The sequence below is a fragment of the Moschus berezovskii genome, chromosome 6, assembly GCF_049115385.1.
Source record: "Moschus berezovskii isolate FMDL1 chromosome 6, NW_MosBer_1.0, whole genome shotgun sequence".
Lineage (NCBI taxonomy): Eukaryota > Metazoa > Chordata > Mammalia > Artiodactyla > Moschidae > Moschus > Moschus berezovskii.
The window spans coordinates 13254662-13326750 of record NC_142465.1 but is presented as its reverse complement, the minus strand read 5'-3'; positions in this window follow the sequence as shown (position 1 = coordinate 13326750).

Sequence of the window (72089 nt, the reverse complement as noted above, 5' to 3'; positions counted from 1 at the left end):
TAGTCTGAAGTCAGCGAGGTTGATTCCTCCAGCTTCATTCTTCTTTCTCACAATTGCTTTGGCTATTCAGAGTCTTCTGTGTTTCTGCATTAATTGTGAAATTTTTTGTTCTAGTTCTGGGGAAAATGCCATTGGTAATTTGATAGGGATTGCATTGAATCTGTAGATTGCATTCAATAGGACCAGAGTTTCTGAGTAACAAAGCATTAGAAATTCAAACAAGATCAAAAGTAGTTTTGGATTTGAGAATATTAGATATATATATAGAGAGAATACATCACAAGAAAATAGAAGCATTAGGAAAAAAGCAGTAGATTTTGTATCAGAAAAGGGAAGAAGCAGAAAAAAAGGAAAGCTGAAGCATTAAAATTTGAAAGGACCAATGAATGCCCACTTCTGTGGGTGGGCAAATGAGCACGTTACTAAAGATGCTATTAGATCACTAGAGTTGCAGTAGCTAAACACTGAACAACGACAAATAAGATTCCATGAAGGACACTCTGTAAAGCTGATAAGGAGGCTCCCTTTATTGCTATTCATCACCTCACATCTTTTCAAAATATCCCTATTCACACGACATTGCCTGAATGACTCTCTGCCCTGGCCATCTGAGCAGATCTAACTAAAGATGACAAATGACACAAACATAGAGGATGTATTTGCTCTTCAACATTAGCTTAATTGGGTCAGCCTGAATAAATGAGAGATATAGTCACTCTGGCACCATGACTGGTTTTTTCTGAAACTCTACAAATCACATAAATTCGGCAAATGCCCATTCCCTTGCTAGTCTTGGACATCTGTACATTTTTGGATGGAAGTCACTACTTAGTATAAACCAGAAATTTATTCTTCAGTAAGTATAACAATTGGGCTTCCCTGGTGGCTCAGTCAGTAAAGACTCTGCCTGCGAATCAGGAGACCTGGGCTCAATTCTTGGGTCGGGAAGATCCCTTGGAGAAGGAAATGGCAACCCACTCTAGTATTCTTGCCTGGAGAATCCCATGGACAGAGGAGCCTGGCAGGCTGCAGTCCATGGGGTCACAAGAGTCGGACACGACTTAACAACTAAACCAAACCAAACCAAGTATAACAATACTTGGGACTGGCCAGGATTATTCTGGGAAGACTATCTGTGGTAGGTGGACAAAAAGAGCTGATGACCTAGATTGTTGCATACATGAGAAATTTGATTCTCATAACTACTAAGTTCAATTTAGGAAGAAAATCTTATCAGTATCATCAAGTGAGTCATCTCTTTATTGAATTAAAAAGATCTTACCTTGACAGAAGACTAGATACATGACATTCTTAGCTTTATATTAGTCACTCTGTAACTGCATCACTCCATTCCACGGCATTCACAGATATAAACTTCAATCCAGAAAAAAATTGTAAGGGCAGAAGTTGGCCTAAAATGAACAAGTTTAGTATGTTTGGAAATTTGGGGCTCAAAGATACAGAATAAAAACTTACTGGTTTTCTCTTGCTTCATTTCTAACATACAATTCAAAATAATCACTGTGTTTCTGTTTGGTGGCTTTTGTTTTTTAACCTCTCGATAAATTACCAGAAAGGCAATGCCAAAGAATGCTCAAACTACCGCACAATTGCACTCATCTCACACGCTAGTAAAGTCATGCTCAAAATTCTCCAAGCCAGGCTTCAGCAATATGTGAACCGTGAACCCCCAGATGTGAACCGTGAACTCCCAGATGTTCAAGCAGGTTTTAGAAAAGGCAGAGGAACTAGAGATCAAATTGCCAACATCCGCTGGATCATGGAGAAAGCAAGAGAGTTCCAGAAAAACATCTATTTCTGCTTCATTGACTATGCCAAAGCCTTTGACTGTGTGGATCACAATAAACTGTGGAACATTCTGAAAGAGATGGGAATATCAGACCTCCTGACCCCTCTTGAGAAACCTTTATGCAGGTCAGGAAGCAACAGTCAGAACTGGACATGGAACAACAGACTGGTTCCAAATAGGAAAAGGAGTACGTCAAGGCTGTATATTGTCATCTTGCTCATTTAACTTATATGCAGAGTACATCATGAGGAACGCTGGGCTGGAAGAAGCACAAGCTGGAATCAAGATTGCTGGGAGAAATATCAATAACCTCAGAGATGCAGATGACACCACCCTTATGGCAGAAAGTGAAGAGGAACTCAAAAGCCTCTTGATGAAAGTGAAAGAGGAGAGTGAAAAGGTTGGCTTGAAGCTCAACATTCAGAAAACAAAGATCATAGCATCTGGTCCCATCACTTCATGGGAAATAGATGGAAAAACAGTGGAAACAGTGTCAGACTTTATTTTTTTTGGCTCCAAAATCACTGCAGATGCTGATTGCAGCCATGAAATTAAAAGACGCTTACTCTTTGGAAGGAAAGTTATGACCAACCTTGATAATATATTAAAAAGCAGAGACATTACTTTGCCAACAAAGGTCCGTCTAGTCAAGGCTATGGTTTTTCCCGTGGTCATGTATGGATGTGAGAGTTGGACTGTGAAGAAAGCTGATCCCCGAAGAATTGATGCTTTTGAACTGTGGTGTTGGAGAAGACTCTTGAGAGTCCTTTGGACTGCAAGGAGATCCAACCAGTCCATTCTGGGGGAGATCAATCCTGGGTGATCATTGGAAGGACTGATGCTAAAGCTGAAACTGCAATACTTTGGCCATGCCATGCGACGAGTTGACTCACTGGAAAAGACTCTGATGCTAGGAAAGGTTGGGGGCGGGAGGAGAAGGGGACAACAGAGAATGAGATGGCTGGATGGCATCACCGACTCTGTGAACATGAGTTTGAGTGAACTCCGGGAGTTGGTGATGGACAGGGAGGCCTGGTGTGCTGTGATTCATGGGGTCGCGGAGAGTCGGACATGACTGAGCAACTGAACTGAACTGAACTGAATAAATTACCTGATGCTTTAGCTCATCAGGTTCCCAAAATATGGATCACAAATTAAAAGACCTACATGGGGTAAGCAGATAAAGCAAAGGAGTGAAGTCATTTTTCTGTCAAGTTTAAGAAAATGTGCAATGGTGAGAACTTGGCAACTTGTACAGTAATGACCAATTGAAGGGTCTTAATATTTACTTATCTCCAGTCAGTCGTCACATGCAGAAAAGCAAGCCGATTGTTGCCAGATGTTCCAAATTTTCAAGATAAAGTGTAAATTCGAATTTTTATGTGCTGTCTCCTGGGTATTAAATTTGGCAATAATTTGAACATTATTTGGAAGTGCATGGGGACTTCTAATTGAGATGGTTTAGTGAGTTCATAAATTACCGTGCTCTTATTGTTTCAAAACATCAGCCATGATTGGAAATGTATAAAAAGATAAAAGCATCTGACATTAGCTAGGTACAAAATCAAGATAAATATCTCCACAGGCCAGAAACAGAACAGAAAGTCATGCAGTGAGCAAGACTTGGGAGGATAAACAGCCAGATCCAGGCATCCTGCCTAAGGCTGCAGCTGGGTTGGAACAACTATACACATGTAGGATGCTTAAAAAACAACTCATTTGCTGCTAGGGCCTGTGGTTTATTAGGATGTGTTGGGTCTGAGCAAGTAGGATAAAAAGAACAGTCTTAAGATCAGCAACGGATTCAAAGACCCCCTAGCTCCATAATTGTATCCATTGCTGTTGTTTAGTTGCTAAGATGTGTCCAACTCTCTTGCAATCCCATATACTGTAGACTGCCAGGCTCCTCTGTCCATGGGGTTTACAAGGCAAGAATAATGGAGTGGGTTGCCATTTCCTTCTCTGGGGATCTTCCCGATCCAGGAATTGAACCCATGTCTCCTGCATTGGAAGGTGGATTCTTTACCACTAAGCCGCTAAGGAAGCCCATAACTGTATCTGTACTATGCCCAATATTACTGTGGATCTGAGCCCCAAAGCAGGTCAAGCAGGATATGGCAAGACTGAACATCAACATCTTAGGACTCAGTGAACTAAATTGTATGAGAATGGATAAATCTAATTCAGATGACCATTATATCTATTACTGTGCACAAGAATCCCTTAAAAGAAATGGAATAGCCCTTATAGTCAACAAAAGAGTCTGAAATGCAGTATTTGGATGCAACATCAAAAAGGACAGAATGATCTTGGTTTGCTTGCTAGGCAAACCATTCAACATCACAGTAATCCAAGTCTGTGCCAAGTTGAATGGTTCTATGAAGACCTACAAGACCTACTAGGACTGACATACACACAAAAGATGTCCTTTTCATCATAAGGGATTGAAATACAAAAGTGGGAAGTCCAGCGACGCCTAAAATAACAGGCAAGTTTGCCTTGAAGTACAAAATGAATTAGGGAAAAGGCTAACATAGTTTTGTCAAGAGAACACACTGCTCATAGTAAATACCCTTTCCAACAATCCAAGTGACAACTCTACACATGGACATCACCAGATGGTCAATACCAAAACCAGACTGATTATATTCTCTGCAGCTGAAGATGGAGAAGCTCTATAGAGTCAGCAAAAACAGATTTGGAGCTGACTCCAGGTGGCTGAATCATCAGCTCCTTTTTGCGGAATTCAGGCTTAACCTGAAGAAAATAGAGAAAACCAGTAGGCCACTCAGGTATGATCTAAGTTAAATCCTTTATGATTATTCAGTGGAGGTCACAAATAGATTCAAGATATTAGATCTGGTAGACAGAACGCCTGAAGACCCATGGACAGAGTTTCAAAATACTGTACAGGAGTCAGCAACCAAAACCATCCCAAAGAAAAAGAAATGCAAGAAGGCAAAGTGATTATCTGGGGAGGCTTTACAAATAACCGAGGAAAGAAGAGAAGCAAAAGGCAAGGGAAAAAGGGAAAGATATACCCAACTGAATGCAGAGTTCCAGAGACTAACAAGGAGAGATAAGAAGGCCTTTTTTAATGAACATTGCAAAGAAACGAGGAAAACAACAGAATGGGAAAGACTAGAGATCTCTTTGAGAAAACTGGAGTTATCAAGGAAATATTTCACACAAGGACAAGCATGATAAAGAACAGAAACTGTAACAACCTAACAGAAGCAGAAGATATTAAGCAGAGATGGCAAGAACACACAGAGGAACTCTACAAGAAAGGTCTTATTGACCTGGATAACCATGATGGTATGGTCACTCATCTAGAGCTGGACATCCCAGAGTGTGAAGTCAAGTAGGCCTTAGGAAGCATTACTTCAAATAAAGCTAGTGGAGGTGATGGAATTACAACTGAACTACTTCAAATAAAAGATGATGCTGTGAGAGGACTGCACTCAGTAAGTCAGCAAATCTGGAGAACTCAGCATGGCCACAAGACTGGAAAAGGTCAGTTTTCGTTTCAATCTCAAAGAAGGGCAATGCCAAAGATTGTTCAAACTACTGTACAATTGCGCTCATTTCACATACAAGCAAGGTTATGGTCAAAATCCTTCATGCTAGGCTTCAGTAGTATGTGAACTGAGAACTTCCAGATGTTCAAGCTGGATTTAGTAAAGGCAGAGGAACAAGAGATCAAACTGCCAACATTTGTTGGATCATGAAGAAAGCAAGGGAATTCCAGAAAAACATCTACTTCTGCTTCACTGACTATGCTACAGCCTTTGACTGTGTGGATCACAACAAACTGCCTTACCTGCCTCCTGAGAAACCTGTATTCAGGTCAAGAAGCAACAGTTAGAGCCAGACATGGAACAAGTGACTGGTTCCAAATTGGGAAAGGAGCACGACAAGGCTGTATATTGTCATCCTGCTTATTTAACTTCTATATGAATACCAGGTTGAATGAGTCACAAGCTGGAATTAAGATTGCTGGAAAAAATATCAACAATCTCAGATATGCCAATGATACCACTCTAACGGTAGGCAGTGAAGAAGAACTAAAGAGCCTCTTGATAAAGATAAAAGAGGAAAGTGAAAAAACTGGCTTAAAACACAACATTCAAAAATGAAGATCATGGCATCTGGTCCCATTAATTCAAGGCAAACAGAAGAGGAAAAAAGTGGAAGTAGCGACAGATTTTATTTTCGTGGGCTCCAAAATTACTGCAGATGGTGACTGCAGCCATGAAATTAAAAGAGGCTTGCCCTTTCGAAGGAAAGCTATGACCAACCTAGACACTATGTTGAAAAGCAGAGACATCACTTTGCCAAAAAAGGTCCGTCTGGTTTTCCAGTAGAAATGTCTTGACGTGAGAGTTGGACCATGAACAAGGCTAAGCGAGGAAGAATTGATACTTTTGAATTCTGCTAATGAAGACTCTTGAGAGTCCCCTGGACTGCAAGGAGATCAAACCAGTCAATCCCAAAGGAAATCAACCCTGAATATTCATTGGAAGGACTGATGCTGAAGCTGATGTTCCAATACTTTGGCCACCTGATGGGAAAAGCCAACTCATCAGAAAAGACCCTGATGCTGGGAAAGGTTGAAGGCAAAAGAAGGGGGTGGCAGAGGAAGAAATGGTTAGATAGCATCACTGACTCAATAGACATGAATCTGAGGAAACTTTGGGATATAGTGGAGGACAGAGGAGCCTCGTGTGCTGCAGTTCATGGGGTCAAAAGAGTTGGACATGACTTAGTGACTGAACAACAACAATAAAATTGGTAGCTCTATCTTTATAGATGAAGGACCCTCCATACTGTCTTCCAAGAACACTCCATACTGTTCTCCATAGTGGCTCTACCAATTTATAATACAATCCCTTTAAACTCACAGTCTGCAAAAGAGACATAGGCATTTAGAACAGTCTTTGGGACTCTGTGGGAGAGGGTGAAGGTGGAATGATTGGAGAGAATGGAATTGTAGCATGTATATTATCATAAGTGACCAGTCCAGGTTCGACGCATAAATTTTCCTCTGTTCATTTCTTTGCATTTGTGCTTTTTTAATAAAATTCTTTTTTAGAAATAAAAAAATTTAAAAAAATAAATAAATAAATAAACTCACAGTCAAACATGATTTATGTCAGGAATTTAAAAGCCATTCAATATAATATCATAAATTAAAGTGAAATATTGAATGAGAAATTTCAAATAATCAATTCAATATATTTCTATGACCATGACTATGATCATGTAAAGTCGCTCAGTTGTGTCTGACTCTTTGTGACCCCATGGACTGTAACCTACCAAGCTCCTCTGTCCATGGGATTTTACAGGCAAGAGTACTGGAGTGGGTTGCCATTTCCTTCTCCAAAGGATCTTCCTGACCCAGGAATCGAACCCACATCTCCCGCATTGCAGGCAGACGCTTTATCGTATGCACCACCAGGGAAGCCCTATATTCTATAAGGAACCTTAATATCATGTTTGTTATATGCCAGATGGCTGTAAGCACTTTACAAGTATTAATTCGTTGAATCTCTACAACAACCATGTGTTCAGGTGCTCTTGCCCCCTCTATGACACATGAGGAAATTAAGTCAGAGTTAATTTGTCCAATGTAATACAATGAAGCTAAAGGCAAAGAAGAAAAGGGAAGATATACCCATTTGAATGCAGAGTTCCAAAGAATAGCAAGGAGAGATAAGAAAGCCTTCCTCAGTGGTCAGTGCAAAGCAACAGAGGAAACCAATAGAATGGGAAAGACTAGAGATCTCTTCAAGAAAATTAGAGATACCAAGGAAATGGTTCATGCAAAGGTGGGCTCAATAAAGAACAGAAACAGTATGGACTTAACAGAAGCAGAAGGTATTAAGAAGAGGTGGGAAGAATACACAGAAGAACTGTACAAAAAAGACCTTCATGACCCACATAACCACGATGGTGTGATCACTCACCTAGAGCCAGACATCCTGGAATGCCAAGTCAAGTGGGCCTTAGGAAGCATCACTACAAGCAAAGCTAGTGGAGGTGATGGAACTCCAGTTGAGCTATTTCAAATCTTAAAAGGTGATGCTGTGAAAGTGCTGCACTCAATACGCCAGCAAGTCTGGAAAACTTGGCAGTGGCCACAGAACTGGAAAAGCTCAGTTTCCATTCCAATACAATCCCAAAGAAAGGCAATGCCAAAGAATGTTCAAACTACTGCACAATTGCATTCATCTCACACACTAGCAAAGTAATGCTCAACACCCTCCAAGCCAGCCTTCAACAGTATGTGAACTGTGAGCTTTCAGATGTTCAAGCTGGATTTAGAAAAGGCAGAGGAACAAGAGATCAAACTGCCAACATCCATTGGATCACAGAAAAAGCAAGACAGTTCCACAAAAACATCTACTTTTGCTTTACTGAATATGCCAAAGCCTTTGACTGTGTGGATCACAACAAACTGTAGAAAATTCTTAAAGAGATGGGAATATCAGACCACCTTACCTGCCTCCTGAGAAATCTGTATGCAGGTCAAGAAGCAACAGTTAGAACCAGATATGGAACAACAGACTAGTTCCAAATTGGGAAAGGAGCATATTAAGGCTGTATATTGTCACCCTGCTTATTTAATTTATATACAGAACATATCATGCAAAATGCTGGGCTAGATAAAGAACAAGCTGGAATCAAGATTGCCAAGAGAAACATCAATAACCTTAGATATTGATATCTGAGGTTATGGCAGAAAGCAAAGAACTAAAGAGCCTCTTGTTGAAAGTGAAAGAGGAGAGTTAAAAAACTGGCTTAAAACTCAGCATTCAGAAAACTAAGATCATGCATCCGGTCCCATCATTCATGGCAAATAGATGGGGAAACAATGGAAACAGTGAGAGACTTTATTTTGGGGGGCTCCAAAATCACTGCAGATGGTGACTGCAGCCATGAAATTAAAAGATGCTTGCTCCTTGGAAGAAAAACTGTGACCAACCTAGATGGCATATTAAAAAACAGAGACATCACTTTGCCAACAAAGGTTTGTCTAGTGAAAGCTATGGTTTTTCCAGTGGTCATGTATGGATGTGAGAGTTGGACTATAAAGAAAGCTGAAGAACTGATGCTTTTGAACTCTGGTGCTGGAAAAGACTCTTGCGAGTCCCTGGGACCACAAGGAGATCCAACCAGTCCATCCTAAAGGAGATCAGTCCTGTATATTCATTGGAAGGACTGATGCTGAAGCTGAAGCTCCAATACTTTGGCCACCTGATGCAAAGAACTGACTCATTTGAAAATACCCTGATGCTGGGAAAGATTGAAGGTGGGAGGAGAAGGGGACGACAGAGGATGAGATGGTTGGGTGGCATCACCGACTTGATGGACATGAGTTTGTAAGCTCTGGGAGCTGGTGATGGACAGGGAGGCCTGGTGTGCTGCAGTCAGTGGGGTCACAGTCACACACGACTGAGGGACTGAACTGAGCTGAACACTGCCATAAGTGACAGAGTTGGAACAAAACCCAGGCAGAATGATCAAGAGCCCTATCTCACAAACATCTGGAATGCTGACTCACATATACATTTATTCATCAAGTAGCTTAATGATGAAATTTGAGAAGCATTCTTTTAAATGTCAGCAAAAAGACAGGGCTGCCAGTTATCACTGCTTATACTGATCACTGTAGTGTAAGTTCTAAAACATACAAGTCAATAAAAATTTTTGGCAAAATAACTGGAAAGAAAGAGACATGTCATTATGGTTGTCTCCACAGAAAATTCAACAGCCCCTATATTCAGGCATGACAATTTTTAAAAGCCACCAGGTTTATGAATAAAAAAGCAACATACAAAAATTGATGACATGTTCCTAAGTACCAGTAATAATCTATTAGATAATATATACTATTCCATTCAAAACAAATACTATAAGATTTCTAAGAATAGATCTAACAAAAGTTAAACAAGTAGCGAAATGAAGTGTTTGAGAAAAGAATGTAGCCTAGTGTGACCATAGTACAGCATTTCTTCAGGGGCGAGTTCCAAAGGGAACTTAGGCAGATTAAATAGGCTTCAGTGTACACTCCATAGAACATTTCTGAGCAAGGAAGCGGCAAAATTAACGTAATAATTAGGGAAATTTAATCTGACACAAGTTAAACGGAATCCACTGATCTCAGCAGCCCAGAAAATGTGGTGCTGGTATTCAGCTGCAACTACCTTCTCATGTGCAGATTTTTACAGCCAGATCAATCTCAGTGAAGAGCAATATACTGCCACTGGCCCAAATAAAAGGAAAAGTAGTGCTTTAGATCTGATTGTATTTTTCCTGTGCAGTAAAACTGAAAAGCAGAAAAGACCGCTGGCAGTGCTGCTTGTCAGACAAACTCTGTTTGGACCTCATATTTTCAATATGAGGTCAAATAACAGAATCTTGAGTCATCCAGCGGCCTGGTTAATGATCAGGTCTTCTATCTAATGACTGATTTTGGCATTTAGGAAAAAAGACTAAAAATATTACTGTGAACATGGGCAGAATCTACTTATTTAAAAAACTGAGACTTCACACTGGTTTCATAAAATTGTAATGGAACCATGATAATAAAAGACAATAACTCAGGACTTCACCAGTGCTACAGTGGCTAAGACTCTGTGCTCCCAGTGCAGGGAGTCCAGGGTTGATCCCGGATCAGGGAACTAGATCCCACATAACACAACGAAGATCTTGCAGGCTGAAACCAAGACCTAACACAGCCAGATAAATAAATAAAAGACAATAACTGAAGAGTTAAACTACAGAGTAAGAGCATTTTCACATCTGATTCTGATGTCAGTTTGGCACTATATAGGGTCTAAGTCCCCAACTGACCTATTTTTGCTAATCAGAAGTGAATGTATTCAGGGCCTTATCTTTTCTGACTTCTCCATAACAATACTCATTCACCAAATAATTACTGGGCACCTGCTCTCTATCAGGCACAACACTAAGTCTGGGAAATCAGCCAAGAACAGAGCAGATGCAGCACCTGCCATCTCAGGGTTTACATTCCTGCCTGAGTCCACATTACTGCACATGCCTCCTGGGCTTCCAAGAAACTGCCCTCCAGAGCTTTCCCCTGCCTCTGTCATCTCTCATCCCTGTCTCTTTAATTGGCTTCTTGTTTTTTTTCTTTTCTCTTAATATTAGTTGCCTTCTTCTTCCCCAATATTCTCCCAGGATCTCATATACTCCCATTTTTTAATTTCATTTATTCTTAAAATTATATGCATATGGATTTCACATATAAATTAATATACATGTGTGTATTACTATATGCCAAACTGTTCTAAGCATTTTGCAAATGTTAACATATGTAATCCTCACAACAACCACTTGAGATAAATACCATTACGTTATCCATTTTCTACATGAGGATGCCAACAGACAGATTAAGAAAGTGGCTGAGAGTTAGAATGGCCATTGTTAAAAAGTCTACAAATAACAAACGCTGTGAAACAGGGCGCTCAAAGCCGGTGCACTTGGACAACCCTGAGGGATGGGAGGGCGAGGGAGGTGGGAGGGCGGTTCAGGATAGGGGACACGTGTACACCCACGGCTGATTCATGTCAGTGTATGGCAAAAACCACCACGACATTGTAAAGTAATTAGCCTCCAAAATAAATAAAATAATTTTTTTTAAATGCTGGAGAAGGTATGGAAAAAGGGAACCCTCCTACACTGTTGGTGGGAATGTAAGCTGGCACAGCCGCTGCAGAAAACAGTATGGAGGTTCCTCAGAAAACTAAAAATAGAACTACCACATGATCCAGTAATCCCACTCTTGGACATATATCCAAATAAAACTATAATTCAAAACGACAGGGACTTCCCTGGTGTTCCAATGGTTAAGACTTCACCTTCCGATGCAGGGGGTGGGGCTTCAACCCCTGGTTGAACGGCTAAGGTCCTACATGTCTCACAGCCAAACACCAAAACATAAAAAGAAGCAATTTTGTAACAGATTCAATAAAGAATTTCAAAATGGTTCACATCAAAAAATTATTTTAAAAATGGTTCATGCATATATTTATATGGAATACAGCAAGAGGATAACAATAACCCTGTATACGTGACAACAGCAGAGACTCAGATATGTGGAGCAGTCTTTTGGACTCTATGGGAGAGGGCAAGGGTGGGATGATTTGGGAGAATGGATTGAAACATGTATATTATCATAAGTGAAACGAATCTGATGTGGATGGGGGCTCCCCACCTCAACACTCTGTGGATTTAAGAGGCCGTTCCTTCCGGAAGTATATAAATTAGCCTGGGATAGAACCTGCACGCTGAATTTACTAATTAAGAAATGAGAAACCAGAACTATAAAGGTGGCATAGAAATACAAGAAACTATTCTTAAGTAATCTTTTAAAACTTTGAACAGAGTTACAGATTTTACCATTTGTTATAAACTGATATATATAATTTAACCAGAACCATAAGAAAATTAGTATTGTGTGAATTCTGAAGCCCTTTCAACATGTTGTAGGAATAATGTGGACTTTCTTGAGGTTTACACATTCATAAGTGAATGGTCTGTAACTTGTGCCTTTGTTGGCTTTCTGTGAGCTGTAGTTTCTGGGAAGTGAGCAGCTATCATTCCTGTAACTCTTGTAATCCAGTCATTCGTGTGCCTCCTTCATGAGGCTTCAGTACGGCTGTGGTGTTGTTATCCCTCTGATAGGAACTCTAACTCGGTGTAAAGCCCCAAAGGTCTGTTACTTATTTTTATTTTATATTGTACTATATTTTATTTAGTGTTGTGTTTGTTTCAGGTGTATAGCAAAGTGATACAGTCATATATATATATATATATATACATATATATGAATTAATCAAAGCAATTCCCGTCTTTTGATGGGATGCTCACGGTTTATAACATAAATGGCATTATTTTGAGAGAGGGATAACTTAGGTATGGCATTGGGTTTTTTTCTTTTTGCAGCTTGAGGCAGTTGTAAAATAACTTAATGTAGCTTTTTACAACTGTGTATTCTATAGTATTTTTTCATTTGGTGAAATTTTAACTGTTAATGTTATTAAAAAATAATTTAAAAAATAAATAAAAATGATACATGCACCCCTATGATCCTAGTAGCACTACTCACAATAGCCAAGATACGGAAACAACCTATATACCCATCAACAGATGAATGGATAAAGATGTCATATATACATACATACAATGGAATACTAATTAGCCATAAAAAAGAACAAAATAATAGCATTTGCAGCAACATGGATTCACCTAGAGATTATCATACTAAGTAAGTCTGAAAGACAGACAAATAGCCTATGATATCACTTATAGATGGAATCTAAAGTTATGACCAACCTTGATAGTATATTAAAAAGCAGAGACATTACTTTGCCAACAAAGGTCCGTCTAGTCAAGGCTATGGTTTTTCCCATGGTCATGTATGGATGTGAGAGTTGAACTGTGAAAAAAGCTGATCGCCGAAGAATCGATGCTTTTGAACTGTGGTGCTGGAGAAGACTCTTGAGAGTCCCTTGGACTGCAAGGAGATCCAACCAGTCCATTCTAAAGGAGATCAATCCTGGGTGTTCATTGGAAGGACTGATGCTGAAGCTGAAACTCCAATACTTTGGCCACCTCATGCGACGAGTTGACTCACTGGAAAAGACTCTGATGCTAGAAAAGGTTGGGGGCAGGAGGAGAAGGGGACGACAGAGAATGAGATGGCTGGATGGCATCACCGACTCTGTGGACATGAGTTTGAGTGAACTCCGGGAGTTGGTGATGGACAGGGAGGCCTGGCGTGCTGTGATTCATGGGGTCGCGGAGAGTCGGACACGACTGAGCGACTGAACTGAACTGAACTGAAACTATGTCACCAGTGAACCTATATATGAAACAGAAACAAAACTTGGGGAAATAGAGAATAGATTGATGGTTGCCAAAGGGAAAGCGGAGTTGGAGAGGCTAGGAAAAGTGAAAGTCGCTCAGATGTGTCCAGCTCTTTGCGACCCCATGGACTATACAGTTTAAGGAATTCTCCAGGCCAGAATACTGGACTGGGTAGCCTTTCCCTTCTCCAGGGGATCTTTCCAGCCCAGGGATGGAACCCAGGTCTCCCACACTGCAGGCAGATTCTTTCCCAACTGAGTCACAAGGGAAACCCAAGAATACTAGAGTGGGTAGCCTATCCCTTCTCCAGAAGATCTTCCCAACCCAGGGATGGAACCCAGGTCTCCCACATTGCAGGCAGATTCTTTACTAACTGAGCTATCAGGGAAGCCTGGGAGAGGGTAGAAGCGGTTAATCTGTTTAGGATTAACAGATGCAAACTGATATATATAGAGTGGATAAACAATAAGGTCCTACTGTATAGCACAGGGAACTATATTAAATATCTTGTGATAAACCATAATGGAAAAGAATATGAAAAAGAATGTATATGCATAAATGCATGTGTATAACTGAGTCACTTCGCTATTTAATTAACACAACACTGCAATTCAATTATAGTAAAAATAAGTTAAAAAAAGAAAGTGGCAGAACCAGAATTTAAAATAAAGCAGCCTATACCTAAAACCACTATGACAGTCACAATCTCATGACTTCAATCTATGTGTGGACATCTCCATTTTACAGATCATTAAACCAGACTTTCTATTCAGACTCATATTTTCTAAACGCTACCAGAAATCTGTACCTGAACTTTTCACAGACCACTTAGAATCAGTGTGCTCCATTTCTCAAATCACTTTTCTTTCATGCTCTACATTCTGTGTTCAACTCTATTTCAAGTTCCTGTTGTCACAGCCTCCTAACAGGTCTCCCTGCCTCAGCAGTTCTCACAAATGACCCAAGATCATTGGGGAGTTCGGAAACCCTTCCCAGGTGTCCACAAGGTCAAAATTATATTCATAAAAATACTAAGATGTTATTTGCTATTTTCACTGTGCTGACATTTGTACCAACGGTGCAAAAAACAACAGGGATACATCTGCTGGAAACAACGTGAGTAAGTCAGTGGCGGCAACTCTACTAGAACATTACTGCATTACTGCTTCATCAAAAGGTACTGATTTTTCAAAATCTTAACTCTTAAATATGCTGTGGGATTAACTTAAAAGTACATATAAAGCACTTCTGACATTGAAACAACGCTTGTCTCAAAGAAAAGCAATTATGTGAATCCTTGAGTTTCAAGTTGAATATCTAAACACTTTTTCATGAATATTAGAGAAGTATACAATTCATCTTAATTAGGATATTAGGAAAATTGAAATTTTGGAAATCTTACATCTGATTCCGTGAGCCTCTTTCCCAATATTTAAAGATTTTTTTTTCTGTTACTGTTAAAAATGATATGAACAAATGTAATCTTTTATTCTGTATATGGAGATGTGTCAGTATTAGGAGACTGACGTAACCTAGGAAACCAATATTTTTCAAAAGATCAATATGTCACACAATTATACATGGGTAAAACATTTGCTCAAGGATGGAGATAATTTTAATACAATATAGTAACAAATACTGTTTCAGATTCTACATTGCAACTAAGATCCCTGAAACTACTATTTATTGAGTTCCAAAGAATATCAGGCATACTGAGCTTGAAGTTCCTCAGCTATGACACCAGCTCACTGCATGAAGAGCACGGACCTGGGCTTCTTTGCCTTCCCCTCCTCCGCTCCCCCTCCCCACCGGGATTCTGGGAGTAAGAATAATGGATGCAAACAAGAGGCTCCTGCTGATTGCTGTGCCGTGAGTAATGACCCAGGAATTTCAAGTCTTCTTCCCTGAAACCGTGGCAGGCTGATTTGTTAGCTTCTAAGTAAGGCAATGGCACCCCACTCCAGTACTCTTGCCTGGAAAATCCCATGGACCGAGGAGCCGGGTAGGCTGCAGTCCATGGGGTCGCTAAGAGTCGGATACGACTGAGTGACTTCACTTTCAATTTTCACTTTCATGCATTGGAGAAGGAAATGGCAACCCACTCCAGTGTTCTTGCCTGGAGAATCCCAGGGAAGGGGGAGCCTGGTGGGCTGCCCTCTATGGGGTCACACAGAGTCGGACACGACTGAAGCAACTTACCAGCAGCAGCAGCAGCAGCAAGGTAAAATTTCAGACTAGTCACAGTTCTAGACGAACAATGAATGAGAAAATCTTTTAACTAGGTGAAGTGGTCATGTGAAACATTCCTGGGGAATAAATTAAAAGGAGTAGGTTAGAAATAGTCTAAGGAGGACCAATATTACAAGGTTAGGCAATCACTGAGAGAGTTTAGCGTGAGTAAAATATGACAAAAGTGTTACTTGCACAAAATTAATCTGACTGTGGTATGCCAAGGGCTAATGTAGAGCTGAATGGCATCACCGACTCGGTGGACATGAGTCTGAGTGAACTCCGGGAGTTGGTGATGGACAGGGAGGCCTGGCGTGCTGTGATTCATGGGGTCGCAAAGAGTCAGACACAACTGAGCAACTGAACTGAACTGAATGTAGAGCTGGAACTAGACCCAAAGAGTGACAGCCACAGCAATTAATATTTACTGAATATTTATCGTGAAGAGGACTTCCCAGGTGGCACTTAGCGGTGAAGAACCCACCCGCCAATGCAGAAGACATAAGAGACACTGGTTCAATCCCTGGGTTGGGAAGATTCCCTGGAGAAGGGCAGGCAACCCACTTCAGTATTCTTGCCTGGAGAATCCCACGGACTGGTGGGCTACAGTCCACACGGTCATGAAGAGTCAGACACGACTGAAGTGACTTATTTAGCATGTCCTGTGAAGAAAGCATTTTGATATGAATTCTATTTCATTCCTTTTACAGTTGAATAAGGTAATTACAATATTAACACATATAGTGCTCACTATAGGGAATGGCTGATTCCATGGACAGAGGAGACTGGTGGTCTATATTTCATGGGCCACAAAGAGTCAGCCATGACTGAGTGACTAACACAAGGTAATAAAGCCGGTAAGAAGTGAAACCAGGAGTACTCTGCTAATTACAAAAAGAGTGAGACTATATAGTCAGTTATATAAATTTCAGTTTGTAGGTATATTTTAGTTCTTAACAACTAGCCTTTTTTGTTGTTGTTTGGTGCATTTGCTTATTGCAGTACGATCACTACTGTAGTCTTAGCTAACATCTTTATCATGTCACTTAATTATCATTTCTTTTTTGCATTAAAAACAGTTAAGATCTAGTCTCTTAGCAACTTTGACTTTTATAATACAGTATTGATGACTATAATCACTGTGTTGCACACTAGATTTCCAGAACTTATTTATCCACTAGTTTATACCCTTGAACAACATTCCCCCACTTCCCCAATCCCTAGCCCCTGCTCGGAGAAGGCAATGGCAAGCCACTCCAGTACTATTGCCTAGAAAATCCCATGGATGGAGGAGCCTGGTAGGCTGCAGTCCATGGGGTCGCTAAGGGTCGGACACGACTGAGCGACTTCACTTTCACTTTTCACTTTCACACATTGGAGAAGGAAATGGCAACCCACTCCAGTGTTCTTGCCTGGAGAATCCCAGGGACGGGGGAGCCTGGTGGGCTTCCATCATGGGGTCACACAGAGTCGGACACGACTGAAGTGACTTGGCAGCAGCAGCCCCTGCTAGCCTCCATTCTACTCTCTGTCTTTACAAGTTCAGTTTGTTTAGATTCCACATATAAGTGACTCTGACTTTTTAATGTTTATATTACACTCTTACTAGAGGCAGTTTTTAAACTTAAAATAATATCTATTATTTTTTAACGACTTGGTTTGGTGTTTTTATATATCTTAGCTAATTCAACAAAATTAGCATTTACACACACACACACCATTAAAATGATTGAAGATGCTGAGGTCTAGAGAGATTAAGCAGTGTGCCCAAACTCATGACCCTTATATGTTGTATAGCCAGAGTTCCCATTCAAGTCTGTCTGACTTCCAAGTCTACCTTAATACCTTAGCAGTATTTGGCTAAACACACACATCTTAATTGTATCCCTAGCTATTGCACAGTTAATGCTTCTTTTGCAAGACATCCATGAACATTCAGTCTGAGTAGTAATGTTCACCTCCTAAAACAGTGACACTTTTCTCCTCACACATCCAGCATGGAATTCCCAAACATTCATAATCATCACATTAAGCTACTTGTTTAGAGAAGTCCTCATCTAGAATACTGTGGGCTGTCAAGAACCAGGACAAATTTGTGTTCTCATGGTCCAGAGATGACTTTCTAAAGTTATCTTCAGGAACAAAATCATCACAAAGATGTTGGATGGTGATGAGAAAAACTCTTTTTTTAAATTTTGGTTTTTTCTACCAAAGAGATTTTCTTCGTATATTCTAAAAACTGCATTTAGGGGAGAAATCAAACAAAGCCAGTTTCGGAGGGGGTGGGGGGCGGAGGAGAAAGACTATTAGCTGTTAGACACATCACTTATGTGTCAACACCTCTCCTTCTGGAAGCCACGCTGGTACAGTTACTAAGAAAAGCAAAAGCAAAAAAAAAATCTTAAATGGGCAGGGATGACTGAACAGAATGGCCACACGGTGTTAGTAAGCAGGATAGCTATGAGTTAGAAGGGAGCCATGAGGTCTAACACAAAGCTCTGTTTGTATTTCACAATGATGACTACGAAATCATGTGACATAAAATACTGTAGTTACTGAAAGCAAAAACGTTTCTTTCTCTTTTAAAAATTATAGAATATATTGAGCACATATGAATGAATATTTAAGTAAATATGAGTAAATTGAGTGAATCCAATACTACAGAAAGAGACAATTCTCTAAAGTTTTCTCTGGGATTAAAAGGACTAAAGATTTCGGACAATGTATTTTTGGGTAATTGTGTTTCCCCTACTTCTTCAGCTTTCTAAAAAAAAGTTGGAATGTACCAGTTGATGTCACTGACAAATCTTGACACTGCTGAAGGAGAGAAGATAGAAAAGACAGGAAAATAAATTTAAATTGACATTCTCTTAACTGCACCCACTGGCTGGAAAACTATACTTCTTAGAAGATTGGAGATAATTCACAGCCTAACTGTAATGGAAGAAAAGCCCTGTGATTGCTTAAAGAAATGTGCAAATAGTAATATATGTGTGATGGTTTTGATATTGAATTCTTATATACTCTTGTTTATCTTTATGGTTGAGTTCATAAAATAACATGTGTGTATGCTGTGTATAAACATATATATACTCTAATAACTGTAACAGTAACTATGTTTTTTGGTAGGAGAGAACTTATTTGTTTTATGTGTGCGTTTGGGTTTGGTATGTCTGTGTGTGTATTTGTAAACCATTCAACAGGAGAAAAATTTTATGTATCCACACAACTAGACAAGCTAATTCCAAAGTTTATATATAAAGAAGACATAAAAGAACAGGATAATTCTGCAAAAATACATATAAAGTGGAGGAAATAGCCTTATTAGATATTTAAAATATTTAATAAAGCTATGATAATTAAAACAATCTTTACCTACATAAAAGTATACAGAGATATCAATGAAACACTACAAAAAATCCAGGATTAGGGTCAAATACATACTAGAATATAGTGTAAAAGCTGGAATCAGGACTTCCAGAAAAAATATCAATTACCTCAGACATGCAGATGACACCACTCTTACAGCAGAAAGGAATGAGGATTTAAAGAGCCTCTTGATAAGGTGAAAGAGGAGAGTGAAAAAACTGGCTTAAAACTCAACATTCAGAAAACTAAGATCATGGCATCTGGTCCCATCACTTCATAGCAAATAGATGGGGAAACAATGGAAACAGTGACAGACTTTATTTTCTTGGATTCCAAAATCACTGCAGATGGTGAGTGCAGCCATGAAATTAAAAGACGCTTGCTCCTTGGAAGAAAAGTAATGACAAACCTAAAGAGCATATTAAAAAGAAAATACATTAATTGATAAAGGTTCGTATAGTCAAAGCTATGGTTTTTCCAGTAGTCATGTACTGGAATACTTTGGCCACCTCATGCGACGAGTTGACTCACTGGAAAAGACTCTGATGCTGGGAAAGGTTGGGGGCGGGAGGAGAAGGGGACGACAGAGAATGAGATGGCTGGATGGCATCACCGACTCTATGGACATGAGTTTGGGTGAACTCTGGGAGTTGTTGATGGACAGGGAGGCCTGGCGTGCTGTGGTTCATGGGGTCGCGGAGAGTCGGACACGACTGAGCGACTGAACTGAACTGAACTGATGTACTGATGTGGAGAGGAATGATAAAAAAGGCTGAGTGCTGAAGAATTGATGCCTTCGAACGGTGATGCTGGAGAAGACTCTTGAGGGTCTCTTGAACAGCAAAGAGATCAAACTCTTTCATCCTAAATGAAATCAACCCTGAATATTCATTGGAAGGACTGATGTTAAAGCTGAAACTCCAATACTTTGGCCACCTGATATGAAGAGCCAACTCATTGGAAAAGATGGTGATTGATGCTGGGAAAGATTGAAGGCAGGAGGAGAAGGGGACAACAGAGGTTTAGGTGGTTGGATGGCATCACCAACTCAATGGACATGAGTTTTAGCAAGCTCTAGGAGATGGTGAATGACAGGGGAGCCTGGTGTGCTGCAGTCCATGGAGTCACAAAGAGTCAGACACGACTGAGGGACTGAACAATAATTACCATTACAAATTGTGGGGAAAGATGGATTAACAAATAGTGTTGGAAAACTAGGTAGTCTTCTGAAAATTAAGTTTATTCTATTTGTTAGCCCCTTTACACAAAATAAATTTCAGGTGGATAAATTATATAAATGTAAAAAATAACTATAAAAGTTAAAGAAACCACGTTGGGTTTTTAAAAATAAAAAGTTAGATTTTGAGAGACTTCCTAAGTCTGAATAAAACCTAAACACATAATACAAATAAATACAATTATAAGAAAGAAAAATTTTCATCATAGCAAAAATTATCATGAGCACAATGAAACACAAATAATGGACTTGGAAAATACATCTCAACCAATGTTACTAAAAGTTACTACAAGTCAAATACAAAGGCATCCACCCAATAGAAAAAGTAAAATAGGAAAAGAGTACAAATAGTTTATAAAAAGGAAATAAAAATAAGAAATTTAAATATATTTCACACTGAAATGTCATTTTTCACCTATCACATAGGCAAAGCTCTAGTTTTATGCGTAGTCTGTTGGCAAGTATTTGGAATCTGGCACTTTCACGCATGTTGATAGAAATATGTATGGCTGGATGGCATCACTGACTTGATGGACATGAGTTTGAGTGAACTCCGGGAGTTGATGATAGACAGGGAGGCCTGGTGTGCTGCGATTCACGGGGTCTCAAAGAGTCAGACACGATTGAGCTACTGAACTGAACTGAACTGAAAACTTTTTTAGAGTGAATCACAGCAATGTCTATCAAAGCTACAAATATTTCTAATCTTTAGCCCAGAAAAGATTACCCTTTAGATTTACTCACACATAGATTTCAAACATGAAGGCATAATATTATACACTGCAGCTTAAAAAAAATAGCAAATTATTCAGTTCAGTTCAGTTCAGTTCAGTCACTCAGTCGTATCCGACTCTTAGCGACCCATGAACCACAGCACGCCAGGCCTCCCTGTCCATCACCAACTCCCAGAGTTCACTCAAACTCATGTCCATTGAGTTGGTGATGCCATCCAGCCATCTCATTCTCTGTCGTCCCCATCTCCTCCTACCCCCAATTGCTCCCAGCATCAGAGTCTTTTCCAGTGAGTCAACTCACTGGACGAGGTCACATGGCGTGGCCAAAGTATTGGAGTTTCAGCTTTAGCATCAGTCCTTCCAATGAACACCCAGGATTGATCTCCTTTAGAAAGGACTGGTTGGATCTCCTTGCAGTCCAAGGGACTCTCAAGAGTCTTCTCCAGCACCACAGTTCAAAAGCATCAATTCTTCGGCGATCAGCTTTCTTCACAGTCCAACTCACACATCCATAAATGACCACTGGAAAAACCATAGCCTTGACTAGACGGACCTTTGTTGGCAAAGTAATGTCTCTACTTTTTAATATGCTATCTAGGCTGGTCATAACTTTCCTTCCAAGGAGTAAGCGTCCTTTAATTTCATGGCTGCAATCAGCATCCGCAGTGATTTTGGAGCCCCAAAAAATAAAGTTTGACACTGTTTCCACTGTTTCCCCATCTATTTCCCAAGAAGTGATGGGAGCAGATGCCATGATCTTCGTTTTCTGAATGTTAAGCTTCAAGCCAACCTTTTCACTCTCCTCTTTCACTTTCATCAATAGACCTTTGAGTTCCTCTTCACTTTCTGCCATAAGGGTGGTGTCATCTGTATATCTGAGGTGATTGATATTTCTCCCAACAATCTTGATTCCAGCTTGTGCTTCTTCCAGCCCAGCGTTCCTCATGATGTACTCTGCATATAAGTTAAATAATCAGGGTGACAATATACAGCCTTGACGTACTCCTTTTCCTATTTGGAACCGGTCTGTTGTTCCATGTCCAGTTCTAACTGTTGCTTCCTGACCTGCATACAGGTTTCTCAAGAGGCAGGTCAGGTGGTCTGGTATTCCCATCTCTTTCACAGTTTTCCACAGTTTATTGTGATCCACCCAGTCAAAGGCTTTGGCATAGTCAATGAAGCAGAAATAGATGTTTTTCTGGAACTCTCTTGCTTTCTCCATGATCCAGCAGATGTTGGCAATTTGATCTCTGGTTCCTCTGCCTTTTCTAAAATCTGCTTGAACATCTGGAATTTCACAGTTCACGTATTGCTGAAGCCTGGCTTGGAGAATGACTTTACTAGCGTGTGAGATGATAGCCTTGTCTAACTCAATGAAACTATGAGCCATGCCATGTAGGGCCACCCAAGACGGATGGGTCATGGTGGAGAATTCTGACAAAACGTGGTCCACTGGAGAAGGGAATGGCAAACCATTTCATATTCTTGCCTTGAGAACCCCACAAACAGTATGAAAAGGCCAAAAGATAGGACGCTGAAAGATGAACTCCACAGGTCGGTAGGTGCCTAATATACTACTGGAGATCAGTGGAGAACTTACTCCAGAAAGAATGAAGAGATTGAGTCAAAGCAAAAACAACACCCAACTGTGGCTGTCGAAGTAAAGTTTGATGCTGTAAAGAGCAATATTGCTAAGAACCTGGAATATTACGTCCATGAATCAAGGTAAATTGGAAGTGCTCAAATAGGAGGTGGCAAGAGTGAATATCCACATTTCAGGAATCAGCAGACTAAAATGGACTGGAATGGGTGAATTTAACTCAGATGACCATTGTATCTACTACAGGACTCCCTTAGAAGAAATGGAGTAGCTATCATGGTCAACAAAAGAGTCTGAAATGCAGTACTTGGATGCAATCTCAAAAATGACAGAATGATCTCAGTTCATTTCCAAGGCAAAACATTAAATATCATGGTGATCCAAGTCTATGCCCTGACCAGTAAAGCTGAAGAAGCTGAAATTGAACGGTTCTATGAAGACCTACAAGACCGTTAAGAACTAACACCCAAAAAAGATATCCTTTTCATTATAGGGGACTGGAAATCAAAAGTAGAAAGTCAAGAAACACCTGGAGTAATGGGCAAATTTGGCCTTGGCATACAGAATGAAGCAGGGCAAAAACGCGCTGGTCATAGCAAACACCCTCTTCCAACAACACAAGAGAAGACTCTACACATGGACATCACCAGATGGTCAGCACGAAACTCAGAATGATTATATTCTTTGCTGACAAAGATGGAGAATCTCTATACAGCCAGAAAAAACAAAACCAGGAGTGGACTGTGGCTCAGATCATGAACTCCTTACTGCCAAATTCAGACTTAAATTGAAGAAAGTAGGGAAAACTACAAGATCATTCAGGTATGACCTAAATCAAATCCCTTACGACTATACAGTGGAAGTGACAAATAGATTCAAGGGATTAGATCTGATAGACAGTGCCTGAAGAACTATGGATAGAGGTTCGTGACATTGTACAGGAGGCAGTGATCAAGACCATCCCCAAGAAAAAGAAAGGCAAAAAGGCAAAATGGTTCTCTGAAGATGCCTTACAAACAACTATGAAAAGAAGAGAAGCAAAAGGTAAAGGAGAAAAGGAAAGATACCCATTTGAATGCAGAGTTCCAAAGAATAGCAAGGAGGGATAAGAAAGCCTTCCTCAGAGATCAGTGCAAAGCAATAGAGGAAAACAATAGAATGGGAAAGACTAGAGATCTCTCCAAGAAAATGAGAGATACCAAGGGGACATTTCATGCAAAGATGGGCTCGATAAAGGACAGAAATGGTATGGACCTAACAGAAGCAGAAGATATTAAGAAGAGGTGGCAAGAATACACAGAAGAACTGTACAAAAAAGATCTTCATGACCCAGATAATCATGATGGTGGGATCATATACCTAGAGCCAGAAATCCTGGAATGCAAAGTCAAGTGGACCTTAAGAAGCATCACTATGAACAAAGCTAGTGGAGCTGATGGAATTCCAGTTGAGCTATTTCAAATCCTGAAAGATGATGCTGGAAAAGTGCTGCACTCAATATGCCAGCAAATTTGGGAAACTCAGCTGTGGTGACAGGACTGGAAAAGTTCAGGCTTCATTCCAATCCCAAAGAAAAGCAATGCCAAAGAATGCTCAAACTACCACACAATTGCACTTATCTCACATGCTTGAAAGTAATGCTCAAAATTCTCCAAGCTTCAACAGTACATGAACCATGAACTTACAGATGTTCAAGCTGGTTTTAGAAAAGGCAGAGGAACCAGAGATCAAATTGCCAACATCTGCTGGAACATCGAAAAAGCAAAAGAGTTCCAGAAAAACACCTGCCTTATTGACTATGCCAAAGCCTTTGACTGTGTGGATCACCACAAACTGTGGGAAATTCTTAAAGAGATGGGAATATCAGACCACCTTACCTTCCTCTTGAGAAATCTGTATGGAGGTAAAGAAGCAACAGTTAGAACCGGACTTGGAACAACAGACTGGTTCCAAATTGGGAAAGGAGTATGTCAAGGCTATATATTGTCACCCTGATTATTTAACTATTTAATTATTTATATACAGAGTACATCATGAGAAATGCTGGACTGGGTGAAGCATAAGCTGGAATCAAGATTGCCAGGAGAAATATCAATAACCTCAGATATGCAGATGACACCACCCTTATAGGCAGAAAGCAAAGAAGAACTAAAGAGCCCCTTGATGAAGTGAAAGAGGAGAGTGAAAATGTTGGCTTAAAGCTCAACATTCAGAAAACTAAGATCATGGCACCTATCACATCAGTTCATGGCAAACAGATGGAGAAACAATGGAAACAGTGACAGACTTTATATTTGGGGGCTCCAAAATCACTGCAGATGGTGACTGCAGCCATGAAATTAAGATGCGTGCTTCTTGGAAGAAGTTATGACCAGCCTAGATAGCCTATTAAAATGCAGAGACATTACTTCGCCAAGAAAGGTCCATCTAGTCATAGCTATGGTTTTTCCAATGTATAGATGTGAGAGTTGGACTATAAAGAAAGCTGAGTGCAGAATAATTGATGCTTTTGAACTGTGGTGTTGGAGAAGACTCTTGAAAGTCCCTTGGACTGCAAGGAGATCCAACCAGTCCATCCTAAAGGAAATCAGTCCTGAATATTCATTGGAAGGACTGATGCTGAAGCTGAAGTTCCAATACTTTGGCCATCTGATGCGAAGAGCTGACTCATTGGAAAAGACCCTGATGCTGGGAAAGACTGAAGGCGGGAGGAGAAGGGGATGACGGGGGATGAGATAGTGGGATGGCATCACTGACTCAATGGACATGAGTTTGAGTAAACTCCGGGAGTTGGTGATGGACAGGGAGGCCTGGTGTGATGCAGTCCATGGGGTCGCAAAGAGTCAAACACAACTGAGTGACTGAATTGAACTGAACTTTACTCTCAAGACTATCTTTTTCTATAGTGATAAATAATTTGTCCATCCTAAGTGTAATCTGGGGGATGACAAAAAGAAGTGGGGTGAGAGTGAAAGAAGTGGGTGAGTTGTGGCACAATATGAGGGTAGATGAAGGGAAAAGAAGAAAAAGGCAATTTGATGTTTCCCGGGTAAGCTTGCTGTTGTTCAGGCGCGAAGTCGTGTCTGACTCTGTGACCCCATGGACTGCAGAATGCCAGGCTCCTCTGTTCTCCATTGTCTCTCAGAGTTTGCTCAAATTCATGTCAATTGAGTTGGTGATGTTATCTAACCATCTCATCCTCTGCCGCTCCCTTCTCCTTTTGCATTCAATCTTTCCCAGCATCAGGGTCTTTTCCAATGAGGTGGCTCTTCACATCAGGTGAATCCCAAGTATTGGAGTTTCAGCATCAATCCTTCCAATGAATGTTCAGGGTTGATTTTCTTTGGGATTAACCAGTTTGATCTCCTTGCAGTCCTCTCTGGGACTCTCAAGCGTCTTCTCCAGCACCACAATTTGAAAGGTATCAATTCTTCAGCATTCAACCTTCTTTATGGTCCAACTCTCACATCCATACATGACTACTGGAAAAACCATACCTTTGATTACAGGTAAGCTGATATTTTGCATGAAATGTTCCCTTGGTATCTCTAATTTTCTTGAAGAGATCTCTAGTCTTTCCTATTCTGTTGTTTTCCTCTATTTCTTTGCATTAATCGCTGAGGAAGGCTTTCTTATCTCTCCTTGCTATTCTTTGGAACTCTGCATTCAGATGCTTATATCTTTCCTTTTTTCCTTTGCTTTTTGCTTCTCTTCTTTTCCCAGCTATTTGTAAGGCCTCCCCAGACAGCCATTTTGCTTTTTTGCATTTCTTTTCCATGGGGATGGTCTTGATACCTGTCTCCTGTACAATGTCATGAACTTCTGTCCATAGATCATCAGGCACTCTATCAGGTCTAATCCCTTAAATCTATTTCTCACTTCCACTGTATATTCATAAGGGATTTGATTTAGGTCATATCTGAATGGTCTAGTGGTTTTCCCTACTTTCCTCAGTTTAAGTCTGAATTTGGCAATAAGGAGTTCATGATCTGAGCCACAGTCAGCTCCTGGTCTTGTTTTTGCTAACTGTATACAGCTTCTCCATCTTTGACTGCAAAGAATATAATCAAAATTAGAGATACCAAGGGAACATGTCATGCAAAGATGGGCTTGATAAAGGACAGAAATGGTATGGACCTAACAGAAGCAGAAGATATTAAGAAGAGGTGGCAAGAATACACAGAAGAACTGTACAAAAAAGATCTTCATGACCCAGATAATCATGATGGTGGGATCATATACCTAGAGCCAGAAATCCTGGAATGCAAAGTCAAGTGGACCTTAAGAAGCATCACTATGAACAAAGCTAGTGGAGCTGATGGAATTCCAGTTGAGCTATTTCAAATCCTGAAAGATGATGCTGGGAAAGTGCTGCACTCAATATGCCAGCAAATTTGGAAAACTCAGCAGTGGCCACAAAATGGGAAGAGGTCAGTTTTCATTCCAATCCCAAAGAAAGGCAATGCCAAGGAATGCTCAAACTACCGCACAATTGCACTCATCTCACACGCTAGTGTCAAAATTCTCCAAGCCAGGCTTCAGCAATACGTTAACCGTGAACTTCCAGATATTCAAGCTGGTTTTAGAAAAGGCAGAGGCACCAGAGATCAAATTGCCAACATCCGCTGGATCATGGAAAAAGCAAGAGAGTTCCATTTCTGCTTTATTGACTATGCCAAAGCCTTTGTGTGGTTCACAATAAACTGTGTAACATTCTGAAGGGGATGGGAATACCAGACCACCTGACCTGCCTCTTGAGAAACCTGTATGCAGGTCAGGAAGCAACAGTTAGAACAGGACATGGAACAACAGACTGGTTCCAAATAGGAAAAGGAGTACATCAAGGTTGTATATTATCACCCTGCTTATTTAACTTATATGCAGAGTACATCATGAGGAATGCTGGGCTGGAAGAAGCACAAGCTGGAATCAAGATTGCTGGGAGAAATATCATTAACCTTAAATATGAAGATGACACCACCCTTATAGGCAGAAAGCAAAGAAGAACTAAAGAGCCTCTTGATGAAAGTGAAAGAGGAGAGTGAAAAAGTTTGCTTGAAGCTCAACATTCAGAAAACAAAGATCATGGAATCTGGTCCCATCACTTCATGGGAAATAGATGGGGAAACAGTGGCAACAGTGTCAGACTTTATTTTTTTGGACTCCAAAATCACTGCAGATGCTGATTGCAGCCATGAAATTAAAAGACACTTACTCCTTGGAAGGAAAGTTATGACCAACCTAGATAGCATATTAAAAAGCAGAGACATTACTTGACCATAGTCTAGTCAGGGCTATGGTTTTTCCTGTGGTCATGTATGGATGTGAGAGTTGGACTGTGAAGAAAGCTGATCGCCGAAGAATTGATGCTTTTGAACTGTGGTGTTGGAGAAGACTCTTGAGAGCCCCTTGGACTGCAAGGAAATCCAACCAGTCCATTCTAAAGGAGATCAATCCTGGGTGTTCATTGGAAGGACTGATGCTAAAGCTGAAACTCCAATACTTTGGCCACCTCATGTGAAGAGTTGACTCACTGGAAAAGACTCTGATTTTGGGAGGCATTGGGGGCAGGAGGAGAAGGGGACAACAGAGGATGCGATGGCTGGATGGTATCACCGACTCGATGGAGGTGAGTTTGAGTGAACTCCGGGAGTTGGTGATGGACAGGGAGGCCTGGCGTGCTGCGATTCATGGGTCGCAAATAGTTGGACACGACTGAGCGACTGAACTGAACTGAAAGCTTGTACTACTCAATTTTTCTCCTCTTACTGCTATTGAAACCGTAAGTCTCTGGAGCCAGACAACCTGAGTTCAAAGCCTGGTTTCACTACTGACAAGCTATATGATGTTGGCAGATTTCTTAATTACACTATGCCTCAGTTTCATCATCTGTAAAATCAGGTTACTAGTAATCTCAAAAGATTGTTGCAAAGATTAGAAGAGTTAACATATTTATAGCACTTAACATAGTCTTACACCTACAAAGCAAAACAGATGTATTACTATTATGTGATTCATAGTTTGCCATAGTCAACACACAAAAGACAACAACTATAAAAAAAAATCACACTTCAGATCTAAATATAAACTAGATTCACTTGTTCAACAATTTTTCATTGGGCACTTATATTTAAGGCTCTGAGCTAAGCTCTAGGAAAATAAAACTATATAAAACACAGCAGGAAATTAAGGTGAGCTGGTATATAGCCCATACACATAAGAACTCTTTGCTTTATTATAAGATTTACTGAGGAAAGCTTTAACTCAATTAAATAAAGCAAAAACAAATGGTCTAGTTTTCAGTAATTTATTAATCTGTTGACTATCTAGCAATCTTAATAAAATTTCAAAACAGAATGCAAACCTACTAGTATAGACAAATTGGCTAATACTGAACAATAAAAGGGGCTTCCCTGGTGGCTCAGAGGTTAAAACATCTGCCTCCAATGCGGGAGACCCGGGTTCGATCCCTGGGTCGGGAAGATCCCCTGGAGAAGGAAACGGTAACCCACTCCAGTATTGTTGCCTGGAGAATCCCATGGACGGAGAAGCCTGGGAGGCTACAGTCCATGGGGTCGCAGAGAGTCGGACACGACTGAGCGACGGAACAGAACAGAACAATAAAAGAGGACTTAAATGTGCTCTCATGGTCATGAATTAGACCTTTGGAACCAAGATAGGCTTAGGTATGAAACTGGTTCTGCCACTTTTCATGTGTGACCTTGGGCAAAATACCTAAATTTCCTATTCATTCATTCTACATATGTAAAATGAGTAACTCCAGCTACCTACTTCAAGTGTAGTTATGAGGATTAAAAGGAGGGCATTCACTGAGTGTTCAGCACATAATAAATACTTAATAAATTATTTTTTTATTCAAATTTAAACAGTAGTTATCTTTCTACCCATGTTATGTCTTCTCCACCTGATTTATCTCCATTTATCTTTAAGCAAATGAGACAAAAGATAACTCGTTCCTGTTAAATATTCAATATTTTAAAAATATATTTTCAAAAAGGAATGACTCGCAGATATTTCTCAGAGCAGACGTATAAACTCACTGTCCTCTGAGCCACATAGCTGTCTCTTTGTTTAGGTGATTTCTAGAGTTCCTATTCAGACAAGGCCCTGATCTCGAAGACACAACATCTTATAATCCTGCTCTGATAACACAGCACACGTGATGGAGTGACTACCCCCTCCTGCATGAAACACCTATCTGTAGAATGAGGATTCAGTTAGTGGAAATTTACTTGTAAAAGACAACTGCAAACTATTTTGTTCAACACACATCTCAAGCACCAAAACTTTTCAGCTGGATGCCATCTCCCTTACCATTAAGTTCTAAGCCAAAAGAAAAGTTTTCCTAAGTAATCCATGTTTGTAGATATTTGATTTGTTACCTTAGAGTACTAACGTTGAAAGCAATTTAAAATTATTTGAAGATCTAAAAAGAAAAGAAATTGATAAATTACTGGTATAACTACTAAATTGCAGCTTAGGAATTTTAATGTCACATGGTCTAATGGGAAAAAAAGTGTGTTTGAGAACTAAAAAGATTAACCGAGAACTGAACTCAGAGGCAGGTATTTTTAGGAATCTTTGGTAGCGTTTTAAGGTCAGTTACTTAAGAAACAAAGTAAAATGTTTGTTTCTCGTGGTTGCTAGGCAACATGTTGGGTTTGATTCGGTTTCCATTTTAAATAACAGTGCCATGATTATAATAATAAATAGCATCAACTTTTTCTCAGTTTAATATTAAAATACTTAAGAACAGTTGGCTTTAGAAGTCATTATTACTTAACAGATTTTCTTCTTTGTTTTCCATGTCCTTATTTTAGAATCCTAGAACCACATACTGTACTTTTAAAAGAACAACTTACATTCCAACTGTGCATTAGGCTGTATTTCTATTTTAAATCAGAAATTCACATAAAATTCAAGTTACTGAACTTAGTAAACTTTTGTCTGCGTTTCTACCCTAATCACCATATCCCTGTATCATCAAATATTCTTTTTTAAGGCAAGGGGGCAGGATGTAACTTTGATTTTCACTCAAAATAATTGAAATGTTGCTACTGAAGAAGGATAAACTTCAGAAATTTAAAAAGGGACAACAAAACCCACTTATACAAAAACCTAATACCCCAATGAAGTTGGAAATAAACTGTTGTTCCAATTAATGTGTTTCCATGGAGTTTTTAACATAGATAATATTTTTTATTTTCTTCTAGCTATAATAAAACTTTTTTTTAAGTCAGACACTACAGAGGAGTAAAAACTAAAAAGTGACATCCCTCTTCCTATCTCCTCCTCAAGTTCAAGTTCCTACTCTTGTGAATATATTTTTTAAATTGTGCTTGGGAACTGGCACTTTGGAGTTTGACACCAAATTCATCTATTGTTAGAGTTTCAACACAGTGTTAACACTTAACCAAAACTTAAAAAAAAAGAGCAACATTTTTCTGGGAAAAAACTATAGCCCTGGACCTAAACTCTTCTCTGACTCTTCTCTCACAGTACCTTTCTTCCATTTCTGAACAACATGCACACTCAGTCCAAGGACTCAACCAACTAACCATCATTGGATGGGAATTTCTGGGTGTATGTTTTTAAAAGGCTAATGTTTCTAAAGCAGTTTCCCAGTACTTAGTGTAACCTAAGTTTAAAGTACCAAACAGTCTCTCCCAGCTGCCCTCCTGTCTCCACCTCTCTTCCCCCTTTCTTTCTCTCTCTCCTTCTCCCCTTGCCCCATCATGCCTTCATTTCTACTAACTTCCTTCTGTTTTTATTATTTATTCTCATTTATGCAATATTTCACACAAAAGTATTATCATCCGAAGGCCGGAGGGCTGGCGTGATCTAAGCCCCTTAGAGGTACAGGAAACCCATTCTAGGCATATGTATAAGTTAAAACTGCACCAAGAAATTATTACGAGCCTTTGTCTCTGTCTCTGTCTCTCTCTCTCTCTCTCACACACACACACACACACACACACTCACACCCCTTCAGAGGGCCTTTCCTCTAAGTGCTGTCCTCCTTCAGTTTCCAGTTTTCTGGACAGTCTAAACAATTTCCATCCTCCAGCCCAAGGATAACCTACTGTTCTTACACCCATTTTTGGTATCTGGAAGATTAGTTTCTTTCCCGTTTAGGACTGGCTGCTATAATGGGCATTCAGTATTCTCTCTTTTCCTCTCTCTCTCACACACACCGTTTGGAACCTCTGCCATAAGCTGTTTTTCCAAATGGTTTCTCAGCAACCACATTCTGAATTAACACTGTCCTGGGTATTCAGCTCACTGCTTGTTATGAACACACTTGCGTTTGCCCAGATCACACCCTCTTCTGAGAGCCGCCTCATCCGTCTGTTTATATCACACACCCTCACTCCTCTGCAGGCAAGAGCTGATTGGGTTAGAGTGGACAGCTGACCCTTGTTCTGGTCCTATCAGACCCTCTCACTTGAGAACTCAGAGCTAAAAACCCAATAAGTGGGAGTCAACGAGAGCTAGAAAGACATTGTACTGGAACAAGGGTGGCCATTTGGGTATAACTGCGCTAATAAGGTGGAGGAGGAAATGGCAACCCACTCCAGTGTTCTTGCCTGGAGAATCCCAGGGATGGGGGAGCCTGGTGGGCTGCCATCTATGGGGTCGCACAGAGTCGGACACAACTGAAGTGACTTAGCAGCTTAGCAGCAGCGCTAGTAAGGAAGCAGGATGAACCAGATTTCAGAGAGAAGAAAGCAAGGTAACAGATTCAGAAACAGGCAGAGGCATGAGGCCATGTGACAAGAGAAAGCAAAAATAAGACCAGGAATTAAAGAGAGAAAAAAATCTCTCTTAATTACTGATATCTTTGCATCTCTTCATAAAGCAACAAATGTATTTTCTTACACTGAATCCTTTAAAATATCCCAGAATTCTTATAATAAATTAATATTGCTTTAAGCTACTTGACTCAGCTTTTAAGTCCTATAACCAAAAAAAAAAAAGTCCCTGATTATGATCTCTCTTACTCTTTTATGTCCCCCACCTGCCTCTCTTTCCTTCCTCGGTTTTCCTTGACCCAAAAAATAATAACATCTGGATATTTTCTCTTAACCTCTGAATCATGCCCAGAAATTACATGGCAAATAGTCAATAAATACTGGTAGATTTTTATAGCATCAGGAGCACAAATGAGAGGATGATGGAATATATTGTACAATTCAATATAACCTTCCTTTTAGAGCGTAACTTTGAGGCACTGCATCAGATACTATATATGCATCAACTCTTTTCTTAAAGCAACCATTCAAGGTAAGAGTTATTAGTCCCTTTTACAGATGAGAAAACAGGAGTCTGGGATTAACAGTGCTACCCAAAAACACATGGCTTAAAAGCCGAAGAATCAGCTATAATCCCAGTTTACTGAACTACCAATAAACCCTATACTACAGTAAAGCCATATACTTTGTTCTTCAATACAATACACAGACTTAAAGAATCACAATCCCCACTAGAGTCCTCAGAAAAAAATGAAAATGAAATGATGAAAACAAGGTGTCTTAAGCACTATTGGAGCCAAAGAAGCAATGCTGCAACACCAGATTATGGGATGAATCAGTTCTGTGCAGAGAAAAGCACAGCTACGAGAAAATGGACATTTCTTTGCTCCCACCTCAGTGCCAAAGCAGAATAAAAAAAATCTATCCCATTTCATTGGCATATCAGAGAATGTGCAGAACAAGGAGGCTGGCCAAGGATGTTCAGACATCTCCTGAAGAAGAAGCAGTGGTTGAAGACATTTTACAGAAGCATTTTATAGAGCCTATTGTATTCTGAAGGCTTCAAGAGGGCAGGAATGCTGTGCTGCAGCACATAACACAGTGCCTGGCACGTATCAGGAGCTCAGTAAATCCTATTGAGTGAATGACCTCCAACTTCTGTAAGTTTTCACAACTGCACCGATGCAGACAGCCCTAAGTAGGAAGGAAGTGCAGAAGTATAATTAATGTTGAGGACAACTGAAAGGATGAAATCCAAGCAAGTGCTGATAAAAAACCTGAGATAATCCTTTGTAAGCTGGAGGGAAGTGGGATGTTCCCAACAACGCAGAGTAACCATTTGGACACAAACAAGAGTGGAGGGAGAACTGGAGCAGAAACAGTGACTGACCAAGAATTAGGGGAATTAACTTAGAAAAGAAGACAGAAAAAAAAATCAACAAATTTCTCCTAATGAAATCTCGATGAGAATTTTGCCATTCTAGTGGGAAGGGTTGGAAGTTAATGCTGTGAATATATATCACACAATAATGATAAGGATCATATACAATAATATAGCTAAATTTTATTGAAGACTTACAAAAGTATTTTAAATGAACTCATTCATTCGAACTTTGAATCCTGACAACAACTCCATTCCGTTCCGTCACTCAGTCGTGTCCGACTCTTTGCGACCCCTTGGACTGTATCCTACCAGACTTCTCCGTCCATGGGATTCTCCAGGCAAGAATACCGGAGTGGGTTACCGTTCCCTTCTCCAGGGGATCTTCCTGACCCAGGGATCGAACCTGGGTCTCCCGCATTGGAGGCAGACACTTTAACCTCTGAGCCACCTGGGAAGCCCATTAGGCGGCTGCTATTCCTATTATCATTTTTGCAAATAAAGAAACAGAAATTCAAAGAGCAAAGTAATTTCCTTAAGATGAAAACGTTTGTAAGTAATAAAACCAAGATTCTAGCTCAAGCCATTTTGAACAGTAAGGTCCATTTTCATAACCACTGAGTCACAGTTTATAATCAATGCAAACTGTATGTAGTATATTCTTCAGTGTGGTTTCAGTCACTCTCAGTCCACAGTGTTGTCATTATAAAGTTCCGAGTTTAAAAGAATGAAACCCTTTCAGGCAGTTATAGATCATATCTGGACCCAAGTTAGCTCCACTGGACATTTGGAGACTGATCACTGCAGATGCTGATTGCTGCCATGAAATTAAAAGACGCTTACTCCTTGGAAGGAAAGTTATGACCAACCTTGATAGTATATTAAAAAGCAGAGACATTACTTTGCCAATCAAGGTCCGTCTAGTCAAGGCTATGGCTTTTCCCGTGGTCATGTATGGATGTGAGAGTTGGACTGTGAAGAAAGCTGATCGCCGAAGAATTGATGCTTTTGAACTGTGGTGCTGGAGAAGACTCTTGAGAGTCCCTTGGACTGCAAGGAGATCCAACCAGTCCATTCTAAAGGAGATGGATCCTGGGTGTTCATTGGAAGGACTGATGCTAAAGCTGAAACTGCAATACTTTGGCCACCTCATGTGATGAGTTGACTCCCTGGAAAAGACTCTGATGCTGGGAGGGATTGGGGGTGGGAGGAGAAGGGGACAACAGAGAATGAGATGGCTGGATGGCATCATCGACTCTGTGGACATGAGTTTGAGTGAACTCCGGGAGTTGGTGATGGACAGGGAGGCCTGGTGTGCTATAATTCATGGGGTCGCGGAGAGTCGGACACGACTGAGCGACTGAACTAAACTGAACTGAACTGAACAGTAGCTGGAATACCTATCCACGCTCTGCCTCTAACCACTCAAAACTTGCCCCTCATCAAGAGAAATACAGTTTTTTTCTCTTTAATTTTTTATCTATTTGAGATGATGGCTCTTCACTAAACTTATTATGATGATCATTTCATGAAGTCAAATCATTATGTTGTGCATCTTACATACATGCAGTGCTGTATGTCAAATTACAACTCAGTAAAATTGGGGAGAAAAATGGGTCTGTGTTTAAAAAAAAAAAAACAATTTGCCTCTCATCCATGACCCACAGGACCTGAACATAAATCTAAGACAAGAAGTCACTGCCTTTATAAAGAACTTTAAAATTATTCTAGACTCTCTTCCAGGCATCTCTCATTGCTGCTGATTACTAATACCTCATTTTCAATTCATTCCTGTTTAAATCTTTCTAGATTCATGGATTTAAAAAGACTGATAGACAGATTAACACCTGTCTAGTGTTTGGATTATCTTCTTAGACTTGTCAACTGAAAATTTTGGCTCATGGATTTGAATTAGTTACGTTTCAACTCTATGCACTCTTCTAGTTTTGTTATAATCACTAACTTTGTGTGTTCTGGTTAATTTGATTTGATTTCATTTTTCCATACTTCCTGTTCACATATGACCCATTATCCCATTAGGCAGCAGTTGAGGCAGTTCAGAACAAAGAAATGTCAACATTTAAAACTTTTGAGTCGCTAGGACCTGACCTATATAACTTCAAAAGTAGCTAAATAAAGAGCTCAGGGCATAAACATATGCTATAAATAATATCTTTGTGCAATCATATTATCATTTAGAGGCAGTATTTATGACTCTCTTTGGAAACCATGTCCAACGATGCATAGCATGAAAGAAAAGAATATGGACTCTGGGTCTCTACAGGAGTACTGTGTCCTGATGTTCAGTTCAGTTCAGTCGCTCAGTCATGTCCAACTCTTTGCAACCCCATGGACTACAGCATGCCAGGCCTTCTGGCCCATCACCACCTCCCGGAGCTTGTTCAAACTCATGTCCATTGAGTCGGAGATTCCATCCAACAACCTCATCCTCTGTCATCCCCTTCTCCTGCCTTCAATCGTTCCCAGCATCAGAGTCTTTTCCAATGAGTCGGTTGTTCTCATCAGGTGGTCAGAAGTACTGGAGCTTCAGCTCCAGCATCAGTCCTTCCAGTGAATATTCAGGGCTGATTTCCTTTAGGATTGACTGGTTTGATCTCCTTGCAGTCCAAGGGATTCTCAAGAGTCTTCTCCAACACTACAGTTAGAAAGCACCAAGTCTTCAGTGCTCAGTCTTCTTTATGGTCCAACTCTCACATCCATACATGACTACTGGAAAAACCACAGCTTTGACTAGATAGACCTTTGTCGGTTGGCAATGTCTCTGCTTTTTAATATGCTGTCTAGGTTTGTCATGGCTTTTCTTCCAAGGAGCAAGCATGTTTTAATTTTATGGCTGCAGTCACCATCTGCAGTGATTTTGGAGCCCACAAATATAAGTCTGTCACTGTTCCCATTGTTTCCCCATCTATTTGCCATGAAGTGATGGGACTGGAGGCCATGATCTTGGTTTTTTGAATGTTGACTTTTAAGCCGGCTTTTTTACTCTCCTCTTTCACTTTCATCAAGAGGTTCTTTAGCTCCTCTTCGCTTTTTGCTATAAGGGTGATGTCATCTGCGTATGTGAGGTTATTGCTATTTCTCCCAGCAATCTTGATTCCAGCTTGTGCTTAGTCTAGCCCAGCATTTCCCATGATGTACTCTGCACACAAGTTAAATAAACAGGGTGACAATATACAGCCCTGACTTTTCCCACCAGCAAGTCTAGGATTAGGGCAAGGGAAGTGGGAAGATGGATAATGACAGAGGCTTGAGTTCCCTTTCTCAGAAGATACCCAAGAAACTAGGGAAACTCTGAGATTCTAGTGTTTAGTAAAGCACAGGACCAGTGTAGTAGAACTGGCTGAAGGGAAAGTGCAGGCAGAAGGAGGCTAAGACCACTCATAGGAATCCTATAGCTCATAGAGGGGACAACTAGCAAACGAAGAGTTCTCCTTCCCACTAGGCCATAAGCGAGGGACAGCTCAGTGTCAACCTGCAAGTACTGATGAACAGAACCAGACAATGTCCATCTCAGCACATTCCCACATGAATTAGATAAAATAATCCGGGGAAGATGGAAAAGCTCCTCACTGCTGCGTTGATATTCTGTAAATGGTGTTGCAAGCCAGCCACAAGCTTAGGGAAAGGTAGTGGTGGTGAAATCCTGAACTGACTGAGGTGATGTTTCAGCTACTCCATGTAACAATTTTCAAAATGAATATTAATTTCAATTACAGAAAAATTACACAATTTACTTTTCTTACACACGTGTTTGTGAGCTGATACCACTACCCTGCTATAGCTCAGGTTTCATTTCATCCCTTTATTGTGATTAGTTTGGGGCACTATTCCTTTCACCAAATTCTGGGTTTAACAAGCATCCACAATTCTCAGAGAAGTCAATCAATACTTTTAGTCTTAATTCTTTGAGTGTTCCTAATAATCTGGTATCCAAAAGAGGTCACTTATCCTATATTAAAGTTAATATTATGAATGTGTTCCAAAGAAAAAGAGAGAGAGAAATGAGCTTTTATTGAACTGCAAAACATCAAAAATATTTGCATATTTCTGCATTTTGGAGCTATAACTATCATTTGCATTTAAAGGTATAAGAAGGAAGATACAAAGAGGTAGTTAAGAAAGTTCTCTGTGGTGGCAAAGGTCAAAACTTTCAACAAAATGAAGATTTTTGCTTTTTATAAGATCTAATTTTGTGGATGTGTGGTATAACCCAACAAAAGAAAGGTCAATTAAGGCAGCATTCCAGAAAAGGTTAACTCAACAAATAAGGTGGAGTCAGAGCTTGAGGCATGCTTAGAGCAGGCCTGGGGGGATTAGGATGGCCTTGTTCAAAGCTACAAGGATAGGCTGGATTACTAAATGTCAGTGGATTGTCTAAAATTGGAATTAAGATCAAACACACACACCGAAGCCATGCTTCTAATTACACACTGGTCTAGGGACCAATAGTGTTCTCCTATAATAAAACAAGTTGACAGAGCTGGGAGTTGAGAAAGGAGTCATCAGACTGGATTAGGGCCCACTCTAAAGACCTCATTTTAACTCAGTCATGTTTATAAAGGTCCCATCTGCAAATGCAGTCACATTCTGAACTACTGGATCTTAGGGCTTCCACATATGAATTTGGTGGTTGGGGGAGGGACGCAATTCAGCCCAGAACTCTCTCTCACCTAATATTAGACGAACATTCAAAACTACAATGAGGTACCACATCTCACCAGTCAGAATGGCCATCATTAAAAAGTCTAAAAGTTGCGAATGCTGGAGAGGCTGTGGATAAAAAGGAAACCTCCTACCCTGTTGGTGGGAATGAAAAGTGTCACAGCCACTATGGAAAACAGTATGGAGGTTCCTGAGAAAACAAAAAAATAGAGTTACAAGATCCAGCAGTACCACTCCCAGGCATATGTCTGGAGAAAACTCTAATTCAAGACGGTAGACGTACCTCAATGTTCATAGCAGCACTATTTACAATATATAAGACATGAAAGCAACCTAAACGTCTAGCGACAGATAAATGGATATAAAAGATGTGGCTCAGTAGTAAAGAATCCACCTGTCAATGCAGGAGACATAGGAGACACCGGTTCGATCTCTGGGTCAGGAAGATACTCTGGAGGAAGAAATAGCAATCCACTCCAGTATTCTTGCCTAGAGAATCTTATGGACAGAGGAACCTGGCAAGCTACACTCCATGGGGTCACAAAAAGTCAGACATGACTGAACACACACACACACACACATATAGTTGTTCAGTCACTAAGTCGAGACCAGCTCTTTGTGATCCCATGGACTGCAGCATGCCAGGCTCCCTTGTCCTTCACTATCTCTTAGAGTTTGTGCAAATTCATGTCCATTGAATCAGTGATGCTATCTAAGTATCTCATCCTCTGCCGCTCCTTTCCCCTTTTACCTTCAATCTTTCACAGCATCAGGGGCTTTTCCAGTGAGTTGGCTCTTTGCATTAGATGGCCAAGGTATTGGAGCTTCAGCTTCAGCATCAGTCCTTCCAACGAATATTCAGGGTTGATTTCCTTTAGGATTGACTTGTTTGATCTCCTTGCAGTCCAAAGGACTCTCAAGAATCTTCTCCAGCACCACAATTTGAAAGCATCCGTTCTTCGGCACCCAACCTTCTTTATGGTCCAGCTCTCACATTTGTACATGTCTACTGGAAAAACCATAGCTTTGACGGTATGGACCTTTGTTGGCAAAGTGATGTCTCTGCTTTTTCATATGCTATCTAGGTTTGTCATAGCTTTCCTTTCAAGAAGCAAGTGTCTTTTAATTTCATGACTGCAGTCACATCCAATTTACCTTGATTCATGGACCTAACATTCCAGGTTCCTATGCAATATTGTTCTTCACAGCATCTGACTTTACTTTCACCACCAGACACATCCACAGCTGAGCACTGTCTCCACTTTGGTACATCTCTTCATTCTTTCTGGACCAATTTCTCCACCCTTTGCCAGTAGCATATTGGACATTTACCAACCTGGGGGCGAGGGCTCATCTTCCGGTGTCATATCTTTTTCCCTTTTCATACTGTTCATGGCATTCTCGAGGCAAGAATACCAGAGTGGTCGGCCGTTCCCTTCCGCAGCGGAGCACGTTTTGTCAGACCTCTCCGCCCTGACCCACCATTGGCCTGCATGGTGCGGCTCACAGCTTCCTTCTTTCACTTTGGCTAGCTTTCCGTGACAGTGGCTTTCATTCAAGAGGCTGTGGGACTGTAGTTCTTGCTTCTTTTGTCTGCCTTCTGATGGATGAGGATAAGAGGCTTGTGTGAGCCTCCTGATGGGAGGGATTGCTGCTGCTGCTAAGTCGCTTCAGTCGTGTCCGACTCTGTGCGATAGACGGCAGCCCACCAGGCTCCCCCGTCCCTGGGATTCTCCAGGCAAGAACACTGGAATGGGTTGCCATTTCCTTCGCCAATGCATGAAAGTGAATGTGAAGTTGCTCAGTCGTGTCCGACTCCTAGCGACCCCATAGACAGCAGCCCACCAGGCTCCTCCGTCCATGGGATTTTCCAGGCAAGAGTACTGGAGTGGGTTGCCATTGCCTTCTCCAGATGGGAGGGACTAGCAATAGGGAAAACTGGGTCTTGCTCTGGTGGGCAGGGCCATTCTCAGTAAATCTTTAATCCAATTGCTGATGGGTGGAGCTGTGGAACATTCTGAAAGAGATGGGAATCCCAGACCACCTGACCTGCCTCTTGAGAAACCTGTATGCAGGTCAGGAAGCAACTGTTAGAACTGGACATGGAACAACAGACTGGTTCCAAATAGGAAAAGGTGTACGTCAAGGTTGTATATTGTCACCTTGCTTATTTAACTTATATGCAGAGTACATCATGAGGAACGCTGGGCTGGAAGAAGCACAAGCTGGAATCAAGATTGCTGGGAGAAATATCAATAACCTCAGATATGCAGATGACACTACCCTTATGGCAGAAAGTGAAGAGGAACTCAAAAGCCTCTTGATGAAAGTGAAAGAGGAGAGTGAAAAGGTTGGCTTGAAGCTCAACTTTCAGAAAACAAAGATCATGGCATCTGGTCCCATCACTTCATGGGAAATAGATGGAAAAACAGTGGAAACAGTGTCAGACTTTGTTTTTTTGGGCTCCAAAATCACTGCAGATGCTGATTGCAGCCATGAAATTAAAAGACGCTTGCTCCTTGGAAGGAAAGTTATGACCAACCTTGATAGTATATTAAAAAGCAGAGACATTACTTTGCCAACCAAGGTCCGTCTAGTCAAGGCAATGGTTTTTCCCGTGGTCATGTATGGATGTGAGAGTTGGACTGTGAAGAAGGCTGACCGCCGAAGAATCGATGCTTTTGAACTGTGGTGTTGGAGAAGACTCTTGAGAGTCCCTTATACTGCAAGGAGATCCAACCAGTCCATTCTAAAGGAGATCAATCCTGGATGTTCATTGGAGGGACTGATGCTAAAGCTGAAACTGCAATACTTTGGCCACCTCATGCGACGAGTTGACTCACTGGAAAAGACTCTGATGCTGGGAAAGGTTGGGGGCGGGAGGAGAAGGGGACGACGGAGAATGAGATGGCTGGATGGCATCACCGACTCTGTGGACATGAGTTTGAGTGTACTCCGGGAGTTGGTGATGGACAGGGAGGCCTGGCGTGCTGTGATTCACGGGGTCGCGGAGAGTCGGACACGACTGAGCGACTGAACTGAACTGAACTGAACTGATGGGTGGAGCTGCACTCCCTCCCTGTTAGCTGTTTGGCCTGAGGTGACCCAGTTTTGGAGTCTACAGGCTCTGTGGTAAGGCTAATGCCAAAAACACCAACAGACATCCCATGCAGAACCAGTTTTAGTCAGTCTTAAATACAATGTGAGCTCACTCTTTTCCATTTCCTCTCCTTAAGAATTTACTCCCCTCCAGAATCTGCCTAATTTCATTCATTTATCAGTGCCTTCCCAGTAATTGATACTTGCAAGTTGTCTAGGATTTACGTTGTGTCTGTGAAAGTCAGTCTCATAGAAGCTTACCAGCCATAGCCAATGCAGAAGATGGGGTAATTTTCACAACCATTTGAAAAACTATTTGGTGGCATTTAATTAAGGTGAATTGTTTCATATCCTATGAATCAGTAATTTTATTTCCAATATAGTTATATATGTATGTTCACACAAAAACATGTATGACTATATTTATAGCAGCATTATTTGTAATAGCCAGAAACTGGAAGTGACTCAAATTTCTATCAACATTAGAGCAATAAATAAATTGTGACACATTCAAATGATGGAATAACATACAAGCAGGACTGTGAAGAAAGCTGATCACCGAAGAATCGATGCTTTTGAACTGTGGTGTTGGAGAAGACTCTTGAGAGTCCCTTATACTGCAAGGAGATCCAACCAGTCCATTCTAGAGGAGATCAATCCTGGATGTTCATTGGAAGGACTGATGCTAAAGCTGAAACTGCAATACTTTGGCCACCTCATGCGACGAGTTGACTCACTGGAAAAGACTCTGATGCTGGGAAAGGTTGGGGACGGGAGGAGAAGGGGACGACGGAGAATGAGATGGCTGGATGGCATCACTGACTCTGTGGACATGAGTTTGAGTGTACTCCGGGAGTTGGTGATGGACAGGGAGGCCTGGCGTGCTGTGGTTCATGGGGTCGCGGAGAGTTGGACACGACTGAGCGACTGAACTGAACTGAACTGAACTGAACTGAATGAAACAACATGAATTTTACAACAGAATGTTGAGCAAAGGAAGCCTAATACAAGGCAATACCTACTAATGATTCTGTTTCAACGAAATAAAAAAAAAAAAACAATAACAAAAAACCAGGAAAAACTAATACACAGAGTTAAGAGACAGGAATAGTGGTTACATTTGGGAAAGGAGAAGACAGAGGTTTTCTAATAATACTCTGTTTCCTGGACTGAGTACATCTAATTACCAGGATGTGTTCACTTCGTAAAAAATACCTTGAACTATCAATATATATGTGCTATTTGTGTGCTTCTCTATACATATAATTCAATAAACATTTCAAAGAAACAAAATAAAATTAGCAAAAACAAAATTAAAAAAAAAAGTCTTTTAAGAAACAGATTTTTCCTAATGTTTTAGGATGCTGTACTGAATCTTTCAGATGAATGGTCTCTTAACGACTACATAGAAACATTTTATCACTTTCTTTGATCTACAAAAGTCTGTGCAACTGCCTAAGAACTCTTAAAATCATAAGACGCTTATATCTTGGGACTATCTGCTTTATTTAAAATCATGTTTACTTTGAACACTGTACATTACGAAATGCAGTACACACATTATAATACAAATTCTCCTTAGCTCTTTTGTCTCTTAACATGTTTTCATTTTCTTTCATTCATTTTTGCCCTGGGCCCCAATTCCCAGGAGTGGGGACTTCTTTTTCTAAAACACATACACTCTTCCTAGGGACTTATAAAGGTTGATTGATTAAAAAAATGTACTCTCTCATATTCTCTGCTTGTTCATCCACTTATGATTCCTTCGAGGCCAAATTCTTGTCACTGACCTTCCTCCAGTGAATGTCAGCCTCAGGGAGAGGTTCCATGTATCCAGAGAGGTCATGACCATCCACACTCACTCTTTTATGCTTTAAAACAATGTATTGATGCTGCAGGGCACCAGAATAGTCAAACCTTTGTTAGAAGACAGATTCATTCTGTGTAAAGCCATTAACTGGATATTAACATTTCACTTCTGTTTTCCTTCTAAACTCTTTTCCCATTGCTTTTTACAGAGAAGTGGCTAATCATTTTTTAAATGCTTAATGCCTTGCTCTGTGTTTCATACTATTAAATATTTGTAATTCCATCAGAATACACACTGATAGTGCAGAAACAATCAATCCATATACTAAAGCCAGAATTGTTTAAAATATAAATAAAGATTTATCAGGCATCAGACCTTCCATATAGTGAATGGAAATTTAACTTTGTAACTCTCTGCAGGCCCTGAATTTCTGATAAACCACTTGATAAACTTAATCTACTTTTCTCATTGTTAACCATACTTCAGCAAAGTGGACGATGGGGGAGGGGGTCTAATATTAATAGATTCAGACATTGTCAACACTGCTGCAAAGGAATGATACTGTACATATCTAAAGTCAGTATCCAAATATTCTGGAAAGCTGAACCACATAAATATAGAACAGCCTCACATTTTACACCAGTCACTACATAGTTGGGAAACTATGCATCAGTTAAACAAAGAAATTAAACACATAGGGCCTGCTACATTTAAATATTTAAGTGCCATATTTTAAACAAATCATATTACTGTAGGCCAGAGGATTTCCAAGAAAAAAAGTAAATCTTTTATAGAACCTCCTTTTTTTTTTTCTTGAGATTTTGTACTTCACACAATAATGCTTTTCATTGCTGCACTTTCTCCAAATGTTTTCAACTTCTTAGAGGCTACATTGTTTTGTAAGAAGAAACTGTAGATTTTCCAAAGAGACTCTCTCCCACTCAGCTGCCCTGAGGGAGTTAGAGCCTCTACACTCAACTTATTTTCATTTCCCTCTCCCCAAAAATGATCAAATAAGGACTGTTTTCCCACCAACATCTCCAGGGCAAGAGGCCTACAAGAGCAGTCTTTATCACCACAAACATCTCTTCTCTTTCCTGTTCTGGCACATTGAAAAAGATTATCTAACACGCACCAACTGTGTCAGAATCAGGGCTCCTGCAATTACAAAGACACACAAGGTGAATATACAGTTTTAAGCCATTGGAAAGGGGATATCTTGAGTGTCTCTGGAATCTGCCTTTAACAATTGGGAAATCTCAACAAATGCTACGGAATTAATCTCAATACAATTGCTTTTGAGACTCTGCTGCTTTTTGCCACCAAAATAGACATTTGTTGGCCGCACAATTCTCAGCATCTTGGTTCAAATAAGGATACTGCATATTACATATTCTGTACTATTTTGGAGTTGCCATGGCAGAGAAGAGAAAAGATATTTTGGTTGATGGAATGTCTCTTAACTGAGCTCCTTATTTTGGCCTTCCTGACTTTTTGACGCAGTTTTCAGATCTCCTTTAAATACTTCCATGACCTTCTTTTTTTTTTCTTAATTATTTGAAACAGTAAACATACCAGTGTCCCAGAAAGAGTAGAAGATACAGTATTAAATGTGCAAATAGGCAGATGATCGGGATTTAAAGAAATGAGATTCAGAAGAAAAGAATGAATAATCTGTCAGAATTTTAATGAGCTCTTTAACTTTCAACCCAAACTCCTCCTGGTCCTTTCTCTCTTTATCTTTCTACTGATGTTTCTCTTCTAGTTACTCAAAGTTTCTGTCTTATCATTTAAACACAGAATCAGTGTAATGGATTGGACTAGCTAATGCTGTAATTTGAAAGAATCTTAGTGGCTTAAGATGACAAGTGCCCCCGCCCCGTACTCCCCATCCCAAGAGGATATCCTTCCTGGATCAGCCCAGGGCTTGGCTGTTTCCCTTCCCTTAGGAATCAGGTCTATGGAGTAGCTTTCATCTAGAACAGAAGCCAACAAACTATGACCTGCAGACTAAATCTGGCCTGCTGCCTGATTTTGTTTGACCCAGGAACCAAGAATGATTTTCACATTCTTTAAGAGCTGAAATGATTTTGGAAAGAACAGTATTTTATGGCATATGAAAACTGTATGAAATCTCCATTTCGATGTCCATAAGTAAAGTGTTATTGGGACATAGCTCTGTTTTTTCATTCACGTATTGCCTATGGTTGTTTTCCCACTACAGCAGAGTTGAGTTGCTGCAACTAACACCATGTGGCCCACAAGTCTAAGATATTTATTATCTGGTCCTTGACAGAAAAATGCTGCCAACTCTTGAACGAGGGCATGGCAGAGAATATAGGAAAGAACGGCAAATCAGGCAATGACTCTTAGGGCTTCCACCCAGAGGTAAAACAACAGACTTAGGCTCATCTTCCATTGTCTAAAACAAACCACATGGGCACAGCAAATTTTAACAAAGGAGTAAGGAGCTCCGATCCTACTCTGTGCCTCAATTTAGTTTAGTCGCTCAGTCGTGTCCGACTCTGTGCGACCCCATGAAGCAAAAATATTTTGATGACCAGCATTGATAACTATCACAATTAAGAAAAAATAGATTAGAATTACATACAGGTTAAATAAATTTTCTATTTTACAAATAATTTATTGATTGTCCTAGAAAATATGGAAAATTAACAAGAGCTTCCGGCTCTCTTTCTAGAAATCAAACTCTGAAGATGCCAAAGAAGTGAGATGGAGGTTGAGGAATCTCAGAATACTGTACAAGAAGTATAGAAAACTGTTAGGGACAGACGTTAAGGCCTGATGTAACTGGGAGCAGAGGGGTGAGGGTAAGACAGCAACCACGTTCAGAAGGCTGAGAGGCAACAAGAGGAGGAAGGCTGGTAAAGGGCTCTCTAACAGTGGCCATTTCTAACACATTACCCTAAAATGTCACTGCCCCTCTCCAAACCGGAGCCAACAAGACGGGGGAGACAGCATTGGGACAGCACAGGAGTTCAGCTGGAGTTAGAATAAAAAGCTACAAGAAAAGGCAGGCTAGACTCCATCCTCAGCATTCCCTGACCTCATTTCTTCACTCTTTTTCCTATCCTTTGTCACCATTTGTCAAATTTTATAGTTGCAGCTGTGGAAGACAGCTTCTAAAAGGATCTACAAGCCCAGGGAAGAGTCACTAAACAGGGTATGGTCAGGGGGAGAGGACCACATGAAAGAACGTGGTCCAGCCCAGAGGCGCTCCAATCTGGGACCATCTCTCCTCCCCCATGGAGAGGAGTGTAACCTAAGCCTTTTAAAATTAGGCAAAAGAAGAAAAATACATACAAATAATGCAAATACAATGGAGGTTAAAAAATACTGTAAATAACAATATGTCAATAAATATAAAACTAGATGAAATTAATAAATTTAACTTTAAGCTAAAATGCAAATAGAAAGCTTGAATAAATTAATATTCATTAAATAAGTTGAAATATTAAACCAAGACCTTCCCAGAAAATACCCCAAGAAATGCCATGTGCAAATAATTTTATAGGTATATGCTCCCAAAATTTCATGTAAGAAGTAATCTATTCCTCATACAGATTATTCCAAAAAATTTTCTAGACTAATTTGTTTTATTATTCCAAATAAAATTTTTAAAAGAATACAAAAAATAATAATCTAAGTAGATTTTTAAAAAGCATTTTATGGATTTAACACATATATGCAGGAAAGGCTAAGAACACTAGAACTTCATTAATCTCATAAAGAATATCTACAAGAATAACTAAAGCCAACATTACAGTTAATGGTGAAAATTTAGACATGTTTCCTCAGGATCCAGAACAAGATAAGGAATAGTCTATCACTGCTACTACTCAACACAGTGAGTGAGGGCCTACTAACAAAATAAGGCAAAAAAAATAGGGATTGCAAAACGGAAGAATGATTTTTAGAATGGACAAAGAAGAAACTCTGTGCTGCCTACAAAAGACAGATTTGAATATAAACGCACTGAGTGGGTGAAAGTAATTGGATGGAAAGATTTACCATATAAATAGTAAGCAAGAAGCAAAAGAGATGTACCAATATCTGTTCAAATACACTTCAAGACAACGGTCGTTACCAGAGATAGAGACATTTTATAACAATTAAACACTCAATAATCACCAGGAATACACTTTCAAAATCATGAAATAAGTAAAAAATTAAGTAGAAATATTAACAAAGCCACCACTGGAGATTTTAACACCCTCTCTCTGATAAAACAATCAGACAAACTCAACAAAATACAGAAAATTAAATAACAGTATCAACCTGCTTGGCCTAAATAAATTTCAGTTCAGTTCAGTTCAGTTCAGTCGCTCAGTCGTGTCCGACTCTCTGTGACCCCATGAATCACAGCATGCCAGGCTTCCCTGTCCACCACCAACTCCCAGAGTTCACTCAAACTCATGTCCCTCCAATGAACACCCAGGATTGATCTCCTTCAGTATTTTAGACACTTCTGACATTTTTGTGCAGATGAAAGAATGTGTTTTCTGCTCTTGTCTTTCAACTGCACATGGAACACTTACCAAAACAAAGTATATTCTGGGCTCTAAAACAAGTTTTAATGAATTTTAACTAAGGGATTGAAATTCTAAACAGAGTTTATTCTTGAGCATAAAGGACATAATTTAGAAATAAAAAATTTTCAAAATCAAAAATGTCAGAAGTGTCTAAAATACTTAGAAATTATAACACACTTTAAAAGGTTTATGTGTTGATGAAGGAATCACAAGGGAAATTAGAAAACATTTACAAAGTAATGACCATATTGAAAATATGGACAATTAATTACACATGACAATGACAATGAAAATATATTTCAAATTTTGTGGGGTTTCAAACTAAATATCAAGGAAAATACAACATATTAAAATTTGTTCCCAGAAGAAAATGTATAGCTTTAAATGCTCATTTTTAAAAAATGAAAGACATAAGATAGCTCTAGGAAATTATAGAAAAATGAAAGCAAAGAACACCCAAAGAAAGCAGAAGAAAATAATACAGAAAAGAAATCAAATGATATATAAAATAAATAATAGAAAAAGTTAACAAAGCCAAAAAGAAAAAGGTCAACAAAGTTGATAAACCCATAGTTAAAACTGATCAGTAAGTACAAAGAAAGAACTATAAATTATAAACATCAGAAAGTAAAATCACTACAAATCCTATGGATATTAAAAGAATAATAAGAAATACTATGAGTTAGTGTATGCCATAAATTAAAGCAACTTAAATGAAATAGACAAACATCTTTAAAAATACATGTTAATAAAACTGACACAGATGAAATAATAAATCTGGATAGTCACATATCTATTGAATAAGTTAAATTCATTTTTAACAAACAAAGAAATCTTTTTCTTCCCACAAAGAAATCCTCAAGCCCATAAGTCTTCACAAGTCAATTCTACCAAATAAATAATAATGAAATAAAATAATCTCACTCAAAACTCTTCTGTGGATATGATAGAAAAAGGAATTATTGACCCAATTATGATCATAAGAACAGGCTCGTTAAATATTGCTTGTGTTAGCCACAACAAAAGCTGTAGAGACTGAAATTCCTGAAGAAAGATCTTGCTATGAGTGTAATAAATGCATGAGAGAAGATGAGAAGTACAGAAGCAGCCTTTCTATAGAAAACAGAATTGATTATGCAAATCATGCATCATCTATGCAAATTTTTTTCATTTTAAAATGAAAAGGCCTAGAAGGAAAATCATTCCTGTACTTGGTTTTCATACACTATTCACCATGAAAAGGAACAGGAACTTCTTTAAGAAATGGTTGATTTCATGTCTGTGACAGGAAATGGGAAATATGGGTCTGAGAAATCCTGTCATCACAGAAAGCAAAAAAGTTATCAACAAGTGATCTGGTCATGTCCTAAGGACACAGGAACATGCTTGTCCCTAACCAAAGAGGGACAACTTAAGCATCAAGAGGAATAAAGATTGCAACTTAGTAATGCATGTGAACATATACAAGTTAATAATGAGTTCAGAAGGATGCTTTAAAAATGAGGGAAGGGCAAAACAAAACTTGTTAGATACTATGGAAATTTCCATGGGTAACAAATCACCACTGTGTAAATTGACAATAAAAGCAAAAAAATTAAACATTTATCCTGTCACTCTGAATTTCAGAGAGAGAAAACTATCTTTCAAGTACCTTTGGTAGATGAGAACAGGTAGCTCCATTCATCAAAAATATCAGCTAATAAGTGCAGATAAAATGATATATTAGAAACTTGCCATTTGCAAATCCTAATGAAGTAACTGATTCAGCCTATGCTCCTCAAAGGATGGAAATACCATTAGATTAATGGATGATGGGAAACCATGAAATGAAGGGATCAGACTATTCCTACCTGCACTGATGGGGCAATCTAAACAACATTAAAGAGAGACTGTTGTTCAGTTGCTCAGTCGTGTCTGACTCTTTGCGGCCCGATGGAGTGCAGCATGCCAGGCCTCCCTGTCCTTCACCATATCCCGGAGCCTGCTCAAACTCATGTCCATTGAGTCGGTGATGCCATCCAGTCAATTGCCCTCTGTCGTCCCCTTCTCCTCCTGCCTTCAATCTTTCCCAGCATCAGGGTCTTTTCTACTGAGTTAGCTCTTCATATCAGGTGGCCAAAGTATTGGAGCTTCAACATCAGCATCAGTCCTTCCAATAAATATTCAGGATTGATTTTCTGTAGGACTGACTGGTTTGATTTCTTTGCAGTCCAAGAGATTCTCAAGAGTCTTCACCAACATCACAGTTCAAAAGCACCAATTCTTTGGTGCTCAGCTGTCTTTATGGCCCAACTCTTACATATATTCATGACTACTGAAAAAACCATAGCTTTGACTATATGGACCTTTGTTGGCAAAGTAATGTCTCTGCTTTTCAATAATGCTGTTTAGATTTGCCATAGTTTTTCTTCCAAGGAGCAAGCATCTTTTAGTTTCATGGCTGCAGTCACCATCTGCAGTGATTTTGGAGCCCAAGAAAATAAAGTCTCTCACTGTTTCCATTTTTTCCCCATTTATTTGCCATTAAGTGATAGCACTGGATGCCATAATCTTTGCTTTTAGAATGTTGAGTTTTAAGCCAGCTTTTTCATTCTCCTCTTTCACTTTCATCAATAGACTCTTTACTTCCTCATCACTTCTTGCCATAAGGGTAGTGTCACTTGCCTACCTGAGGTTATTGATATTTCTCCCAGAAATCTTGATTCCAGCTCGTGCTTCATCCAGCCTGGCATTTCGCATGACGTACTCTGCTGCTGCTAAGTTGTTTCAGTTGTGTCCAACTCTTAGCGACCCCATGGACTGCAGCCCACCAGACTCCTCCGTCCATGGGATTTTCCAGGCAAGAGTACTGGAGTGGGGAGCCATTGCCTTTTCTGGATGTACTCTGCATATAAGTTAAATAAGCAAGGTGACCATTTACAGCCTTGATGTACGCCTTTCCCAGTTTTGAACCAGTTCCACACCCCATTCAAACTGTTGCTTCTTGACCTGCATTCAGGTTTCTCAGGAGGCACGAAAGGTGGTCTGGCATTCCCATCCCTTAAAGAATTTTCCACAATTTGTTGTGATCCACACAGTCAAAGACTTTAGCATAGTCAATGAAGCAGAAGTAGATGTTTTTCTGGAACTCTTTTGCTTTTTCGATGATCCAACAGATGTTGGCAATATGATCTCTGGTTCCTCTGCCTTTTCTAAATCCAGTTTGAACATTTGGAAGTTCTCAGTTCACATACTGTTGAAGCCTAGCTTGGTGAATTTTGAGCATTACTTTGCTAGCATGTGAGATGAGTGCAATTATGCGGTAGTTTGAACATTCTTTGGCACAGATTTTCTTTGAGATTGGAATGAAAACTGACCTTTTCCAGTCCTGTGGCCACTGCTGAGTTTTCCAAATTTGCTGGCATATTGAGTTCAACACTTTCACAGCATCATCTTTAGAATTTGAAATAACCCTGCATTATATGTATCCTGATGGGACAGAAAATAATACATGTGAAAAATACACAGGATTATCCAAGATATATTCTTGCCAAAATAATTTGAACCTAACTTTCTACATCTAATTCCAGTCTATAGGAAGTATTACAGACAGAGAAACAAGACAAATGACATTATAGGAAGAAACGTGCCAAATTCAGAATTTCTCAGGACACCCGATCCAGTTTCTTCAACAAGTCAATAGAATGAAAAACCAAAGACAGGACTGTTCTGCTTTAGAAGTAACACCAAAAAAGACATAATGTCCAAATATAGTGAGACTCCTTTGCTTGGATCCTAAACCAAATTTCCTCCAAAAAGACATTTTTTAGATAATTGGGGAAATCTGAATATGAACTGAAAATTTGAAAATTTCATGCAAAGACATGCACAATAAAGGACAGAAATGGTATGTAACTAACAGAAGCAGAAGATATTAAGAAGAGAGGGCAAGTATATACAGAAGAACTGTACAAAAAAAAGGTCTTGATGACCCAGGTAACTATGATGGTGTGGTCACTCACCTAGAGCCAGACATCCTGGAGGGTGAAGTCAAGCGGGCCTTAGGAAGCATTACTACACACAAAGTTAGAGGAGGTGACAGAATTCCAGCTGAGCTATTTCAGATCCTAAAAGATGATGCTGTTAAAGTGCTGCACTTTATAAGAAGGGCAATGCCAAAGAAAGTTCAAATTACTGCACAACTGCACTCATTTCACATACTAACAAGGTAATATTCAAAATCCTTCAAGCTAAGCTTCAGCAGCATGTGAACCAAGAATTTCCAGATGTACAAGCTGGATTTCAGATGTACAAGCTGGATTTAGAAAAGGCAGAGGAACCAGAGATCAAATTACCAACATCCACTGGATCATAGAAAAAGCAAGACAATTCCAGAAAAACATCTACTTCTGCTTCATTGACTACACCAGTCTTTGACTGTGTGGATTACAACAAACTGTGGAAAATTCTTCAAGAGATGGGAATATCAGACCACCTTATCTGCCTCCTGAGAAACCTGTATGCAGGTTAAGAACCAATAGTTAGAATCAGACATGGAACGATGAACTGGTTCAAAATTGGGAAAGGAGTACATCAAGGCTGTAAATGGTCACCTTGCTTATTTAACTTATATCCAGAGTACATCATGTGAAATGCCAGGCTGGATGAAACTCAAGCTGAAATCAAGATTGCTGGGAGAAATAGCAATAACCTCAGGTACACAGATGACACCACCCTAATGGCAGAAAATGAAGAGAAACTAAAGAGCCTCCTGCTGAAGGTGAAAGAGGAGAATGAAAAGGCTGGCTTAACACTCAACATTCAAAAAACTAAGATCATGGCACACAGTCCCTTCACTTCATGGCAAACAGATGGGGAAAAAATGGAAACAGTGACAGATTTTATTTTCTTGGACTCCAAAATCACTGAGGACAGTTATTGAAGGCAGGAAATTATAGACGTTTGCTCCTTGGAAGAAAACCTATGACAAACTTAGACAGCATATTAAAAAGCAGAGACATCAATTTGCCAACAAAGGTCCGTGTAGTCAAAGCTATGGTTTTTCCAGTAGTCGTCTATGGATGTGAGAGTTAGACCATAAAGAAGACTGAGCACCAAAGAACTGATGTCTTCAAACTGGAGTGCTGGGAAAGACTCTTAAGAGTCCCCTGGACAGCAAGGTAATCAAAGGAGTCAATCCTAAAGGAAATCAACCTTGAATATTCATTGGAGGACTGATGCTGAAGTTGAAGCTCCAATAGTTTGGCCACCTGATGTGAAGAGTCGACTCACTGAAAAAGACCCTGACGCTGGGAAAGATTTCGGGCAGGAGAAGGGGGTGACAGAGGATGAGGTGGTTGGATGGCATCATTGATTCAATGGACGTGAGTGTGCGCAGACTCTGGGAAATAGTGAAAGACAGGGAAGCTTGGCATGCTGCAGTCCATGGGGTCGCAAAGAGCTGGACATGACTGAGTGACTGAACAACAACTGAACAAGAAGGATTTAGAATAACACATGATGTAATAATGTTGTTGTGGTAAAGAAGAAAATCAGTTCAGTTCAGTTCAGTCGCTCAGTCGTGTCCGACTCTCCGCGACCCCATGAATCACAGCACGCCAGGCCTCCCTGTCCATCACCAACTCCCGGAGTACACTCAAACTCATGTCCACAGAGTCGGTGATGCCATCCAGCCATCTCATTCTCGGTCGTCCCCTTCTCCTCCCGCCCCCAACCTTTCCCAGCATCAGAGTCTTTTCCAGTGAGTCAACTCGTCACATGAGGTGGCCAAAGTATTGGAGTTTCAGCTTTAGCATCAGTCCCTCCAATGAACATCCAGGATTGATCTCCTTTAGAATGGACTGGTTGGATCTCCTTGCAGTATAAGGGACTCTCAAGAGTCTTCTCCAACACCACAGTTCAAAAGCATCGATTCTTCGGCGATCAGCTTTCTTCACAGTCCAACTCTCACATCCATACATGACCACGGGAAAAACCATTGCCTTGACTAGACGGACCTTGGTCGGCAAAGTAATGTCTCTGCTTTTTAATATACTATCAAGGTTGGTCATAACTTTCCTTCCAAGGAGCAAGCGTCTTTTAATTTCATGGCTGCAATCAGCATCTGCAGTGATTTTGGAGCCCAAAAAAACAAAGTCTGACACTGTTTCCACTGTTTTTCCATCTATTTCCCATGAAGTGATGGGACCAGATGCCATGATCTTTGTTTTCTGAATGTTGAGCTTCAAGCCAACCTTTTCACTCTCCTCTTTCACTTTCATCAAGAAGCTTTTGAGTTCCTCTTCACTTTCTGCCATAAGGGTAGTGTCATCTGCATATCTGAGGTTATTGATATTTCTCCCAGCAATCTTGATTCCAGCTTGTGCTTCTTCCAGCCCAGCGTTCCTCATGATGTGCTCTGCATATAAGTTAAATAAGCAAGGTGACAATATACAACCTTGACGCACTCCTTTTCCTATTTGGAACCAGTCTGTTGTTCCATGACCGGTTCTAACTGTTGCTTCCTGACCTGCATACAGGTTTCTCAAGAGGCAGGTCAGGTGGTCTGGGATTCCCATCTCTTTCAGAATGTTCCACAGTTTATTGTGATCCACACAGTCAAAGGCTTTGGCATAGTCAATGAAGCAGAAATAGATGTTTTTCTGAAACTCTCTTGCTTTCTCCATGATCCAGCGGATGTTGGCAATTTGATCTCTGGTGCCTCTGCCTTTTCTAAAACCTGCTTGAACATCTGGGAGTTCACGGTTTACATACTGCTGAAGCCTGGCTTGGAGAATTTTGAGCATGACTTTACTAGCGTGTGAGATGAGTGCAATTGTGCGGTAGTTTGAGCATTCTTTGGCATTGCCTTTCTTTGGGATTGGAATGAAGACTGACCTCTTCCAGTCCTGTGGCCACTGCTGAGTTTTCCAAATCTTCTGGCATATTGAGTGCAGCACTTTCACAGCATCATCTTTCAAGACTTGAAATAGCTCAACTGGAATTCCATCACCACCACTAGCTTTGTTCGTAGTGATGCTTTCTAAGGCCCACTTGACTTCACATTCCAAGATGTCTGGCTCTAGGTCAGTGATCACATTATCGTGACTATCTTGGTCGTGAAGATCTTTTTTGTACAGTTCTTCTGTGTATTCCTGCCACCTCTTCTTAATATCTTCTGCTTCTGTTAGGTCCATACCATTTCTGTCCTTTATCGAGCCCATCTTTGCATGAAAAGTTCCCTTGGAATCTCTAATTTTCTTGAAGAGGTCTCTTGTTTTTCCTATTCTGTTGTTTTCCTCTATTTCTTTGCATTGATCACTGAGGAAGGCTTTCTTATCTCTCCTTGCTATTCTTTGGAACTCTGCATTCAGATGCTTATATCTTTCCTTTTCTCCTTTGCTTTTCGCCTCTCTTCTTTTTACAGCTATTTGTAAGGCCTCCTCAGACAGCCATTTCGCTCTTTTGCATTTCTTTTCCATGGGGATGGTCTTGGTCCCTGTCTCCTGTACAATGTCACGAACCTCCGTCCAGAGTTCATCAGGCACTCTATCAATCAGATCTAGTCCCTTAAATCTATTTCTCACTTCCACTGCATAATCATAAGGGATTTGATTGAGGTCATATCTGAATGGTCTAGTGGTTTTCCCTACTTTCTTCAATTTAAGTCTGAACTTCGCAATAAGGAGTTCATGATCTGAGCCACAGTCAGCTCCTGGTCTTGTTTTCGCTAACTGTATAAAGCTTCTCCATCTTTGGTTGCAAAGAATATAATCAATCTGATTTCGGTGTTGACCATCTGGTGATGTCCATGTGTAGAGTCTTCTCTTGTGTTGTTGGAAGAGGGTGTTTGCTATGACCAGTGCATTCTCTTGACAAAACTCTATTAGCCTTTGCCCTGCTTCATTCCGTGCTCCAAGGCCAAATTTGCCAGTTACTCCAGGTGTTTCTTGACTTCCTACTTTTGCATTCCAGTCCCCTAGAATGAAAAGGACATCTTTTTTGGGTGTTAGTTCTAAAAGGTCTTGTAGAAAATATCTCCCCCTTTTTTGAGATGCATACTGATATGCACACTGAGATGCACATGTCATTTCAAAGGATTTAAATGACATGGTTCCGAGATTTGCTTTGAAATACTTCAGTAAAAATAATTGGAGGATAGATGAAACAAGTATGTCAAAATGTTTAAATTTGTTAAAGTTAAGTGATGGATAATTTTTCATAATAAAAATTTTAAGAGAAGACAAAAGACCTAATATCGTAGGAGTGCCAACCTATGCAAACTGGTTTATAAAGTCAAAGCTATTATGATCAAAATCCCAAATGGATTTGTGATAATATTTTACAAAATCATTCTGAAATTTATATGGAATCTCATAGGGTCACACAGAACTAAGACATTTCTAAAGAAGAATAAGATCAGAGAGATCTGCCCACCAAATTTAGAGATTTATCGTGATGTAGTAATAAAGACAGTGAACTATCATTGGCATAGGAAATACACCAGTCAAAGGACGAGAATCAGTCACACATAAAAATGAATCTTTGAAAGAGCAGACTTCCCAGAAGGGTGTGAAAGAAAGTGTTCAACAAATGCCACTAGGAAAATTGAGAATCTAGTAACACACATGATAGTGACAGTCACAGCCGTGTCCGACTCTGTGACCCATGCACTGTGGCCTGCCAGGCTCCTCTGTCCATGGAATTCTCCAGGCAGGAATACTGGGGTGGGCTGCCATTCCCTTCTCCAGGGGATCGTATCACCTGGGGATCGAACCTGGGTCTCTTATATTCCAGGCAGATTCTTTATGGTCTGAGCCACCAGGGAAGCCCAGTTACACACAAAATCAAATCAAATGCCAGTGGATTAAAATTTTAAAGGTGGGACTTCCCTGGTAGGACAGTGGATAGGAATCCGCCTACCAAAGCAGGAGAAATGGGTTCAATCCCTGGTTTGGGAAGATTCCACATGCTGCGAAGCAACTAAGCCCGTCTGTCCCAAATACTAAGACTGTGCTCTAGCACCCGTGAGCAGCATCCTGAGCCACAGGTCATAACTATTGAGCTCTCATGCTGCAACTACTGAAGCCTGCACACCTCGAGCCTATGTGCTGCCATAAGAGAGGCCACCACAATAAGTCTCTCTCAAATAAGAGCAGCGCCCTCTCACCGAAACAAGAGAAAGACTGCGTGCAGCAGTGAAGACCCAGTGCAACTAAAAATAATAAATGAATAAAATAAAAAAGTTATTTAAAAAGTTGAGGGTAGAAGACAAAACTATGACACTTTTAAAGTGTCATTACATATGTAATGGTAAGATTACAAATAAATCACTATTTGCTTACATTAGGAGCCTCCATTTAGTTCTAAATTTCTATACAACTGACAACATTTCTTGGCAATTTTTCTCTTTCTAGAAAGAGATTTTACGATGTGGTCTTCATCACTGAGGCCATATGGCCATATGAGCAGCTCATACAAGTAAATACCAGAAAACAAACAACACAATCAAAAAGTGGGCAAAAGGCCTAAACAGACATTTCTCCAAAGAAGATATACAGATGGCTAACAAACACATGAAAAGATGCTCAACATCACTCATTATTAGAGAAATGCAAATCAAAACCACAATGGTATCATCTCATACCAGTCAGAATGGCTGCAATAAAAAGTCTACAATCCGTAAACGCTGGAGAAGGTGTAGAGAAAAGGGAACCCTCTTATACTGTTGGTGGGAATGCAAACTGGGACACTGACTATGGAGAACAGCATGGAGATTCCTTAAAAACAGGGAATAGAACTGCCATACGACCCAGCAATCCCAGTGCTGGGTATATACTCCAAGGAAACGAGAATTGAAAGAGACATGTGTACTCCAATGTTCAGTTCAGTTCAGTTTAGTCGCTCAGTTGTGTCCGAATCTTTGCAACCCCATGAACTGCAGCACGCCAGGCCTCCCTGTCCATCACCAACTCCCAGAGCTTACTCAAACTCATGTCCATTGAGTCGGTGATGCCATCCAACCATCTCATCCTCTGTCGTCCCCTTCTCCTCCTGCCCTCAATCTTTCCCAGCACAGTGTTCAATGTAACACTATTTACAACAGCTAGGGCATGGAAGCAACCTAGATGTCCATTGGCAGATGAATGGATAAGGAAATTGTGGTACAGATATACAACGAAATATTACTCAGCTATAAAAAGCAGTACATTTAAGTCAGTTCGATAAGGTGGATGAACCTGGAGCCTATTATACAGAGTGAAGTAAGTCAGAAAGAAAAAGACAAATACTGTGTATTAATGCATATATATGGAATCTACAAAGATGGTACCAATGATCCTACATATACGGCAGCAAAGGAGACACAGATGTAAAGAACAGAGTTTTGGGCTCAGTGAAAGAAGGCAAGGGTGGGATGACTTAAGAAAATAGCATTGAAACATATACATTATCATATGTAAAACAGATGACCAGTGTGAGTTTGATGCATGAAGCAGGGCACCCAAAGCCAGTACTCTGGGAAAACCTGGAGGGATGGATTGGAAAAGGAGATGGGAGAGGGTTCAGAATGGGGGGGACACATGTATACCCAAGGCCGATTCATGCTGATGTATGGCAAAAACCATCACAATATTATAAAGCAATTATCCTCCAATTAAAATTAATCAGTTAAAAAATTAGGTGTGTGGGCTCTCTATTGTTACATTTCCACCCAATTAGGGAAAATCTGTGTGGTTTGTTTGTTGTTAGGGATTTCTAATTAAGTTTGGATTTTTTTTTTTTTTTCAATTTAATATGCTTTAATATAGAAAAGAGAGGCTTGAAAATATAAGAATGAAGCACAGTACTGAAAACTGACATTGAAAATTTCAAAAAGAACGAAATGGAACAACTAAAAATGAGAAACATGGTAAAAAATTTCAACACTACTGGTAAAGAGCAAAATTTAAGTTTGGATTTAAAGTTGGGTTCCAGATAACTAAAATGCACGATGCTAAAGCTGAAACTCCAATACTTTGGCCACCTCATGCGTCGAGTTGACTCACTGGAAAAGAGTCTGATGCTAGGAAGAATTGGGGGGTGGGAGGAGACGGGGACGACAGAGAATGAGATGGCTGGATGGCATCACCGACTCTGTGGACATGAGTTTGAATGAACTCCGGGAGTTGGTGATGGACAGGGAGGCCTGGCGTGCTGTGATTCATGGGGTCGCAAACAGTCGGACATGACTGAGCGACTGAACTGAACTGAACTGAACTGACATATGTAAATATGCAGATCAAATATGTGACGTGACATGTACACGACATACATTCAACATGTAAGGCAGTGCCCCTCGTCACCCTCTTGTACCTATTCCTAACTCTCACTCCCCAAAAATATCTACCTGATGTTTCTCAGTGTTCAGTGTACCTAAGATTTATTTGGAATGGTGTGATAAGATGCAAATCCCCAGCTGATACCTAGAGATTCAGATTCGTAGATGTGTGGTAGACTCTAAACATCTGCTACAAGTGGGCAGCAGAGCACGCTATGAGAAACACAGAATCGGGCCAAGCGGTGCGAGATGGTGGGAGCAACACTGCAGGGCGACAGAAGTGAAGTGAAGTGAATTGAAGTGAAGTGAATTCGCTCAGTCATGTCTGACTCTTTGCGACCCCATGGACTGTAGCCTGCCAGGCTCCTCCATCCATGGGATTTTCCAGGCAAGAATACTGGAATGGGTTGCCATTTCCTTCTCCAGGGGATCTTCCCAACCCAGGGATCGAACCCAGGTCTCCCACATTGTAGGCAGATGCTTTTACCGTCTGAGCCACCAGGGAAGTCCCTGCAGGGCGACAGAAGCACAGGAAAATACTGATCAGTCTGGATGTAGCAGCTCTACCTAATAATATGTTTATATTTGATACTTGGACTGTGTTACATCTGGACTTTGGAGTTGACCTGATGGCTTAAGAAGTCTAACAATTATTACTAACTATATAATCTTGGTCCATTTACCTCATTTCTGAGCCTGTTTCCTCACCCGTAAATTGAGAAAAATAATGCCTATCCCATCACATTGTATTCCATAAATGTATTTTATTTAAGACTTTTTTGGATGGTCTCTGGGGTCTCTGTTTTTCCATAACAACCTTAGTACATTAGTTGACTTGAGATACACAAAACACACACATACACACACATACCCCATTCCTTGCGCTACCTTTAAAGGAGCTGTTAACCTCCAGCAAACTCATTCTCTGGGCACCTGCCCCAGCTCCATTTTCAGGAAGGCAGATTGTCAAAACCACAGGAAAGTTCTCTGCCCACACACCACACCTTTTCTTTCATGCTATAACCAGAAATAGTACCAGACACCTGTGGATGCCTAAACTCAGGAATCTCTGCACTCCTCAGCAAGACATTTAACACCCACTTCCCTTTCCCATCCCAACTTCCCACTGAGTCTACGGAGAGGTATTCTTGGGTTTCTATCTTGCATACTCACACATAGAAAGTGCACCTTTGACTTAGCACCTAGTGTGAGCCATAAAAGAAAAGGATGTTGATGACTGAGTCTCCTATTCTTGTCCTTTGCACTTTCTTAAGGGGGAATTTCAAAAGGATCATCCCTATTTTAAAAATGAATACAAATGATGTTTTGACCAATTGTTACCTTGTTTCTAAAATTTTCTGTGGGAAGAGTTGTCTGCCTGACTTCACTGTTACCATTTGCTGATATAGTTTTCTCATGCATACCAATGTCTGAAAGAGAGATATACCCAAGTCCCATTTCTTTCAAACAAGATTTCCCGGAAGGAAATCTTATTTTCCCAGAAGGAAATCTTATCTGGAAGTTTGGGCAAGTTAGCTGAGCTCCCATTTCTATGCAAAATGGAAATAATGATGCTTCACAAGATATGCTAAGGATTATAAAATGACTGTGACATCATTTTGAAAGTAAGTGCAATATAAACTCAAGTAAATTCGGATAATGAAATTCAAGTAATGAAATTTTAATTGCACTGGCAACTCAAAGTGTCCTAGTTGGGTATCATAGTATTCTTAGATCTCACTGATTACTAGTAATGCAAACCACATAAAACTAGCTTAAGAAAAATGGAGACATATTTTATAAGAATGCCATAGTGTCTTCATAGACCAACAGAACAGAATAGAGAGCCCAGAAATAAACCTATGCAGCTATGATCAATTAGTCCATGATAAAAAGAGGCAAGAATACAGTGGAGAAAATACAGTCTCTTCAATAAGTGGTGCTGAGAAAACTGGGCAGCTGCATGTAAAAGAATGAAATTAGATAATTCTCTAACACCAGACACAAACACAAACTCAAAATGGATTAAAGACCTAAATGGACTGGAAACTACAAAACTCCAGAAGAAAATACAGGCAGAACATTCTTTGACACAAACCATAGAAATATTTTTTTGGATCAGTCTCCTAGAGCAAAGGAAATAAAAGCAAAAATAAACAAATGGGGCCTGATTAAGCTTAAAAGCTTTTGTACAGCAAAAGAAGCCAATGACAAAACGAAAAGACAATCTATACTGAATGGGAGACAATATTTGCAAATGATGTGATCAATAAGGGATTCGTATCCAGTATATATAAACAGGTCATACAACTCAACGTCAAAAAATATGCAACCTGATCAAAAGATGGGCCGAAGACCTAAACAGACGTTTCTCCAAAGAAGACAAGCAAGTGACCAACAGGCACGTGAAAAGACACTCAGCATCACTAAGCATCAGGGAAACGCAAACGCGTCATCACATACCTCCCAGAATGGTGACCATCAAAAAGAACACAGTGACAAACGCTGCTGAGGATGTATAGCAAAGGGAACGCTCAGACACTGTTGGGGGGAATGCAAACGTGCGCAGAAATGATGGTAAACAGTACGGCAAGTTCTCAAAGAACTAAATATAGAACTACAATGTGCCTGCGGCTGCTCAGTTGCTTCAGTCGTGTCCGACTCTGTGTGGCCCTATGTACTGCAGCCCACCAGGCTCCTCTGTCCATAGAAATTTCCCAGTCAAGAATACTGGAGTGGGCTGCCATCTCCTAGTCCAGGGAATCATCCCAAAGCCAGAGACTGAACCCGCAACTCGTGCATTGGCAGGCAGATTCTTTACCACTGCACCACCTGGAAAGCCATAAAAAAGAATAAAATCTTGCAATTTGCAGCCACATGGACGGACTTGGAGAGTATTATGCTAGGTGAAATAAGTCGACAGAGAAAGACAAATATGTATGACATCATTTATGGCTTCCCAGGTGGCGGTAGTGGTAAAGAACCCACCTGCCAATGCAGGAGACATAAGAGATGGAATTGGTGATGCCATCCAACTATCTCATCCTCTGTCATTCCCTTCTCCTCTTGCCTTCACCTTTCCCAGCATCAGGGTATTTCCCAATGAGTTTGGATCAGATGGCCAAAGTATTGGAGCTTCAGCTTCAGTAAAATGGAGTGTAACCTTTAAAAATTGTGAATCACTATGTTGTACATCTATAACATATAATATTGTACATTAACTATGCAGCAATTTTTTAAAAATTAAACAAAAAACCTGCAACCTGTGAATAAATTTGCAATTAAAAAAAAAAGAATATCATAGTATCTGGAAAAAAAAAAAAAACAGAGCAGGAAAATAGCAGAATCTTGCAAGGGGCTAGAACCAGGAATTGGAAGATCCCTGGAATTTTTTCTGTCTTGTCTCTCACTTTATTAGTTCTACCTATCTTCTTCTCCAATATCACCTTTAGACCCAGGCAAGAGTGGTGTGCCCAGGCCTCAGAGCTTTAGAAGCCCACCTCTTATCCTTCCCAGACTGTGCCCTTTCCCATGAGGCAGAGTCCATGGAGTTAAAAAGATACACCCCCAACACACGCAGAGTCTCTCCCATGTAAGAATGGGCACAGAGAGTACATAGAAAGGCTGCTATAAGAACCTCTGCTCACTATTGCTAAACATATACCTAAAACTGCTCTAAAAAATAAAGCTTTTTTAAAAAAAAGCAAAACAAACCAACAGCAACAACATAATACTGTGCTTTTCCAGAGCCCACATAGCCCTTTGTAAAAACAAATGGTCTGGACACCTGAGGCCACAGAACTCTCTGCCCCCAGCAGGCCTGATTTATTCCCAGGACCTGCACTAGCCTCTTTTGTGGATCTATTTTCCTGATGACAGACTGCTCTGCAGGTGTGCCCCTCTAGTCCCAAAGCATGGCCAAGGTGGATGGTGCTTTGATGAGCTCCTGAAGTGTTTAGTATATGCAGTGAATGGCCCTTTGTGGTGCTTGATGGAAAGAGGAGCAGCTACAGACCATCTCTCCCCCAAAAGTCACATTCCTTTGCAGAATTCTGAAGAATCTCAGAACCTTAAATTTTCAAGCTCCAAGGTTTTTATAAATTATATTTGTCAGGATAAGAAGGTAAAAGTACCATAGTTAATTGTTTTTTTAATGTATGCCTTTCCAACATTTGGGCTTCCCTGGTAGCTCAGACGGTACTGTGTCTGCCTGCAATGGAGGAGAACTGGGTCCAATCCCTGGGTTGGGAAGATCTCCTGGAGAAGGAAATGGCAACACACTCCAGTACTCTTGCCTGGAAAATTCCATGGATGGAGGAGCCTAGTGGGCTACAGTCCATGGGGTTGCAAAGAGCCGGACATGACTGAGTGACTTCACTTTCTTTCACTTTCTATCTTTTCCAACATTTAAATATATGATATGAGGGCCATCATTTCTACTCTTGCTCCTGGCCCAATTAATGTTAGGGATAAGCCAGTTATTCTTTCCCAAAGACAGGTTATATTCCAACGCCAAGGTTATAAGCAATGGGCCCAGTTGCAGAACAAACTCCAGTCTCTCAGCTCCGATTCTAACTTCCTAGAAGACAGTCTGGTTGGCTCAGCTCAGGTTGGGGAGGAGAGGAGAGCTACAACCTCTGGGTCCAATCAATTGACTATTTTCATGCCCAAAACGGGCATATTCATAGAAATAAGATTATTATGGGAAGGAAATATCCTGTGGCACGATGAGCAGTTCCCAGAGAAATGTGGCTGAGTAAATTCCCCACCACGTATTTGACTCCACAGATAAAATAAATGTATATTTTATTCCTTTTATAAAATAAATGTATTTATAAAACAAATTCCATTTATAAGATAAATGCAAATTTTATTCCTCTTATTTCAAATGGGTAGAAAATATGGAAAGTCAACATATTCCAGTTACAAGACAAATTATACCATGCTTTGTTACTTTTTTTGTGGCTGACTTTAATAGGAACAACTAATATGAACCAGGGTGGAGAGGAAATTAATGTTCAGAGAAAGTGAAATTTTGTTAAAGCGAGGTTCAATCCCCATTCTTATGCAGTATTTTTAAAAGGTTATCTGAGTGTTAACACAAGTCTGACACTTTTTTCCTTATTAGAAAATTAAGCTAAAGTGGTTTTTTTTAGAACATTCCATTGACTTATTCTTCCCAATATGATTTGTTAAAAAAAAAATAAAAAGCAACAAACCTAATAAGGTATACAATGTTTCATTCGAACATACTTGCCAAGCCTTCTAGCTATAGCAGGATTAATACAGTTCATAATTGGGAATTCTTAACAGTTCTATTTGAAAAAATATAAAAGACTGGAAACTAGTATTTGCTTTGGATACAAGAAAAGCATGTACAATAACATTGTTTCAGCAAGATTATCTCCATGTAACAGTATCAAATATGGAAGGAATGAGAAAATATACTCTCAACCTTTTCTGGGAAAAAGAAAAAAAGGAAACTTCATCAAAAGAAGAAAAAAAAACAAGCATACATTGTTAGTGTTTCCATATAAGTTTCTTCACTTCAAATAACCTAATATTACTGTTTAGACTTAAACTGAAAGGCTCATCCATTCTACCCAAGTCTGAAGCTTAACCTCCTCTACACCTTATGCAGACAAAATTTCCACTGATTTCATTTGGCTCTCATAGACAGTATGAACCATCTGGAAATTATCAGCAATCATAAACAAAGGCATTATTTGCTCTGAGCAACAGTGGGCCCATACTTCTATATAGGAAGGGCTTATGGGGAGTAATCCAGTTACAGCAGGGAACAGAAATGGGGTCTTCAAATATTTTTGCTTGAGTACACAATTAAAGAATCCTTCAATACTATGAAGCCCCAACAACATTTTAAAACCTAAATATATAACCTCTACCTCATAAGTTTAAATAGTAGAAAAAGGTACAATTCAGACATATTGTACATATTGACATTTTTTAATAAAATGGTAATTATAACAACATCATGTGAAATGCCAGGCTGGATGAAGCTCAAGCTGGAATCGAGATTATAGGGAGAAATATCAATAACCTCAGATATGCAGATGACACCACCTTAATGGCAGAAAGCTAAGAAGACTAAAGAGCCTCTTGATGAAGGTAAAACTCAACATTCAGGACTTCCCTGGTGGTCCAGTGGCTAAGACTCCACGCTCGCAATGTAGTGGGCCTGAGTTCAAATCCTGGTCAGGCAACTATACCTCACATGCCTCAACTAAGACCCAATGCAGTCAAATAAATAAATAATATATAAAAATTTAAACAAAACAACTCAACATTCAAAAAACTCACATCATGGCATCCGGTCCCATCACTTCATGATGGGGAAACAATGGAAACAGTGACACTTTATTTTCTTGGGATCCAAAATTATTGCAAATGGTGACTGCAGCCATGAAATTAAGACACTTGCTCCTTGGAGGAAAAGCTATGACAGACCTAGACACCATATTCAAAAGCAGAGACATCAGTCTGCCAACAAAGTTCCATGTAGTTAAAGCTCCGGTTTTTCCAATAATCATATATGGATGTGAGAGTTGGGACTATAAAGAAGGCTGCATGCCGAAGAATTGATGCTTTTGAACTGTGGTGCTGGAGAAGACTCTTGAGAGTCCCTTGGACTGTAAGGAGATCCAACCAGTCCATCCTAAAGGAAAGCAGTCCTGGGTGTTCATTGGAAGGACTGATACTGAAGTTGAAGCTCCAATATGTGGCACCTGATGTGAAAAGCCAACTCATCAGAAAATACCCTAATTCTGGGACAGATTGAGGGCAGGATAACAGGATGACAGAGGATGAGATGGTTGGATGGCGTTGTCAACTCAATGGACATGAGTTTGAGCAAACTCCAGGAGATTGTGAAGGACAGGGAAACCTAGAGTCCTGCAGTCCATGCAGTCACAAAGAGTCAGACACAACTGAACAAGAAAAACAGCTCCTTTAAATGTGTCAAAAAGAATGTAAATAATTATATAGTGATTTGACACCACCATCATTCATTTTAAAAAACATGTGAACTAGTTCTTCTTTAACAGTTCCTTTTGTTCCTTGACTTTTATTTCCTTTTCACTTCCCTCACAGAATTACATGATGTAATATATTTTGTTTTCTGTTTTACAGTAATCATCTCCATAATATTTCTTTACAAACTAAAACTATGCATAAAAGTTGAAATTAAATGGCTTTTCTGCTAAAACAACAATGGCCAAAATGTTACATGAAAAGTCTCCTGGTTAGCGTTAGTATTGTTGTTTAGTCACTAAGTTGTATCCGACTCTTTTACAAACCCATGGACTGCAGCCCACTAGGCTTCTCTGTCCATGGGATTTCCCAGGCAAGAGTACTGAAGTCGGTTGCCATTTTCTTCTCTAGCGGATCTTTCAGACCGAGGGATCAAACTCACATCTCCTGCACTGGCTGGCAGATTTGCCAACAAAGATCCACCAGGGAAGTGGACCTTTACCGCTGATCCACCAGGAAAGCTCCTCATCATTACTATTAGTCATAAATCATTGCAAACATCATAAAGGACTGCACATATGCAGTACGCTAGAATGCAGATGAGCAAATAGTAGACCTTTTTTAGTCAAGTGGGAGGACAATTTTAAAAGGAAAGGTAGCAAAAGAGAAATATAATGGGAAAAATTCTTAGGTAGATCAATTTTTGGAAAGAATAGAATGAAAGTTTAATACCTATAAATGGATCCTCTTAAAGTTATATGTGTCCAAGTACCCATTGGAATATCTTCTTTTACCCAAGGATTACATATTTTTCTTTGAAGATCTTTGAGCTAGATAAGTTTACATAAGATTTCTTTTACATAGAAAGAACAATCTTTTTACAAAGATAGCTTATGCCAATCAATAAATCATTAAAGTTTGCAACGAACGATGCTCTTGCAGAACACTGAAGAAAATCCATTTGAAAATGCATTATTTTTTAATTTGGACTTGCTTTGAGAAGCAGTTGGTAGAGACTAATAAGGAACCAAAACCATCTTCTTGCCACTCCTACCATTAAAAAACACCTCTATCATTGTTAGTTTGGTCTGCAGAATCAGTTGTTTCCTTCAACTCTTCCTAAATTATTCAATGCTTAGTAAACTTAGATTTCTGGCCTAGGTAGAAATAACTTCTTTTTGGAAAGCTGCATTCCTTTCCATCTCTTCTTGCAATTGACTGAATCCAGTCTGAATCTATATTCGCCTTGAAAATTTTGTTGAAAGAATTAAAGAAACAGTCAGTAGATGCCCATATCCTGACTTTTTCATTTGTTTGTTTGCTTGTTTTTACCTTTTCTCTTAGAGCTATGGTCTCCATGAGTGTTTGGTTCACTATCCAAGTTATTGCAGATGACAGTTTTTGAAAACTTATTCAATTGTAGAATAATGATTGTCAACATTCCAGACAGCAATAACTGTGTTCCGGTACCACTACTACCTGATCGTTTTAGGAACCTAATTTTGTACTTTTTAAGATACAGGTTCAATGACTATAATAAAACCCAGAATAGCAGTGATTTTAACAAAATAGTTTATTTTCACATAACAATCCAAGTTTAAGCAGAACTGGCTGATATGGCAGCTTCATGGTGTTAGGAACATAGGGCTTAAGTTATGTTGTTTTTCTCCTGTCCTAAATAGTTGCAGTCATCAAAGAAACCTCAGTATCATATTCACATCTCAGAGAGCAGGAGGAGACTAGAGATGCAGGGAAAGAATAAGACATGACCCCAGAAGCTGTACACATTACCAAAGGTTAAACACATTGACTAGATCACATGGCCACCCCTAGTGGCAAGAAAGGCTGAGAAATGCAATCACTGATGGGGTGGCCATGTACTCATGCTAAACATTCAACCACACAGAAAAAGAAAAGGGACTAGATACTGGGGGACAACAAGCAGACTCTGCTATAATACTTATTGGAAAAGCTAAGCATATTACCCACGCAATGCCTGAGGAGTCATGTGGACAATTCCTCTCAGTTGTAATAATAGCGGTAATTGCCTCTTGATCAGGTCATGAAAGACTATCTGTTGAGTGAGTGAAAGTCGCTCAGTCATGTCTGACTCTTTGCGACTCTATGGACTATACAGTCCATGGAATTCTCTAGGCCAGAAGACTGGAATGGGTAGCCTTTCGTATTTCAAGAGGATCTTCCCAACCCAGGAATCGATCAAACCCAGGTCTCCCACATTGCAGGCAGATTCTTTACCAGCTGAGCCAAAAGGGAAGTTAAGAAGTACTCTTCAAATAAAAATTCAAAATTTGTGGGATGGCTTTATATCTCATAAAAAAAAAACTTTGAGAGCAAGTAGATTGATGTTGTCTCAAAAGAAACACGACTTGCTTAAAAAGACACCAAAGAAAATACAGATTTTCTTTACGTAAGGTTTTCTTTTCATTAGAATGTCATACACAGAAAGCAATTTTTCTTTCCCTTCCTCCTTCTTTTTCTGTTTTTCTCCTTCCTGGATTCATATTAAAATAATCAGATATAGAGTACATATTTATGCCAGGAACTTTCACATATATATTATCCAACTTAAGATATACATCAATTACATGAAATAGATACTAACCTTAATATAAAAATGAGGAAATTGAGGGGGAACTTATGTAAACCTGGGACGAATTCATGTCAATGTATGGCAAAACCAACCAATATAATATTGTAAAATAATTTGCCTCCAATAAAAAATAAATTAATTACCAAAAAAATAAAATAAAATAAAATGGAAATACAATAATCAAAAAAAATAAAATAAAATAAAAAATAAAAAAAATAAAAATAAAAATGAGGAAATTGAGACAGAAAAGTTGACTACCTAGCTCAGGATCACATCACTAAGTCACAATCACACTATGGTACGGGCTTGTTAGAAACTTCCAGGAAGCCATAATCTCTCAGTTCAGTTCAGTTCAGTCGCTCAGTCGTGTCCGACTCTCTGCAACCCCATGAATCACAGCACGCCAGGCCTCCCTGTCCATCACCAACCCCCGGAGTACACTCAAACTCATGTCCACAGAGTCGGTGATGCCATCCAGCCATCTCATTCTCGGTCGTCCCCTTCTCCTCCCGCCCCCAACCTTTCCCAGCATCAGAATCTTTTCCAGTGAGTCAACTCGTCGCATGAGGTGGCCAAAGTATTGCAGTTTCAGCTTTAGCATCAGTCCCTCCAATGAACATCCAGGGTTGATCTCCTTTAGAATGGACTGGTTGGATCTCCTTGCAGTATAAGGGACTCTCAAGAGTCTTCTCCAACACCACAGTTCAAAAGCATCGATTCTTCGGCGATCAGCCTTCTTCACAGTCCAACTCTCACATCCATACATGACCACGGGAAAAACCATTGCCTTGACTAGACGGACCTTGGTTGGCAAAGTAATGTCTCTGCTTTTTAATATACTATCAAGGTTGGTCATAACTTTCCTTCCAAGGAGCAAGCGTCTTTTAATTTCATGGCTGCAATCAGCATCTGCAGTGATTTTGGAGCCCAAAAAAATAAAGTCTGACACTGTTTCCACTGTTTTTCCATCTATTTCCCATGAAGTGATGGGACCAGATGCCATGATCTTTGTTTTCTGAATGTTGAGCTTCAAGCCAACCTTTTCACTCTTCTCTTTCACTTTCATCAAGAGGCTTTTGAGTTCCTCTTCACTTTCTGCCATAAGGGTAGTGTCATCTGCATATCTGAGGTTATTGATGTTTCTCCCAGCAATCTTGATTCCAGCTTGTGCTTCTTCCATAATCTCTGCCCCAGCTTAAAACAGGTGATATACTAAGGAGCTTTCTGTGAGAGTATCAAACACTGCAATCCAATCAGTCAGTCAGTTCTGTCGCTCAGTCATGTCCAGCTATTTGCGACCCCATGGACTGCAGCACGCCAGGCCTCCCTGTCCATAACCAGCTCCCAGAGTTTACTCAAACTCATGTCCATTGAGTTGGTGAGGCCATCCAACCATCCCATCCTCTGTCGTCCCCTTCTCCTACCAACTTCAATCTTTCCCAGCATCAGGGTCTTTTCCAATGGGTCAGCTCTTCACATCAGGTGGCCAAAGTATTGGAGTTTCTACTTCAACATTAGTCCTTCCAATGAATATTCAGGATTGATTTCCTTTAGAATGGACTGGTTGGATCTCCTTGCAGTCCAAGGGACTCTCAAGAGTCTTCTCCAACACCACAGTTCAAAAGCATCAGTTCTTCAGCACTCAGCTTTCTTTATAGTTCAAATCTCACATCCATACATGACCACTGGAACAACGATAGCCTTGACTAGATGGACTTTTGTTGGCAAAGTAATGTCTCTGCTTTTTAATATGCTGTCTAGGTTGGTCATAACTTTTCTTTCAAGGAGTAAGTGTCTTTTAATTTCATGACTGCAGTTGCCAAATACAGTGATTTTGGAGCCCCAAAAAATAAAGTCTGTCACTGCTTCCACTATTTCCCCATCTATTTGCCATGAAGTGATGGGACGAGATGCCATGATCTTAGTTTTTTGAACATTGAGTTTTAAGCCCACTTTTTCACTCTCCTCTTTCACTTTCATCAAGAGGCTGTTTAGTTCTTCTTCACTTTCTGCCGTAAGGGTGGTGTCATCTGCATATCTGAGGTTATTGATATTTCTCCCAGCAATCTTGATTCCAGCTTGTGCTTCATCCAGCCCAGCATTCCTCATGATGTACTCTGAATAGAAGTTAAATAATCAGGGTGACAACATACAGCCCTGACATACTCCTTTTCCTTTTTGGAACCAGTCTGTTGTTCCATGTCCAATTCTAACTGTTGCTTCCTGACCTGCATACAGGTTTCTCAAGAGGGTGGTCAGGTGGTCTGGTATTCCCATCCCTTTAAGAATTTTCCACAGTTTGTTGTGATCCACACAGTCAAAGGCTTTGGCATAGTCAGTAAAGCAGAAATAGATGTTTTTCTGGAGCTCTCTTGCTTTTTCGATAATGCCACAGATTTTGGCAATTTGATCTCTGGTTCCTCTGCCTTTTCTAAAACCAGCTTGCATAGGAATGTGCAATCCAATAGATCAGAGAAACTGATCTGAAGAGCAATTTTAGGACTTCGTTGGTGGTCCAGTGGTTAGGACCCCACCTGCCAATGTGAAGAAGATGGATTTGATGTCTGGTCCAGGAAGATTTCCACATGCCATGGGATAACTAAGCCTGGGCTCCATGACTACTGAGCCTGTGCTCTCAAGAGCCTGTACTCCACAATGAGAACCTGCGGCAATGAGAAGTCTACGCACCACAACTACAGAAAGTCCACACGTAGCAAAGAAGACCCAGTCAGCCAAAAATCAATAAATAAAAAGAAAAAATGGACGTCTCTCTCTTATCTGTCCCTCCCATTTTTCATTCTCCAGAAAAGTTATTGGTTATGAAATTCAAAAGATTCAGACCCATTCAACTAGAGTGTATGTTCTCTGAGAGCACAGCCCATGCCTTATATTTCTTTTAAGTATATAACATTATATGAGGAACTGCTCAAATGGATTGATAATGTACATGTTTCTCTTTATAGTCCCAGTTTCTTGGAAACTTGTTGCTATGTCTCCATGGTAAAATGCAATAAGC